Below are 72,089 nucleotides of genomic sequence, written 5' to 3' on the forward strand. Positions count from 1 at the left end.
TAGTAAATCCAGAGAAACTGATAATTTTTCAGTGGTCTCTGAATTTTTTCCAGAGCTCTATATAACATAAGGGCAGCAGAATGTCGGAATCTTGACACAGCGTCCTAACAAACACAACGCTTTTGACTAGACATGCTGAAAACTAGTGAGATGCTCCAAAAGCATTCGTCAGACACAGGAGTACATAGAACAACATGTTAACTCCTTCTGCAGGAGCTGAATTACAGTATGTAGGAAACACAGCAACCTCACTATAACTGTACTTGAAATACACTTACAAAATGGATAGTCCTGTACACATTCTTAACTTTTGATTTGATCTGTCAAGGGTACTTAAAACTGTGAAAGACTTGCCTCTATGCAAGTGTATAGTGGCCCTTTATGGACATATTTTGAAAATTGAAATTTATTTGAAAATTATTTTGAAAGCTCTAGTCTAAGCCTTTCCCACTGGTGCCATTGGGCTTTCACGTTCTTGTTTTTGGTGGTTGAGTTCTTAAGATGAGGAATTAAAATTTACTCTCAGTTTCAAGAATTTGACATGGATTTTACTTAAAAGTTTCATCATTATATTAACAAAAGAAAAAAAAAAGATATTAGGTTTCATAGCATTATTAGGAGACCTGCAGTAGATTAGGTTAACATAAATTGCAGAGCATTTGTTAACACTGATAACATGATCTTGGAGGCACTGATATTTGATGACTGCTGAGTTTCTATTGAATTACCAAGGCGAGACCACATTTACTTTGTTCCTGGTTTAGTGCTGTCAGTGGGCATGAAAAAAGTTTTTTCTGTCCTGATTTGTTGTCATTTATCCATAATGACATAGAAAGTGAGAGATTCAAGCTCCTTTTATACTGATAATTTCAAGATAAGTACAGACCTCTCTCTTTATAACAAATCACTAGCTATAAGTAAGCTCTGTAAAACCGACTTCTGTTTTAGTGTTTTTCATACAGTATAATTTTCTATTTAACTTCAATAGTCATTCCATTAATTACTGTAATACATTTTGTTCTACAGGACCATGCTGAATAGATGAAAAGGAACTAAATGTATGAACTATTTTGGGAAGAGAATGGAACATACATGCGATTTGTAGGTGACCACGGCTGACATTAATGTCAGACCTGACATTAAATATTATTATAACAATTTAATCATGATGACAAACATACAAAAGAATATAATTAATTTTTTTTTAACTTCACATTTTTACATTGTAGTGGCAATTGATAAAGTGCTATGCCTGAATTACTATATAAGAGAACTATACAAAAATTGGCTAAATTACAGTATTTTTATTGTGTCAAGAATGTATCGTAGTTACAGTATGTTCTTGTTTGGTTGATTAATGAAACCTATAAAAGTAATTTTAATGCATTTTTTTTTTTCTTAATAATCTAATGCTGTGGAAAATAAACCCTGGGTTTATGTTGATGACAATTTCAGATGTTATGCTGAAAATGTTCACAATTTATTGTGATAAGCCTATATTGATTTAGATTTTACATTACATTTAAAATGTGATAAATAGTGCCTTATATTTTGAGAGAGAAGTTGAAGTAACAGTGTCAGGTATAGAAAATAATATTAAAAACAGATATCTTTTTATTTAAATATCAATGTGATTTATTTTAAATACTGCACTGCAAAATATACAATGTACAGTTTAATGGTTTTAATTCATCTATTTTATTGTAGAAAATAGTTTTTCCCCCCTCTATTTGATTTCTCCTTTCAAAGCTGAGCAATAGCTGGACAACAAACAAAGCTGATATTTAAGTTACTCTTGATTTCAAATGTGTGTTTTCATGTTGATTTGAATTTACACACATTTCTCATGTGCTTCTTATTGAATGCGTACTGTTTAATGTGGTCATAAAAGCCCAACACTTGTACATTTTGATAAGTTTGGTTTTCTGTGTTGCTGTTGATTTTTAAGATATTTGGTGACCTATGAAAAATCACCAAACTTTTTTGAGATTAGTTGAGATAGTTGAAAGTTGAGATTGGTAAGATTTTTTTCAGCCAAATCCTTAAGGTTGCTGATCGGTGCATGTATTATAGTTTACCCCGGAAGAGTGCTAGCGATTTTCCGGTTGATCGACTATAATACCAACTCACAGTGAACTAGAAAGATAATCAACAACAACAACAAAAAACAGTGTTTTCCAAAAACAGCAGTTTTCATACCATTATTGTGTTAGATAGCTTGTCACAGGCTGTCCTCACTATGGTAAGGCACAGCTTGCATCGAATGCTAACACTGAAATGTTTCTTTTCATTTTATAAAAACATTTCTAAGATTTGAGTTGACTTCTTGTATATATTATATATTTTAAATAGTAAAGTTTGTGTTTCTAATAAGAAAGCAACTAAATAATATTTCTCATTAAATAAGGGTACAACTCGTTGCAAATTTGGTCAAGAAGTACACCTTAGGGAGAAATACACCCCCCTGATTAAAGAGGTTGTAGTTGATGAATCGTCATCTGTTGGTCAAGCCCAGGTATATTACTATTATATAGATACTTGTATTTATAATTGGGCTATCTATAGTGCAATCTCTACAAATGGCTAATAAATGGCTCATGTCTTTCAGATGTCGGTTTGCTGTAAGGAAAACCCTGAATGTCAAGACGGAATGGTGGTATTTGATATGGAGACATTTCCCATCATCAACTTCCTCTGTCTTTCCAGTGTAGAAGACCTTGCTAAAGAATAACAGAATAATAGTAATGACAGAATAAAAAGCAGTAGATCCATGTTGACAAAAAAAATCTGGATATATCAGGGAAATTTGTCTTATCAATGACTGCAAATTAATATGCATTTAAGCCTCACAAGATATTTTTTCTTTGATATTAATGCTAATCTGGTCATGAAAATGTTAGAGATGTGAAATTATTAAACGTAAAAGTGAAAAAAGAATGTATGAAACAAAAGTTTTGTGTTTTAGTCCATGTTCTTAGGCAATATCTGTTTTTCCTGTGAGGCCATTTTCATCCCCATAATATACTGTAGGTCAAGCCACACATGCGCGCACGTGCGTTTCCGCCTTATTTAGCAGCAAAATCTCTCAAATTGTTTTATATTATAATTTTTTTTTGTGGAGGCTTCACGCTATTCTCAGCAGCATCCAAGCACAACTCACCACGTGCCCCACCAAGAGCGAGAACCATATATTATAGTGACCACAAGGAGGTTACCCCATGTGACTCTACCCTCCCTAGCAACTGGGTCAATTTGGTTGCTTAGGAGACCTGGGTGGAGTCACTCAGCACGCCCTGGATTCGAACTTGCGAATCCAGGGGTAGTAGTCTGCATCTTTACTATTTTATAAATGTTTGTATAGGGATCAGTGGAAAGGAGGAGGCGAGAACCGGCTTGTCAATATAAATAATAGTTTAATATAAAACTTAACAGAAGACACAAACACACACGACGGACATGTCCGTAAACGATCTCTCTCCCGCACGATCCCCTGCAGTCAACCTTTATCCCTCATGGAGGCTTAATTAGCCTAATACGGGACCGGGTGTGTAGGATCACGACCCGGCCCCGCCCTCCGCCCTGCCAAATTCCTCCCTCGTTCTCTCAGGCTGGGGAGCCCCCGGCCTGACTTACACCCCCCTTTCCCTGGGGGAGGGCATGCTTTAAGCCTAGTCTGCCAGCAGGTCATCCCCATCTACCTGGACAAGGGAGGGGACAAGGGGAGGGAAACAGAAATAATTAAAATGGGGGGTACTTCCTGTAACAGTGTAGTACCCCCCCCAAAAAACACTGTAAAAAAAGAGAGGGAAAAGGCCAACGCAGAGCGACAGTGAGAGAGATGAAGAAAAAAAAACTCTTACTCACCAGTTCTCTGATACGCCGCAGCTTGTTCAAAGCATTTCAGTGGAAAGGAGGAGGCGAGAACCGGCTTGACGATATAAATAATAGTTTTAATGATAAACTTAAAAAGACACAAACATACACATAATGGACATGTCAGTAAACGATCTCTCTCTCCCACACAATCCTCCGCAGTCGGCCTTTATCCCTCTCCGAGGCTTGATTAGGGACCGGGTGTGTGGAATCACGACTCGGCCCTGCCCTCCGCATACGTATGGGATTAACCCATACGTATTCACTGAGCCTAAAACCTTTCCTGGAGTTACTACAGTTCTGTAAAAAACTGTTAACATTGGACCTGTGAACTCAAATATTTGTGTCAGAGTGTGGCCTGTCAGAGTGTGACCCCAGCGAATGAATAGAGCATGTGTACAACCGTGGCCAAAAGGATTGGCAGTGAAATAAATTTTGTGTTTTGCAAAGTTTTCTGCTTCAGTTGTTGTGGTGTTGATTCACTTTGTTTCTAGATTATTGTGCTTTATCACAAAAACCCAAATTTCACTGTTTTTTGGCCCTGGCACAAAATGACCAGCTAACATAATTTCACTAATTATATCAGCAGCACCTGGGAAAGTGTGAACTAGTACTATTCAGGTAAAATTAACTCTATCATTCTGATTGGATTATAAGAGTAGACTGATTGCTATAAAAGGAGGGAAGAAGTGCTTCCAATCATTGTGTTCTTGTTCGCTATGGTTACCTCTAAAGAAAGACGTGCAGCCATCATCGCTTTGCATCAAAATGGCCTCACATGCAAAGAAATTGCTGCAAAGAATATTGCACCTGAAAGAACCATGTACCAGATCATCAGGAACTTCAAGGAGAAATATTCAACTGCAGTGAAGAAGTCTTCAAGATGTCCCAGAGTGTCCAGCAAGTGCCAGGACCGTCTCCTACTGAGGAGTCAGCTACGCAATCGTGTCACCACCAGTGCAGAGCTTGCTCAATATTGGCAGCAGGTTGGTGTGAGTGCATCTGCACACACAGTGAGGCGAAGACTTTTGGACAATGGGCTGGTGTCAAGAAGGGCAGCAAAGAAGCAACTTCTCTCCAAGAAAAACTTCAAGGACAGACTGAAATTCTGCAGGAAGTACAAGAATTGGACAGCAGAAGACTGGTGCAAAGTCATTTTCTCTGATGAAGCCTTCCGACTGTTTGGGACATCTGGAAATTCGATAGTCTGGAGAAGAAAAGGTGAGCGCTACCATGAGTCCTGTGTCATGCCAACAGTGAAGCATCCTGAGACCATCCATGTGTGGGGTTGCATTTCATCCAAGGAGTGGGCCCTCTCACAATTCTGCCCCAAAACACTGCCATGAATAAAGAAGAATTGCCATGAAGATGAAGAGCAAATTCTCCCAACGATCCAGAAGCAATTTGGTGATTATCCGTGCATTTTCCAACATGATGGAGCACCATGTCACAAGGCAAGAGTGAAAATGAAGTGGCTCAGATATCATTACATTTAAATTTTGGATCTGTGGCTAGGCAACTCCACGGATCTTAGTCCCATAGAGAACCTGTGGTCAATCCTCAAAAGGCGACAAGCAGAAGCCCACAAATTGTGATCAACTCCGAGCACTAATAAGGCATGAATGGATCATAATCAGTCAGGATTTTGCCCAGAAGCTGATATCCAGCATGCCAGAGTGAATTGCAGTGGTTATGAAGAACAAGGGTCAACACTGTAAATATTGACTCTTTGCATATATTGAATGTTTTTGCCAATAAAATCCTTTAAAATTCATGAAATGCTTATCACTGTTTTGTATAGAAACATGTTAAAACATAATCTACAAATACTGAAGTAGCAAACTTTGCAAAACACAAAATTTATGCCACTGCCAATATTTGCCAAGACTGTAGTTTAAAGTGTTATAATTTGAGTTAGAGGCCTATTTATTTCTCCCCTTTTCTCCAAAATGTGTCATAACCAATTTGACCAATTATATTGTTAAAAGAAAATGGTACGTGTACGCTTACCTTAAAACATTATTAGTTATAACATTATTGAAACTATTATTATTTTACTGTTTTCATCACAAACTAGGGAATACATACTCGATAGGATTATGTTTGTTGCTTCTACCCTAAAATTATGTGTCTATCATTTTAAATAATTTGAATAGAATAGTGATTTGAACAGTGTGTGCTAAAATCTAATTTTCTGTGTTTATTGTAATTTTAAAGACTTTAAAGAGTGAAATTAAGAAATAGTTGTAATTATTTGAGATATTTCATTGTATTGTTGAATGACTATCCTCCTGGTATAGTACCTTTGTCATTCTAATGAAACTGTACATGTATAACAATTATAAATTCAAGTCTATGTAATGTTTGCAACTGTAGGGGAAAATTAGAAAGACCAAAAAGGACAAAGACCAAAAAGATGAAAAATGTCAATACATATTTCATTACCCTGTTAGAAGAAGACAATGTTTATACATCAGTTGATCTTTTCTACAAGGCTAAAATATGTATTTTCTCCAGTATAAGCTTCATGTTTTACTGTGTGCTGTCCAGAAAGAGTCAATGGTGTTAAACATATTGATAATTGTCAGCCTTATCTTTAAGTTTAATGACCAGAAGGTTCTGTTGAGGTTATGTGTGAGTGTGTGTGTATGTGTGCAGGAGGAGTTTAATGAGAGACATATAAACTTTAAAGGATTCAGAATAAAAGAATAACTGTGAAATATTTATAATTATAAATCATTAATAATAATGAGTTGAATTTTTTTTAGGGCCCTTAAAGGGATAGTTCACCCAAAATGAAAATTCTTCCATCATTTACTCCCAGATGTGTATGATGACTTTCTTTCCTCTGCAGAACACAAACAAGTGCTGCGTCCCAAACCGCATACTCTCAAAGTATGTACTGTATATGATGAAGGACACACTTATCTACAGCCAAAACAGTACATTCTTTTAGGTATGCATGAAAGTACTATGAATTGTTTTCGGACATACTTCATCCAGAGATGAGGGCATTGTTCCAGTGACCCGCATATATAACGTAAGAACAACAAATGTGAAAATCATCTGCTCTGGTATATGTAGCACTTACTGTTGAAAAGAGCCACTTGACTTGCCTTTCACCACTGTTCTTTTAAATGCAACATTTTGAACGTGACGTTGCCTCAGCTCCCGAAGGATTATGGGATTGTTAAGTGTCCAGCCGATCCGCACTATTCATTAAACAGTGTGCCTTTATATGTACTACCTGCTGATACTGACAGGGTCAAAAACTCTGCAATATACACAGATACACTCATTTACATAAGACATTCTCCCACAGTGCTATAAGAAAATGAGCCTGTAGAGTTTTTAAAGAGTTTCTTTTAAAAAGTTTTACTTATTCAAAAACAACCAAATTACAATGAAAATTTGTTAAAGACATGTTATCCTTCAGTACCTAAATATCCTTCAGCTGTGGTAAAGCACCCTTTTTATATTTAAATATAATAAGGTGATGCAAGGATTTTAATACTCATTTAGAGTAAAACCAAAAAGCCATTTAGAGCTATATATTCACATTCTTTAACATTAAGGATTTTAGACCTTCTTCACAGTAGTGCCATGTTTGATTATTGATGTGAATGAAAACAATGCTGTGAGGGATAGACTTACTTTACAGTCTTTTCAGTGGGACTCACTGTGTAAAGCTTTTTTTTATGTATCTGCAAGATGTTTTTCAATGTTTCATCAGCAGAACTATCCAAAACACTTTAAACAACAGTACAACCCATTAAAGAGACTGAAATATATACCTCACAGGCTTGTTGTCATGGGCATCACTTAGTTGTAAAAGTGGTGGGGATAGTTGGTGTTGTGACATCACAAATGGATAAATACTGGTTTTTAATTATCAATTCACATATATTAATTGGATAACTTGATCTGCACATCTAACACCATCAGTACTGGGATTTTGTTAGTCAGTGGATATATGATCACGTTTGTTTGTATTTTGCTTTTCGATTTAACTGGAAAGAATGCCACTGATATCAGCCGTAACAAGCATTCATTATAAAGTAATGAAAACCTCCAGTGCTGGAATGCCACTTATTATAACACACACAAATGAAATGGAAACTCCTGCTCAAGAACTGGAGATGTTTCCTCTATTAGACACATACTTATGTAAAGCTATTTTAAAAAGTGGTAGGGACAAATTTTTCTAGGCAAAAAGTGTTAGGGACATGTTCCACCCGTCAATGACACCTGTGCTTGTTGTCATTTCTGTCAAAAATGAAAGAGTGAGCTAATGAGAATCAGGCCCATTCCAGAACTGCCTGCACCTCAGTTCAGTTTATTATCTTTTGGATCACATCTATGGAGGCTTTAATGAAGATAGCATTGTCTCTGATATAGTTCCTTTTTTTCATCTCCTCATGGGAGATGAACTTCGGGTAGCCAAACCCCAACATGCTCTCATCTAGACAACCCCCACGAACACTTCCCAGAGCTCCAGGCCGCGGCCTCTGGAAATTTTTCCAGGTGGGATCTGGGCTGAAGCTCTCTGTGACATGCAGTGGTTTGGTGAGTGCTGGGTCACTCTGATCCAGTAGCGAGAAGGTAACACGGTAAGGGAAAGGCCACTCCAGCAGCCCATCATACTCTCCTGGTAGAATACGAATATAGACTGAAAGATGTAAGCCCTCGCCACTGCCGTTTCCATTGGGGAAGGCGGACACTTGCAGACGGTAACCATAGTTATGGGAATAGAACGTGGGACTAAACAGTTCCAAACTTCCATCGGTTCTGCTCTTGGCCTCCAGCAGTCGTTGGCTGTAGTCGGTTAGCTTCCACAGCAGCGTGCCATCTCGGCTTCCAGACAGTTCTTCAACCCCACGCCAGAGTTCCCTGAGCTCCAGTCTCTGGCGGTTCACCAGACCACACAGCAGAGAGAGGTGGGAGTGGGCGGCCTCCTCAAGGTGCCGTGCCACTGCAGTCTTAGGGCACTATGAGTGGGGCAGAGGACAAGAGAAAGATCGTCATGACACATAATTATGGTCATCAGGCTATGCTGGGTATTTTGATATTCTGTCCTTAGAAAAATTATCAAATGTGACCGATATTTCTCAAAGATCAACATGATTTCTTTGATATTTTTATGTAAAATGTGGTTCTAGGACACATATATTTTACTTCGCTATTATAGACATTAAATATATTATTTGAACATATTCCTAGAATCTTTTTATCTATGAAAAACTAGTTTTGAATCCTATGAATCCAAATTCATAGGTTGACTTTATTGTAATTTATAATAAATAAGTATAGATCCATCAATGACATTATAAAATTTTCACTATGTTTTTCTGAAGACTGTTTGGAACCAAAACACAAATCAAATTCAAGAAAGTATGTCATCTAGAATGTATCCAAATGTAACTGTAATCTGATTACACACAGTATAAAATGTAGTGCAATCCAATGACAAATATAATTTTTTTTTGTCATTTTATACGTGATTCAGATTGCATGTAATCCGCACCTACCCAGCACTGACCACGGAGATATTATGTGTGCATAACTCAAGATCTTACCCTATGTTTGCAGCCCGCCTCCTTGAATGGGCAAAGCACCATTGCAGTGCTGCACCCTTCCTTTATATGTGCCATTAAATTATCTCGGGTGATTCGAGGTGTGCCGCACCTGTTAGGACACTGCACAGGAAAGCGTGGACACTGTTGCTGATGATGCTATAAATAACAGAATCAAAATTAAGCCATCAAGTGAAACGTCCATGAATATACTTCCTTACTGAAAAAAAAAAAAAAAAAAAGAAATCTGTTGAGTAGCTTTTCAAAAGTAATTTATTTTTAATGTGTGGTAGCACACTGTGAACTGACCTGAATAGTGTCATAGAGGAACTCTTTCCTGCAGTATCTGCAGGGCAGTTTTCGCTTAGTGCATTCAGATACAGAATGCTGGGTCAACAGTCTACGCACCATACGAGCACCGCATTTATTCTCACAGTACACACTTTCCTCTGGACAAACACCCTGGTGACTCTGTGTGAGGACAGAGAGGGACTCATTATCCTAATCAATTGATTGATACCGTTTGACAAATATAATGATTATGAATGTGACACAATAATATAGGAGGGGACAACATTTGTTAAAACGCTTAAAGAACTTGACCTTTGAAGTAAATACATCACAGCTAATGCAACTGCAAAGGTCCTGAGTCCTTTTTACTACATTATTTGTTTGCAATCCTTAAAGAGGAAGAAAACGAGGGGCAAAAGCAAATTTTATTTTGTCCCCTCTGAATTTTTTTCCCATTCACACTCGAGGTACCCTGGCAACATATGAAACAACATAGTGTCAACCTCAGCCACTGTGGTGGGAGCGCACTGATTGAATTGTTTACTAAGCAGCCTCAAGGGCAATGAGAAATGAGAAATATGCCGAAAGATAGTTTGCTGACAGTAAACATGAAATACTAGGTGGCAGAAAGTTCTGCTTTATTTTGTATCTATTTACTTTAATAATCTAATGCAATTACAATTAAATTATTCCAAACAACACAATCACCTTAAGACATTTCAAATTACATATAAAAAACATTACAGAATCTTGTTATAAATTCCTCAATTAAATTTACAACAGTGAAACAATGGTTTTCACAGGTAAAGTAGCTGAATATTTGAATGTGTTGCCTGCATACTTTTTATTACTGTATTATTCAATGCAATAACAGGGTGTGTTCCATTCTGAAGGGCTCATCCCTATGCCCTAATCCCTTCAAGGGTTTACCCTCCAGAATGAGAGCTTCGGAGGGTTGAAGGGTATAAGCCTAAAAAATATCAGTAATTCAGAAAGCACTTCAAAATCATCTACTCAAGACAGAGTCAAGGCAGAAATAATTACACATGATTTCACCTCATTACCTACATTCAGAATGTAAACGAAAAGAAATGATTTCTAATCATCAGTTTCTGATTTATTACACACAAAATATTACGTTTCTTGTTTAAAAAGTTGTTTTATTTTATTTTAATAAAAGAACATTTAACCAAAAAACAAATGTTCAGTGCATTATTTAAAGAAATAAAATGCCACTGTGTATAATTATTTTATTTAAACTCCTTTAGAATAACAGATCCAGTGAATTTACAGTAAAATAACATAAGTTATTTACAATAATTAAAAGATTTTATAGACTATGTATCTGAAGTGATAACACATGTTTTGGTTTAGAACCAGATTTGCATTTGCAGCTGGTATAATTTACACTTACACAAAATTACACTTGGCAAACCTCCAGATTTGTGATGTATGCTCCGGTTTCGGTTGGTTTGGCAGCGAAGTGTCCATCAGTTGAACCCTATGGAAACGCTCATTTTGAAGGGCCAAAGCAGCTTATGAGCCCTTCAGTTTGGAAGAACTTTCAACATGGTGGCCGCGATCATTTGCCCTTTGAAATGCCCATTCAACTTCAGAATTTAGTTATTGATTTAGTTTTTAGTAATTATTTAGAAATAAAATCATTATTAATAATAGGTACGGCATATTGGTTATCAGACACTTAAAGGAAAAGGAAAAAATTAAATAAAAGTGCAGCGCTCTGTGGATGTGTCAAGCACAAGGAAGTGCAATCGAACTTCTTTCATGAATTCACAAAGGAGACTGCTGATTTCAAGATTATTTGTGAATCAGGATTTAGATTTTGGTGCGTTTCCCACACAAAACCGACCGTATCACTTCAGCAGACATGGACTGAACTACTAGAGTCTTATCTTTATGTTGCCTTCATGTCCTTTTTGGAGCTTGACCGTTTTGGACCCCCATGTCTTGCATTGTACAGATATACAGTAAACACATCATACATCTATGAAAATATCTTAATTTGTGTTTTGCTGAAGACAGAAAGTCTGAGACGGCATATGGGTGAGTAAATAATGAGACAATTATAATTTTTGGTTGAACAATTGCTTTAAAACTAGGCATCTGTCTTAAAAAATACAGTATAATAATACTCTATCAAGATCACTACAAAATCAAGTAGTCAAAAATACAATGAAGAAATACATGTTTATATGTTTATTTAAAAAAAAAAACATGGATCTTGCTTACCTCATATGCCTCGCCAGTGAATTTTTCACCACAGTGTTCACAGTGGAGCTTCCTCTTAACACAATCATGCTGAAGGTGCTCAGGCAGTTCTCGGCGAAACAACTTCTCAGAGCAGCGGTTTGGACACGACACCACATTAAACTCACACACTGACAAATGGGCCTGGTGAAGAGGCAACAAACATACTGTGAGTTTGAATTGAATCAGAAATTGGATCACATATATTTAGGTGACTTTTTATGTTCTATTGTGCCTGTGTGGCCACTACACTCCCTTGTAAGAATGTCATATAAATACACATATTTGTGAATGTGCCCTTTCTTCACCTGGAGCAGCTTGTTCTGTGCAGTCCATCGGCAGCCCTCTTCACTGTGGATGCAGCGGATGGGCATAGCAAGAATCAGCTGTTCCAGCTCCACATCTGGAAAAATCTGCAAAATTCCACATTTTTGTTTATTAGCATTTGAAAAGCATTCAAATGCAGTCTACTACAGATATACAGTTGAAGTCAGAAGTTTACATACACTTAGGTTGAAGCTGTTAAAATATTTTTTTAACCACTCCACAGATTTCATATTAGCAAACTATAGTTTTGACAAGTCGTTTACGACATCAACTTTGTGCATGACACAATTAATTTTTCCAACAATTGTTTATAGGCAGATTGTTTCACTTTTAATTGACTACATCACAATTCCAGTGGGTCAGAAGTTTACATACACTAAGATAACTGTGCCTTTAAGCAGCTTGGAAAATTCCAGAAAATGAAGTCAAGCCTTTAGGCAATTATCCAATTAGATTCTGATAGGCTACTTGGCAAATTTGAGTCAATTGGAGGTGTACCTGTGGATGTATTTTAAGGCTTACCTTCAAACTCAGTGCCGCTTTGCTTGACATCATGGGAAAATCAAAAAAAATCAGCCAAGACCTCAGAAAAAATTTGTGGACCTCCACAAGTCTGGTTCATCTTTGGGAGCAATTTCCAAATGCCGGAAGGTACCACTGTTCATCTGTACAAACAATATTATGCAAGTAAAAACACCATGGGACCATGCAGCATCATACCGCTCAGGATCGAGGTGCACTCTGTCTCCCAGGGATTAACGTAATGTGGTGCGAAAAGTGAAAATCATCCCAGTACAACAGCGATGGACCTTGTGAAGATGCAAGAGGAAACAGGTAGACAAGTATCTATATCCACAGTAAAACGAGTCCTATATCGACATAACCTGAAAGGGAGTCGATATAGGACAAGGAAGAAGCCACTGCTCCAAAACTTCCATAAATAAGCCAGATTACAGTTTGCAAGTGCACATTGGGACAAAGATCTTATATTTTGGAGAAAAGCCCTCTGGTCTGATGTAACAAAAATTAAACTTTTTGGCCATAATGACCATCGTTCTGTTTGGAGGAAAAGGGTGAGGCTTGCAAGCCGAAGAACACCATCCCAACCGTGAAGCATGGGGGTGGTAGCATCATGTTGTGTGGGTGCATTGCTGCAGGACGGACTGGTGCACTTCACAAAATAGATGGCATCATGAGGAAGGAGAATTATATGGAAGCAACATCTCTAGAGATCAGCCAGAAAGTTAAAGCCCGGTCGCAAATGCATCTGCCAAATGGACAATGACCCCAAGCATACCTCCAAAGTTGTGGCAAAATGGCTTAAAGACAACACAGTCAAGGTATTGGAGTGGCCATCATAAAGCCCTGACCTCAATCCGATTGAAAATTTGTGTGCAGAACTGAAAAAATGTGTGCAAGCAAGGAGGCCTACAAACATGACTCACAACAGTTCTGTCTGGAGGAATGGGCCAAAATTCCAGCAACTTATTGTGAGAAACTTTTGGAAGGATACCCAAAATGTTTGAACCAAGTTAAACAATTTTAAGGCAATGCTACCAAATACTAACAAAGTGTGTATAAACTTCTGACCCACTGGGAATATGATGAAAGAAATTAAAGCTGAAATAAATAATTCTCTCTTCTATTATTCTGACATTTCACATTCTTAAAATAAAGTAGTGATCCTAACTGACCTTAGACAGGGAATGTTTTCTACGATAAACAAACGTAATTGTGAAAAACTGAGTTTAAATGTATTTGGTGTATGCAAACTTCTGACTTCAACTGTAGCCTGACCTGTGTAAGGATAAATAATGAGTAAAGTATAAATTCTTTCAGCTGTTAAGCAATCATAACAGAGGTTATGAACATATAGAGGTCTTAAAGGTACAGTGACAAAAACAGAATGTTTAATTCTTAGACTAGGAGAGTGGAAAATAATAATGAAAATCGAAGTTTTGATGAATTGTGCACAATAAATAAAAAACATTAGAAAGTAAAAATAGTAAATATTGAGATAATTTTTCATTTTATTTAATTTTAAAGGGATAGTTTACCCCAAAATGTAAATTCTCTCATTATTTACTCACCATCATGATATCCCAGATGTGTATGACTTTCGTTTATCAACAGAACACATTTGAAGAAAATTTTAAAAGTATCTCAGCTCTGTAGTTCTTTAAATTAAAGTGGAGGGTGATCAGATATTTGGAGCTCCTAAAATCAAAGATAGTCTGCATAATCGTCATCCATGTGACTCCAGTGGTTACATTTATGTATTATAAAGCAAAACAATCACTTTTGGTGCGCAAAAGATCAATATTTATACTATAATACATAACGTTTGTTAAGCTTCATGAGAGGGTGGATTTCACATGGTCTCTCGTGTGACGTATTCACGTAGGCAAGTTATGGACGAATTCTTACGGTAAGTTCTTCTCTCGGTTGAGACATCCAGGATAAGCAAACAAACGCACCACTTTGAGAAAAGAAACAGATAAGTACAGATCTAAAACAAAGCCAACCAAGCTTCTGTACGTGCGTCAGTTCTCATGTTTCAAATGCCAACATGATTACTTCACACCCACATACTGCTGCTGCCCAGAAGCAATGATTTATAGTTAAAAATACTTAAATATTAATATTTTTTTGCACCAAAAACGATCGTATTGCTTTAGAAGACATTCATTTTACCACTTGAGTCACATGGAATGTGTTTATGCTAACTGTCGGGCCCTCTTTTTGGAGCTTTAAATGTCAGATCACCATCCACTTGCATTTTAAGGACCTACTGAGCTAAGATATTATTCTATTTTTCTTCAAATGTCTTCTGCTGGTGAGTAAATAATTAAATAATTAACATTTTTGGGTGAACTAACATAACTAGCTATATGTATGACGTTACTGCACTATAGTGAAACTGTATTGAAACTGATAGTCATGTTGTTTTGTTGCAAATAGTTTTGTGTGATGTCACCTTTATGGTGATCATGCTGGATCTGTGTCCACTTTGGTGAAGTTGGACCCTATATTAACTCTGTTTCAGTTCACCTTGTGCATGTGCAACTGAAGTACAGATCTAATGTATTTGAGCTGTGTTATTTGTGTCAATTCAACTAAAACTATTAAGTATAAACAACAATATTTAAATAGCAAATCTGAGTAAAGTCTACTTGCATCTAAATAGTTAAGTTTAGATGCACACAAGAGCATCTAAACTTGAACACACAAGTTTTGGAGACCCCCGCTTTTCTGTGTAGGTGCTAATGTACTCTAAAGCTAGTCCTTTAATAGTTATGATGGTGCACTTACTTTGGCATAATCTAGTGGCAGCTGGTCCTCTGGGCACTTGAACACTCCTTCACTATTGAGATTTAGCAGAGGGTAAAATCAGTTTAATCAATGTAAGAAATAAATTTCAGCAGAATTTGGGGTGTTTGATGAAGAACCAGGGAGTTCATACTACACTTGCTAAATGTTTAGGTTGAGTTATTTTCTAGGCAGTTAAAGGGATGATTTAAAAAAGCTGGCCCTCTGACACACACACACACACACACACACACACACACACACACATACACTTTCACAACAAATATTCTGCATTTTTAAATTTTCAATAAAACATTGTTTAGTATGTTTTTTTAATTGATTTAAATTATGGGAACACAAGAAATTACCTCATAAACTACATTTATAGCATAATACCCTTGTAATTACCAGTTTGTAACCTAAAACAAGTCTTCGTAAACCACCCAAACCTGCCAACACACACACACACACACACACACACACACACACACACACACACACACACACACACATTTGCACATGCACAAAACAGAAAGCTAATCATTTGTTATTCTTTTTATGTTAAAACATAATTTCACATATGACTAGTTGCTACACAGTATGCTAGGCTATTTGCCTTGTTCATGTGCAGAGCAAACTTATAATAATTTATGCATAAATTATATCTACCCAACAGAAAGGTGCCTTTGCACATGTATGTGTTGGAATTTTATTTGCATTTAATTAATGCCTCTATATTATGAAAAGCAGTTCAGAACAGCCACTGACAGCTTGAGTGAATCACATCTGAACTGTCTTTACACGAATGTAAGGGAGACATTTTCAGAATCACCTCCCACACACTATCAGAGGGCCTTCAGGAAAATGTGACTGGATCATCCATCTGGGATGCTGACGTCCCTAAGCACACGTAATGTGAGGATGCAGTGCAACCAACACAACAGCAGAATATTAACAGAGCAGTGATCTTTCTGTTACGTGTGACACACATTATCATTTTAGAATTCTATGAGGAATTTTCCAAAAGTCTCAGGGAGAACACAATCCTTAAAGAGGCTGATGTGGACATGCTATATGCTATAGGTTCCTAAGCGTGTAGGAACTAGTTTGCCTGACAGTTGAGATATTGAATAAACTAAATATAAATAATGAAATGGATTTATTTCACATTTTTAAATATAACATTTTGGTTTCATAAAATGGCTTCAAATAGAGCACACAGTAATCCAGTCCACAGAACAGTATTTAAATTAGTAAATGATTCAGATTTATAACTGAAAATCACTAGACTGACAGAATGTGAGAGGACGAGGCTGTCAATCACTATAATGATAACATCTACAGGACTACACAGGAAAATGACTGTCATTGTTTGAACCTTCTAAAGCATCATTACACCTGTGAACTACACAACATTGTGTTTTGACTACAGGATTGAGAAGGCAAGGAATGTAGATGACTGGAATTTTTTTTTTTTTTTAATGCCACAAAATATACAAAAGGAGTACATAGCAGGGGATACATTAAAAAACACATAGGTACTTACATAGACTGGAATGCAAAGAATGGGTCATAAAACCAAACTGGGCTCACTTACAGATGAGTAAGGTAACCAAAGATACTCACTGCATAACTTACAATTGATTCCAAATCCTTTCAACTATATTCAAATGGTGATTTCATTTAACATTACATAGTTCATTCATGTTAAATATTTTGATGGTTCATTTTACTGTAAACTCAACTTTATTCTCACTAATGTACAAATATTCACAGTTAACAGTATTGATGGTTAACCTGACCTAGTGTAGGAAATAAAAAAATGTTGAATGATTGAATTAATGGTTAAAAGACAATCAGGAGCATAAACATCTTAACAGGCAAGAAATATTTAGAAGCATATCCTCTGTCAGTTCGGAATACACATTTTTAGTCATCCACCAAAATACAGCAGTATTTCTTAATGTAGTCACATTTATTAATGCATCAAATATATAGGAAATATTCTTTAGCATTTTGATTGTGCGACAATATATTTTTAAATGTTAAAATGTAAAACAAGCAAAGCTTATACTGTATCATGGAATCATTACTATGTAAAACCTTCACATGGACAGAAAACCAAGTACTAAGACTATGTAGCCCGAGGGATATTGTGTCACTCAAATCTTTGACATCCTGCTTGGCCTGTTTGGCTCTTCTTTATTACTGCTCTCTCAAAGGGCCAATTATTTGTAAGTGATACTTATATTTTTCACAAAGGCAATGGAAAATAAAATTAAAACAATCAAAACATTGTCCTTTTCATTTTCAATTGCTAACATCTAAATTCTTTTACTTCTTTTAATCTTCAAAAAAAAAAAAAATTAGTTTTAAGTTTACAGAGATGAAATCACACTCAAATGAATGTGTGGTCACACTTTACATTACACTGTGCATTTTGATAAGCAGCTCCTCAAAATAATAACACTTTAAGTACATGTAATTAATTCATAATTACTTAGTATGTTTGTAAATACACACTAACAAGAACACTACAATGAAAAGTTTCACCACTTAGGATTTTCTTTGAGAAACTGCAACAAAAACAAAGGCTACGTGCAGTATTAACAATACAGCCTAACGGCAGCCACTTGCTTTCACGTCACTCGTCATAGTGTTCATATAGATTGTATTACCTGAGATATTCCTGCAGACAGGTGTCACAGAATCTATGACCGCAGGTGGACACCTGCACCGGTTCCCTCATCGGCTTGCTACACAGAAGGCAAAGAAACCTCCTCCTCGGTCGCTCCAGAAACTTATAATCTAAACCTGGCATACTAATGCCTCAACTTCCTCAGAGTGGAATACAAACGTAAACAATTATCCTTAAAGTCTTGCTGCAAAGATGAAAAACTGAGTCGATTAATCGTTAATAGTATTTAACAATCTCGCGCTTGGAATTTAATCAATCTGTCATGCCATTTCCGTCTCCAGTCAGGTAAAACAAGCACAGCGAAACGTCTCCAATTCTGCCCGCCCATCTGACTAAGGAGGAGCTATATGTGCCCCTTCAACCCTTATAAACAAACAGACTTCATTCAGTGTTTGACGGGTATGAAAACGAGGCTGTGAGGGGCTGTTGTAGGCAACTGTTGTTCAGTGATGTAGAAAATGCAAGTTATGAAAATTAAATGTGATCTGAGTTTACACAGAGCAGGTTAATTAATTGAAGAGACTCTAGTCCCTCACAACCTCGTTTTCTTTCCCGTCAAAAATCAAACATGGTGTTACTCTGAATAAGATGTATAAGGGTTTAATATTTAAAGGAATAGTTCACCCAAAAATGAAAGTTATCTCATCATTTATACACCCAGATAGCACATGTACATCTCTGAGATGTCTGTTTTAGATAGTTTCATCTGGAAAGTTCACATCTAATAAACATCTGCTAAACATCTTTAAAAGATCAGATTTACAGTCTTAATCATAAATGTCTCAAAAGACATCTGCTGAATGTCTTATTGACGTCCAGGAGTAAACGTATTATAGATGTATTGCAGTAGAGCAAACAACTTAAAAAATAAGTCTTGTAAACACACATATCAAATAGATGTCTGGGTGATGTACGTGGGCTATCAGATGTGTCGGAATGTCTGTCTTCAGCTAAACACAAATGAAGATATTTAGATGAATATTTCAGCTTTGTAGGTCCATACAATGCAAGTGAATGGTGGCCAGAACTTTAAAGCTCCAAATGGACATAAAGGCAGCATAAAAGTAACCCAAACAAATCCAGTGGTTAAATTCATATCTTCAAAAGCAATATGATAGGTGTGGGTGAGAAACAGATTAATATTTGTCCTTTTTTTACTATAAATCTCCACTTTCAAATAGCCATCATAAGTGCGTATCTCCTAAGCGTCCTACTTCTTTTGTTTTTGGTGATTCGCATTCTTTATGCATATTGCCACCTACTGAGCAAGAGGAGAATTTACAGTAAAAATTACTTAAATACTTAATTATATACTTTTATGCTGCGTTTCTGTGAATTTTGAGCTTCAAAGTTTTGGACCCTGTTGACTTGCATTGTAAATACCTACAGTGCTGAAATAATCTTCTTAAAATCTTTGTTCGTGTTGTGCTGACAAACACATCTAGACTAGGATGGTGAGTAAATGAGTGAGTTAATTTCCATTTTTGGGTCAACCATTCCTTTAATGTCTCTTTGAGAAACTGAACCTAATTTGCAGTTTGCAAACTTGATGAGACACCAAATATATAAGTGTCTGGGAAATGGTGAATAAAAGATATTTGATTGATATTTTACTTTTTCACCCTTGGCCCATTTACAGTGTTCACAGGTAGCAGTGTCTGTGTTATTGGTGATATTTGATACCCTACAGTAGCACCTCCCTAAGGGGCTCTCAGAATTCAAACGGTATAAAAAAAAAAAAAACATGTTACAAGAGTTAGAAGTCTTCATACATCACTTAACAAGCTCAGTTGATTTACTAAACACCCTTGGAGTAGATGTGTTTACATTGAATCATGATTATGGATTGTTGTCTTGCAAGAGTGCATTATTGTAGCAGCTTTTAAAAAGTTTCATCGAAACGACTTTCATGCCACAGAACCAGTTTTACTTCCTCATTCCACAAAGGAATATTCAGGTTGACCTTAGCCTCCATGTGTATACCATTTCAAGTAAATCCAGGCAGTGAACAGTGTTGAGAATGCACAACATGGCTATAGATAGTTCACAAAAAATATAAAGATTCTGACATAATTTATTCATCCACATGTGAATTATTTGAATGTTAGGCCCAGCAACCATTCACTTTCATTACAAAAATGAAATAGTGACTGAGTATGTCCTGTTCTTTACATTCTAGTTCCACCTAACATCTGCTTTCGTGCTTTATACAAGGAAGAATGGCATATGAATTAAATTCAGAATTTTCATTTTTGAGTGAACTATCCCTAATTCTAAGGACTGGCCAATTGTTCTTGTTCACCACTTATTGCAATCCATGTCGTGTGATGAGTTACTGAAAAAGGCTTGCACATTATAAAGTTAATTGTAATAGTTTAAGATTGCAAAAAGATTAATTTTAATAAATGTGTCAGTGTGTCAAGGAAAATCACAAATTACTTTTTATTGGTGATTATGATGTCAAGCTTGAATGAGTACACATGATTTAATGGGTTCTTTTGTGTACTGTATTTGTGTAGGAGGGAACAAAGACGAAGATAAAGAAAAGAAAACAATATCATGACAAACGTGCCTCTGCTAACTACAGTAAGAGAGATGTCAGTGCTACACAATTAAATCAGAAAACCCAAATATGGCTGTGTAAAAACATGTTTATTGTACTATTAAAAATTATTTCTGTTTGTCATAAATTTCTCTTATACTTTGACTTTATTATTAGACACAAATGTTAGGTCTAAAGGAGCCTTCAGGTCCTCAATGCATACAAATTTCCAATATGACAGTGACAATATATGATTGTCAGCATATACTGTATTATTAGAGTGAACATGGTCCCTTATATTGTAGGAATAAGAAGCTATCCAAACCAAACATATTACATATTACATACATTACACTGGCGGCCAAAAGTTTTGAGTAATGTGCAGATTTTGCTGTTTCGGAATGAAATTGCTATTTTAATTCACCAATGTGGCATTCAACTGATCACAAAGTAATGTCAGGACATTACTGATGTAAAAAAACACCACCAACACTATTTGAAAAAGTAATTTTTTATAAAACCTAGACAGGACCCATTTCCAGCAGCCATCATTCCAACACCTTATCTTTGAGTAATCATAATAAATTGCTAATGTGGTACTAGAAAATCACTTGCCATTATAATCAAACACAGTTGAAATCTATTTGGTTTGTTAAATGAAGCTTAACATCGTCTTTGTGTTTATTTTTGAGTTGCCACAGTATGCAATAGACTGGCATGTCTCAATGTCTGGCAAGGTCAATATTAGGTAAAAAAAAAGGCAAAAAAAGAAACAGCTTTCTCTCATTGACTCATCAGTCAATCATTGTTTTGAGGAATTAAGGCTTTACAATGCTTGAAATGGCCAAAAAACTGAAGATTTCATACTAAAGGTGTACACTACAGTCTTCAAAGACAAAGGACAACTGCTCGAACAAGGACAGAAAGAGATGTGGAAGGCCAGATGTACAACTAAACAAGAGGATAAGTACATCAGAGTCTCTAGTTTGAGAAATAGACACCTCACATGTCCTCAGCTGACAGCTTCATTGAATTCTACCCACTCAACACTAGTTTCATGAACAACAGTAAAGAGAAGACTCAGGGGTGCAGGTCTTATGGGAAGAATTGCAAAGAAAAAGCCACTTTAGAAACAGAAATAAAAAATAAAAGTTTAGAGTGGGCAAAGAAACAGACATTGTACAACATTTAATTGGAAAAGAGTGTTATGGATCTTAAACCCATTGAGCATTTGTGGGATCAGTACACTGTAAGGTGCGTGAGAAGTGCCCGACAAGACATCTATGCCAGATCTATGGCAAGTGCTACAGGAAGTGTGGGGTGAAATGTCACCTGAGTATCTGGACAAACTGACAGCTAGAATGCCAAGGATCTGCAAAGCTGTCATAGCTGCACGTGGAGAATTTTTGGATGAGAAGATCTGAAAGTTTTTTGAAATTGTAATTTTTCACGTTATTAATGTCATGATGATACATTGTGATCAGTTGAATGCCACTTTGGTGAATGAAAGTACCAATTTCTGTACATTATTACAAACTATTATTTTTGGCTGCCTGTGCATGTCATCTAGTTTATGTGTTTTCCAAACATTTAAGTTTAAAGACCCTTTTCTCAGTAACATTAAGGGTGTTTTTCTATTCAATATTTTAATATTTCTTAATATGACACAATTAAACAATTCTTCATAAGTAACACTGACTGGGTCCCAATAACGTCTGTGGTATAATGGATCAAACAAACTGCAAACCTGATCTCATTAGTATTTGTAGGAATTTGTGCAGAAAGTGTTCCAGGAATTTGATTTCCGACCAGTCTGCAGAGGACTCATTTGCATGATGCTACAGGCCACTTTCACTGATCACAATATGATGCAATCAATTTTCCTCTCGAACAGTACGTAACGCACAAGCTGTACATACATAAATGCGTTTTTGCTTTAGATGCTGTCAATAGGTTTATATAGTAGAGTCTATTCAAATGTCCAAAAAGGTACATTTTGGAAAATGGGCTCAAACTTGCCCATACACCGCCAACAACATGTTTTGCATTTCGGTAAGCACAGACCAATTTCAGCTACAGAAATGTAACCTGTTGTTTCTGATTTCACTGTGAGATCAGTCTAAAGATGTTAGGCAGAATGACAGCCTCAGTAACAATTTTCTTTCACAGTATGGGGAAAAAAAAGAAACAATGAAAGTGAATAGTAACTGAGACTAACATTCAGTAAATGATGACAGCATGTTAATGTTTGGGTGAACTACCCCTTGAAGGGTATATTTCAAAATATAAAAATCGTAAAAACTATTCTGTGAGGTCTTCATTTAAAAACATCTCCAAAGATGGGATCGAAATGTTTATTTTAGCTACATATAAAGAGTGTTCACTAAAATAAACACTGATTAAAGTTCTCCAGATAAAGCAAATGTCACATCAATTAGAATTAGCTTCATTGAAATGATATATTTTAGTTTCAATTACTTCTGAGAAAGGCAGCATCGTCAAAATGGTTTAAATAAATCTTGGCCAGTTTTAAGACCTATGATATTACAAGTAAGGCAAAAGAGGGAAGCAGCATTTCAGCTGGAGTCGGCCCACTATCCAATCAAGGTCTTGTGTGGCTGAGTGTCTTCAGGCTGGAGGTACACTTTCTGCATATTATTTCACATTCTTAGTCAGTATAGTATCTCTGAAAAGAAAAACAAGATGTGATCATCAGGAAAGGATAATAACATTAAAATAACATAATAAATAACATAAAGGGTGAGTAAATGATGACACAATATTTGGATGAATTATTACTTTAAGGTATGAACCATATTACTTGGAGGAATTATTGTTTATTATGATGACTATTATTAACATTTAATTATTTATTTAACATTGGTGTCTTTAATCTTATTGCTGTTAAGATTAAAACCATATATTATCTATATGGTTATCCAACAACACATATTAACCATTGTAAAATTTCTGTAATGCACAGCCTCTCTTGGTATATTGCTTTATTTGAGCTTAGAAAAAATATTATAACTATATACAGGATCAGAAATGAGTCTTATATTATATTATATTATATTAAAAAATGTACAGTATAAAGACTTAAAAATATATATTTTTTTAACAATTTGTTTATAATATTAAATAGATAGTAATTCATATTATATGTAATGCACAGCCTCTCTTGGTTTATTAAGGCATAGGAAAAAAAGTTAGAATTATGTACAGGATCAGAAACAATACAAATAGTAATATTTTATATTATATTACATGACATTATATTATATGATATATTTATTAACACTTTTAAACTTTGTATAATTTTATAAAAAAAATTTTTTATTAAAATAAAAATATAGTAAATAATATTATATGTACACAGCCTCTCTTGGTTTATTGCTTTATTTGGGCATAGGAAACAATATTATGCAATAATATCATGTTCTATTCTATATTTATAAACACTTAAACTTTTAATACTTGTATAAACACTTTTAATGTTGTTAATGTTATTAATAAAAATAAATAAATACATACATTAAATAAATACAAACACTAAAAAATGTATGTGGCAACCCAAAACCTCTCTTGGGTTATTAGGGTAAAAGTAAAAAATATTATAATTATGTACAGGATCAGAAACAATACAAAAAGTATTATATTATATTATATTATATTATATTAATAAACACTTTTATACTTTGATATATTATTTTAAAGAACTAAATAATATCCGTAAAATGTATGACTCAAGCCTCTTTAACTAAAATTAAAATCTGCACTATAATGATGTGTCTGATGGTCTATTACCTGTAAAATCACTGCAAAAAAGACTGCCAGCAGAGCCAGCAGTGCCATGCGGCTCAGACTACCAAAGTCGACCTGTTTGAGTATGAAAAAGCGCGCCCAGCCCAGCTTATCTGCTGTATGTGGTGGGTAACGCATTTTATTTACTGCCTCCATCTTCAGCTGTTTGATAAGACAGCCGCGCAGGTGGCTCAACTGATCAAAGCTGAACTTGCCATGATAGCAGCCCATCCCACTGTTACCTGCAGAGGGAGCCAAAGAGCTGAGCTACTGTCCACAAATTACCTGGGATCAGCGTTATCATTAACAAAAACTAACCCGCCTTCAATAATCGTGAAAATGTCACTAGATAGTGATAAAACTAGACAGCCTTATGCAACAGTGCTAATCATATTTAAATGCTATCAGTTTACGCATTTACTTTTCATTTTTAAATACTAAAATTAAATAAACTGAAAACTAAACAAACTAAAAACACAAAATAAAATTATAAAACTAACAGTCATAAAGTGAAAACTCCTTAAAAATAAACTAGAAATAAACTTTGCCTAGGATATTTGCATGCACATATAGTATAATATAATGTTGCAGTGTCTTACATTGATACTTCTGATTTTTCAAAATAAATGTCATATTGAAAAAACTCACCAACTCCACCAAAGGGCAAAGAGCTGACTGAGAAGTGCATCAAGCAGTCATTGGCCACCACTCCACCACTAGAGGTCTCCGCAATCATTTGCTTAATCAGCTAGAATTACAGTGTAAAACCATACATTAAATATTAAATTATAAAGTAAAATTAGGCCTCACGTTATCACAAATCATCAGGGAACAATTCCTCGCCTTGTTATCTGAAGAGAAGATGTAGAGTGCAAGGGGTTTCTCTCTTTGGTTGATGAATTTGATAGCTTCATCTGCACTGCTCACAGTCAGGATGGGCAACAAAGGCCCAAAGATCTCGTCTTGCATTACCTTTGCATCCGGCTTCACATCCCTTAAAACTGTTGGAGCTATGAGGACAAGAACGGTAATTATTGTTAAATGTACACAGAGGGGGCTTCACTGACTAGCATGCAGTAAATGTAATACTTATACAGTAGCTAAAGCAATGCAGCTCTAGTGATTATACCAATGTAGCAATCGGACATGTCATTTTCTCCCCCCACAGCAATGGTGCAGCCCTCCAGCATTGCCATCACTCTCTTGAAGTGCCGCTGGTTGATGATGCGTCCATAATCCAGGCATTTTTGGGGGTTCTCAGTATAGAAATCCTGATGATCCAAAATGTATGTATATTAGCTCATAATGTATAATTTTACATTTATATTCATATGTTATAGAACTCAAAGTGGAAGTCAAAGTGTATTATTTTTTTTTATATATATATTTTTATTTCACACATTTTTCTCCCCAATTTGGAATGCCCAATTCCCAATGTGTTCTAAGTCCTCATAGTGGCATAGTGACTCTGGGACGTGGAGGTCGAATCTCAGTTGCCTCCACGTGGAAACAGTCAATCCGCACATCTTGTCACGTGGCTTTTTGTGTGCGTTACCGCAGAGACCTAGCGCGAGTGGAGGCTTCACACTATTATCCGCATCCAAGCACAACTCTCCACGTGCCCCACCAAGAGCGAACCACATTATAGCGACTACAAGGAGGATACCCCATATGACTTTACCCTTGTAAGGCTGAAATCAAGATGTCGTAAAAGTCAAAGGATCTTACACAGATGAGAATCACCACCTGAAGGTGCGTACATACTGCCAGTGACTTTGTCGCCAGTGGCTGGCGGTGAAGTCGCTAGTGGGTGTTCCCACTACTGGTTGCCTAGTAACATTTATAAATGACATTCACGGATGTCATTCCATTGCTGTTGACAGCGAATCTCTTTTCTTGCCACTAAAAACAAAGTTTTTAAAAACACTTTGGAGGGAAAAGACTAAATATAAATGGAATCAGTACATAAAATGCTATATATCAAAGATGAATGAGAAACAAGGCGTGCTGTTTGCCAGAGTGGCTGTTTATCTGCGGCGAAATGCAAATGCCGGTCTGTCTGGGTCCATAAAATCCCCGCGATCTCAGATACACCTTTCCACGCAGTATTTTTCTTAAAAATGTCCTTGTACGTGGGAAGAGACATATCATAGAGCACTGGAAAATTTCTAACAGCAAGAATTAGCCTTTCATCCATCTTTCCGTTACTGCAGGAGCTGAGAGAGAGAGCGAGAGAAGGATCACGTGAGCTCTCCCGTCGTCTCTCCTATTGGCTGTCGCTTCCGTTAGTCGCTCTTCATTTGAATAAAGTTGAACTTGTCTCAACTTTGTCGCGTCGCTGGACACGCCCACATCTAGTCGCCAACGGTCGCGACAGCTCGTGTCGCCGGAAGTCGCTGTGCTCTCATTGAAAATGAATGGTATGGAGTCGCTGTCGTGCACGATGTCGCTGGCAGTGTGTACGCACCTTGAGTCAACGCATCCTACTGAGCAAGGACCATCAAACACAAATCTCACATCTGACCTCTATCTCACCTCAGGCTAATTTAGGCCTATTCTCCTAAAACTCACTCATCTGTTCTCCCCCCCACCCCTTGTCTCCCCCACAAAGCACACACAAAAAATGTATATGTAAAAATGTAACAAAGCAAACCATCCAAAAAAATTATGTAACTAGGCATGTATGGTATAATTTAAAATGTCTCAGTGTGACTGGTATGTTGGTCCCTTTGCCATGTTGATAAAACTAATGGCAACAAAGTTATAAGGTCTTTGCCGAATGCTGTAGAATTCTGGAGGTCTGTCCCCATCCCTACCTGTATGTTAATGAGGTATGTCCCCAGGACTTCCAAGCCTAACCACTCCTAAAATTCCCTTTGTTTATGGGTTGGGTATTTAAGGAAATGTGATACATTGTTCATGGTTCTCTGTAGTCAGAAGATCCCACACATTAATGTGTGTACTTTTAATAATAGAAATCTGTAATTTGGATCTCCCACATGGTTTACATGGTTTAAATTGTTACCTTTTTAATTCATCCTGAAGGACAGTTTTTTTTAGTAGATTTCTTATTAATTACAAATGGTCAGAGTTGGCTTAAATAAGCTACTTCAGAAGAACCCCATTAGTTAAGTAAAAGGCTAAATGGCGAACCGAGAACCTATTATAGGACTTAGCCAAGTAGAATTAAAACAGGAATTACTAAGAGTAGGACAGAGAATCTGTAAAACAAACTTAATTGACTGGGGCTAAACGATGAGTCGATAATCTATGATAGAACTTAGCCAAATAAGACTAAACGGGTAAAACCGAGACCCTATAGGGACTTAGACTAAAACTTACTAATATCTGAAACTGATAAGTTTGTAGTTAAAGGACCTGCATCAGGCACAGGACCTAAATAACATTGAAATAACAAATACAGTCTAAAAGAGAGAATTACTAAAAAATATTAAGAATAAATTAACTTGTAAATTAAAAAGCATAGATACATTAATGCGATTTTTTCATATTTGGAGAAAACAATAAAAGATAAGATTAATAAAACATGGAACTCAAATTAAATAATTAAAGTATTATTTAATGCGCACGATAAGACAGAACAAGCAATAGCCCTTCAGCCACACTATTGGATTCCATCCTTGGGCCGATAGGTGGACCCCCTTACACCCTCCCTAGCAACCGGACTGATTTTGTTGCTTAGGATACCTGGCTGGGGTCACTCAGCACACCCTGAATTCAAACTCACGACTCCAGGGGTGGTAGTCAGCATCTGTACTCGCTAACCTACCCAGGCCCTCCCCAAGTGTATTATTTTTAAAAATGTATCCTATCCCAGTTTAATGTGCAGAGACAATTATAACAAAGTCATTAGTAGATTGATTACCCAGATAATGTAAAATCCATGTGACTCTGTGGTATTATCAAAACATTGCTATCAAAACACAGCAACATTGGCTCAACCAAGTGCGTGCGTTTGAGGCGAGACAACCTGCTGTAAATAATTAATGCTGTAATACTACATAGATCAGATTAGAGGATCTGGGAGAGCATCTATGTTCTAGTGGGATAATCAGTGAACATGTGTACCTTAATATTCTTCTTGATCTCTTCAATCACTCTGTCTTGAATGCTGGGATCACAGAGGATGTAATCTGGTGCAATGCAAGTCTGACCACAGTTACTGTACTTCCCCCATGTAATTCGTCTGTAGAAACGTGAAAGAGAAAAAGGTATTTTTCTAAATACATTGAAAATCAATTCACAGCTTCAGTGTTTATACCCAGATATTCTATTTTGATTAAAGGAGTTATTTTTGAAAGCACAAATAGGTGAAATAAGTCTTGACATGACGACATTAAACTGAGACCGAATGTCACAGAAATTTTCCTTTAGAATAAATATAAAAATGGTTATTATAGCAAATCATTCCAAAATTACACACACACACACACACACACACACACACACACACACACACACACACACGTTGGGTTTACATGTTTTATGGGGACTTTCCATAGACATAATGGTTTTTATACTGTACAAACTTTATATTCAATCCCCTAAACCTAACCCTACCCCTAAACCTAACCCTCACAGAAAACATTCTGCATTTTTACATATTCAAAAAACATAATTTAGTATGATTTATAAGATTTTTTCCTCATGGGGACCAACAAAATGTCCCCACAAAGTCAAAAATTTCGGGTTTTACTAGCCTTATGGGGACATTTGTTCCCCACATGATAAACAGTGATAACTGTATAAACAGTGATAAACGCACACACACACACACACACACACACACACACACACACACACACACACACACACACACACACACACACACACACACACACACTCACACACTGGTGGCCAAACCTTTGGAATAATGTACAGATTTTGCTCTTATGGAAAGAAATTGGTTATTTTATTCACCAAAGTGCATTCAACTGAGCACAGTGTATAATCAGGACATTAATAACATGAAAAATTACTATTACAATTTTTAAAAAAAATCAGAACTTCTTAAACTACTTTAAGTGTTCTCATCAAAAAATCCTCCACGTGCAGCTTTGACAGCTTTGCAGATCCTTGGCATTCCATCTGTCAGTTTGCCCAGGTACTAAGATGACATTTCACCCCACACTTCCTGTAGCACTTGCCATATATGTGGCTGTCTTGTCGGGCACTTCTCACGCACCTTACAGTCTAGCTGATCCCACAAAAGCTCAATGGGTTTAAGATCCATAACACTCTATTCCAATTATCTGTTGTCCAATGTCTGTGTGTCTTTGCCCACTCTAACCTTTTGAAAAGTGGCTTTTCCTTTGCAATTCTTCCCATAAGGCCTGCACCCCTGTGTGTTCTCTTTACTGTTCAAGTCAAGTGGTTTTTATTGTCGTTCAACCATATAAAGTTAGTACAATATACAGCAAAATGAGACAATGTTCCTCCAGGACCATGGTGCTACATAAATCAACATAGGATAAACACAGAACCACATGAGACTACAAAGACTAAATAACATTACTACATAAAGTGCATGTGCAAACGTGTGCAAAAAGTACGGAATAGTACAATAAATTACTAAAAGGAACAGGACAATAGGCACATTAAGAGACAGTGCGCTGCCAACCAGTACACATTTGTAATCTGTGTAGTGCAAAAAGATGACACTTTCTAAAATGCTAAATGTAAACATAACATACACTGAAATAGTGTTCTATAGACATAACATTTATTGAGGTAGCAGCCAGGTATAAAGTGACAATGAATTAAAGTGCAACTCTGGACATGTGCAAATGTTGGTTGGTGTACAGGTGTGTGTGTGTGTGTGTGTGTGTGTGTGTGTGTGTGTGTGTGTGTGTGTGTGTGTGTGTGTGTGTGTGTGTGTGTGTGTCAGTCCAGTCTCTGAGTATTGAGGGGTCTGATGGCTTGGGGGAAGAAGCTGTTACACAGTCTGGCCTTGAGGGCCCGAATGCTTCGGTACCTCTTGCCAGACGGGAGGAGGGTAAAGAGTTTGTGTGAGGGGTTTGTGGGGACATCCACAACGCTGGTTGTTTTGTGGATGCAGCGTTTTGTGTAAATGTCTTTGATGGATGGAAGAGAGACCCTGATGATCTTCTCAGCTGTCCTCACTATCCTCTGCAGGGTTTTGCGTTCCGAAACGGTGCAAGTCCCAAACCAGGCAGTGATGCAGCTGCTCAGGATGCTCTCAAAGAGAGTAGAGACGCTGCTGGGCTTTCTTGGTAATAGAGCTGGTGTTGAGGGACCAGGTGAGGTTCTCCGCCAGGTGAACACCAAGGAATTTGGTGCTCTTGACGATCTCCACAGAGGAGCTGTCGATGGTCAGTGGAGAGTGGTCACTCTGTGCTCTCCTAAAGTTAACAACCATCTCTTTTGTTTCGTCCACATTCAGAGACAGGTTGTTGGCTCTACACCAGTCCGTTATCCGCTGCACCTCCTCTCTGTATGCTGACTCGTCATTCTTGCTGATGAGACCCACCACGGTCGTGTCATTGGCGAACTTGATGATGTGATTCGAGCTGTGCATTGCTGCACAGTCGTCAGTCAGCAGAGTGAACAGCAGTGGACAAAGCACACAGCCCTGGGGGGCCCCAGTGCTCAGTGTGATGGTGGTGGAGATGCTGTTCCCGATCCGGACTGACTGAGGTCTCCCAGTCAGGAAGTCCAGGATCCAGTTGCAGATGGAGGTGTCCAGGCCCAGCAGGTTCAGCTTTCCAATCAGGTGCTGAGGAATGATTGTGTTGAATGCTGAGCTGAAGTCTATGAACAGCATTTGAAAGTCTGAGTCCTTTTTATCTAGGCGGGTGAGGGCCAGATGGAGGGTGGTGGCGATGGCATGAACGGTTGGGATAATACGTGAACTGCAGTGGGTCTAGTGAGGGGTGCAGCTGGGTCTTAATGTGCCTTATGATGAGCCTCTCAAAGCATTTGATGATGATGGGTGTGAGTGCGACGGAACGGTAGTGGTTGAGGCAGGACACTGAAGACTTCTTTGGCATGGGGACGTTGGTGATGGCCTTGAAGCACGTTGGAATGACGGCACTTCTCAGAGAGATGTTGAAGATGTCGGTAAGAACATCTGCCAGCTGGTCTGCACATCCTCTGAGCACTCATTCAAATTGTACATGAAACTGGTGTTGAGTGGGTAGAATTCAATGAAGCTGTCAGCTGAAGACATGTGAGGCATCTATTTCTCAAACTAGAGACTCTGTTGTACTTATCCTCTTGTTTAGTTGTACATCAGGCCTTCAACATCTCTTTCTGTTCTTGTTAGAGCCAGTTGTCCTTTGTCTTTGAAGACTGTAGAGTACACCTTTAGTATGAACATGAGTTTCTAGAGAAAGCTGTTTCTTTTTTGCCATTTCTGACCTAATATTGACCTTAAGACATACCAGTCTATTGTATACTGTGGCAACTCAAAAATAAACACAAAGATGATGTTAAGCTTCATTTAACAAACCAAATAGATTTCAACTGTGTGATATAATGGCAAGTGACTTTCTAGTACCACATTAGCAATTTAGCATGATTACTCAAGGATATGTTGTTGGAGTAATGGCTGCTGGAAATGGGTCCAGTCTAGGTTTGATCAAAAATGACTTTTTTCAAATAGTGATGGTGCTGTTTTTTATATCAGTAATGTTCTGACTGTACTTTGTGATTAGTTGATTGCCATTTTGGTGAATTAAAATGCCAATTAACTTCTGAAACAGCTAAATCTGCACATTGTTTAACATTTTTGGCCACCAGTGTATATATATATATATGATCAGCCACAACATTAAAACTACCTGCCAAACATTGTGTAGGTTCCCCTCGTGCCACCAAAAGTTACCTTACAATTTGTCAGTTCGAACTAGTCTAGCCATTCTCTGTTGACCTCTCTCATCAGCAAGGCGTTTCAATCCACAGAACTGCTGGTCACTGGATGTTTTTGGTTTTTGGCTCCATTCTGAATAAATTCTAAAGACTGTTGTGTGTGAAAATCCATGGAGATCAGCAGTTACAGAAATACTTAAACCAGCCCGTCTGGCACCATCAACGGTAACTCAGATAACAGCTCTGTACAATTGTGATGAGAAGAATATATTCTCAGAATGTTATTCTGAAATGCGGGTTGGCACTGTTTTGGTGGCACGAGAGGGACCTACACTATATTAAGCAGGTGGTTTTAATGTTGTGGCTGATCGGTGTATATAAACAGTTTGATTTTGTATCAGTAATTTCAGCACTTTTTTCAATGAACACTCTTAACCCAAATTTATTATAAAGACAGGAGGTTCACAATTTTTAATAAACTGACCGGCAGGCAACAGCGAGGTCACAGTTCTTGTCAATGTAGCATGGGCTCTTTCCCCCCAGCTCTAGCGTAACAGGGGTTAAATATTTAGCTGCTGCCTCCATGATGATTTTAGCCACTGTGCCATTTCCAGTGTAGAAGATGTGATCAAACCGTTGCTTGAGCAGCTGTTGGGTCTCTGTCACCCCACCGGTGACGACAGGGTACATCTCCTGTGATCATCACCATCAGCATGCACAGGTGTTAATTATTGTAATTAACTGCAGGCCTATATTGTTATTAAGAATTCCATTGTATATTGTACATTATTGTGTCAGTAAAATACTCTAAATTCATCCAAATCAAACATTAAAACAAGTATACAAATATTTATTTGACTTAATATGTATGACAAAGAAATCTTACCTGATCTAAGTATAAAGGTAAGAGATCCTCCATTACTTTGGCAGTGTGAGCACTGACTTCAGATGGCTTGACCACAGCTGCATTACCTGTTAAAAAATCACAGTAGTCATTTAAATATGACAATGACTTTATGAAGCCAAGTATCTTTTTATTTTTATATAAATCTCCCTGGTTAAAATTCCTTGTAAAACATAATCACATAATAATGGTGTAATTATGAGGTCAGACATACTGTATAAAACACAAACATACACTTAACACAACACTAAATATTTGAAGCAGAATTGTGTAATTTCTGCTCCACTAGCATCACCACATTGAATTGCAACAATAATCACTGTTTTCAAACTGATTCCAGAAATCTCCTTGTCTTTCATTAGTTGTACAAACAGATAGTTCTGCCTCACAACTCAATTGGTTGAGTATATGTTGCTGTGTTCGACTGGTCAGGATGCTCAAACAAACAGAGGAATGTTTTGATAGCGCCACAGAGAAACTTTTAGGTGAAATCAACCTACAAATGGTTTCATTTTACACAGGAATACGATAAATAATTTTTGCATCTTAAAAATTGCACCCTTTAAGTAACTGTTTACCCAAAAATGTAAAATAATTTACTCACCCTCATGCCATCCCAGATGTGTATGACATTCTTTATTCTGATGAACACAAACAAAGACTTTTAGAACAATATTTCAGCTCTATCATTCCATACAATACAATTGAATAGGTACCATAATTTTGATGTTCCAAAATCACATAAAGGCAGCATTAAAGTAATCTATATGACTCTAGTGGTTAAATCCATATCTTCAGAAGTGATATGATAGGTACGGGTAAGAAACAGATTTATATTTATGTCCCTTTTTATTAAATCTCCACCTTTGACCATCCCCGACCAGTAAGTGGTGATATGCAAGAAGAAAGCAAATCGCCAAAGAATAAAAGAAAAATGTGAAAGTGTATTTATAGTAAAAAAGGACTTATATTGACCTGTATTGTCTGTTTACACCTATGTTATCGCTTTAGAAGACATGGATTTAAGCACTGGATTAATATGGATTAATTTATGCTGCATTTATGTGCTTTTTGATGCTTCAAAGTTTTGTTCACCATTAATTTGCATTGTATGGACCTACAGAGCAGAACATTTCTTCAAAAAATTAATTGTTTGTGTTCTGCAGAAGAAAGAAAGCCATGCACATCTGGGATGATATGAGGGTGAGTAAATGATGAGAGAATTAAAATTTTTGGGTGAACTATCCCTTTCAGATTTAAAATGTTTCTCTGTTGGTAATGACTCAATTTCACTTTAGTTGCAAACATGAGAGCCACACTTGTCCTTGCACTTAGTAAAGGGTGACAACATTCACAAAGACAAAGATAACAGACAGAGGGATAAAAGCTTAAACTATATGTGTGCTGACAGTGAATTCAAATGAATTACATAATTTAGTACAATCTGTTTTTCCGTTTGCAAAAAGTGATTTGATACTAACCCAGCTAAAAAACAAACTTCTGTATATGGGTAGCATCTATTCACATATTGTTTTTCAAACACACCCTGAAAAGGAAATGTACACTCAGACAACAGAGGCTTACATGCAATGTTCCATTGAAACATATTTTTTACTGCAAAAATCATCTTTAATTGACAATATGCCAAAAAGGGCATTCATTTTGGGTTCTTCCGAAGCTATCAGTAATAATGGAACTGCTATTTGGGTATCCTAACAGATAAACAGTCAGATAAGCTTTATCCTAAGTAATTTATATACTTTTCTGAACTTTAGCAGAAACCTCCAGCTTTGGCACTGTTGACAGTGACTCAAGAATTGTACTTTGGTCTGTTAGCTCAGGACAGTATAAAAAAAACAAGACAAAGTACAGAATCAAATTTAAAAAACCTGCTGTAAAATGTAAATTCCATCAATATGATATTTGTTTCTATTTGCCAATCTATACAATGATCCAATAAAATAATCAAGATAAATGACTCATTTATAAAATTTTCCTAAGCATAATTTCACCCCAAAATTACAATTATATCATAATTTACTCATACTCATTTTGTTCCAAACCCATATGACATACTGCAAATGTTGGTCTCTTCCTCACACAAAGCGATAATATCACCTCATAACACTTGGAATATAGCATCCATGTAGAAAAATTCTTCAAAATGTTTTCTACAAAAGAAAGAAAGCCATATGTATTTGTAACGACAAGGGGTGAGTGAATAATGACAGAATATACATTTTTTGTGTCAACTATTACTGGTGTAGTATTTAGAGGCACACATTGTATCAGACAGGCCACTAAATACAAGCAATTTGTGTGTATGCAGAATGCATGTCATGTTCACAAAGATGCATTTGGCAAGTTGATTTGATGTACATAACCTTTTCAAGCAAACCTCAACGCACTCCAATGACCCCACACAGATCAACCATCTTCAATAAACCCCACTTACCTGCTGCTATAGCTCCTATAAGGGGCTGGATGGTGACAGCCCAGGGGTAGTTCCAGGCCCCAATGACCAGCACTACTCCCAAAGGTTCAGGCTGGATGTAGACCTGATCTGAGATGGTCAGAAGGTTCTTGGCCACTGGCCGAGGAGCTGCCCACTCTTTCAGCTTGCTGACAGCCAGGTTAATCTCACTCTCCAGACCAATGGTCTCATACAAAGGAGTTCCAAACTCACTCTGTTACCACACATATAAAACACTGATCATTTTGAATAAGGGAAATTCAGACATGTAACACATGTCCATTCAGTTCAGCATATACTGTAGCACAACACCTAATCAAATAGGGATTAAAACAAGACATAAGTGGACGTGTCACCAACCTTACTGAGATCCTTTTTGAGACTTTCAGCGATTGCCTTCTGTCTTTCTTTGACAAAACGCAGCAGGTTCTTCAGCTGGGTAATTCTGTACTCAAGTGATTTGGTCCGACCTGTGAGGAAGGCCTTCCTGGCATGCTCTACTGCTTTTTGCTCACGAGACATACTGTGAAAGAGGAAGTCATTAAGTTCACTCGGGTTACACTTTTGTCACATTTACGTACATTTTACCCATACATTATGAATGAGAGTCAAGTAGGGAGATTTATAGTGGATTGATATCTAAGCCCTTAGAGGGTGAATATTGAAACTAAAATGAAAATTCTCTCGTCGTTTACTCACCCTCATATCATCACAGATGTTTTTACTTTTTTCTTCTGCAGAACACAAATTAAGATTTTTAAGCTCTGTTAGTCCTCACTATGCTAGTGAATGGGTGCCAGAACTTTGAAGCTCAGAAAAGCACATAAAGGCAGTATAAAATAATCCATACGACTCCAGTGGTTAAATTCATGTCTTCAGAAGCAATATGATAGGTGTGGATGAAAAACAGATCAATATTTAAGTCCTTTTTTACTATGAATGTCCACTTTCACTTTCAATTCCATATTCTTCTTCTTTTGTTTTTGATCCATTTGCATTCTTCATGCATACTGCCACCTACTGGCAGGGAGGAGAATTTATAGTAAAAAAAGGACTTAAATATTGAACTTTTTCTCACCCACACCAGTCACATCACGTCTCAAGACATGAATTCAAACACTGGAGTCATATTTATTACTTTTATGCTGCCTTTGTGTGCTTTTCTGAACTTCAAAGGTTTGGTCACCATTCACTTGCATTGAATGGACCAACAGATCCGAGATATTCATCTAAAAATCTTCATTTGTGTCATAATCTGGGATGGCATGAGGGTAAGAAAATGAGCGAATTTTCATTTTTGGGTGAACTATTCTTTTAAAGAGAATTTAAATGCAAAAAAAATATTTACTATTGAGTATTATACTGTATATAAAATTAGCATTATTTTTGTAGTGCTATAAGGGTACAAAAGTATAATAATTTGCAAGATTTCTGATTAATTTTAAATGAACCAATCTTTCCAAAACGGCTATATATATATATATATATATATATATATATATATATATATATATATATATATATATATATATATATATATATATATGTATGCTATGAAAGTTATGCATAAAATAGCGGACAATGAGACTGTCATACGTGTGCAAGAACGAATTAAATCATATAAGCATATTTATAACGCCGTCCACATGGCTTATGAGTCTTAAATATATCTACCAAATAAAATGTAATAATTGCCTTAAGCAATAGTAATTAAACGTTTATTACGTTCACAGACTGGAAGCGAAAAAATTGGGTGAAAGGGGAACAATTTCGAGTAGATTTCTGTACTGTCAGCCGCTGTCCCAGTCGTGTACTAATACTAAGGAAACGATAAATACGCAGTCGAGAATTACAACAAAAAGCCTTACAAGTCAATACGTTACCTGGGTTATTTCACACCCCGTACACTTCTGTCAATGTAAATGAATATATTCTATGATCTTCGACTGCAGCCTTGATCTCAGATAGTTTAGTCAAACTAATAGATTTGATCCAGCCATGATAAACATTAAAAACACTGTTCCGTTAACAGTAGAGCACGCAAGCGTAAGGGCGGAGTCTCGTGAATGGAGGCGTGGCCACAATACTGCATTTAGCCTGAGGCTGTGTATTCATCACAATACCATATTGTTTAATTGGAAACACTAATAAGGTTCTGTTTGTTAACAGCATTGGTTAATATGATCTAACAATTAGCAATACTTATGCAGCATTTATTAATCTTGGTTAATGTTAATTTAATACGTTTAAAAACTCAAAACTTGTATTTGTTAACATACACTGTGAACTAAAAAAGAACAACTGTATTTCAATTAACTAACTTTAAAATATATATATATATATATATATATATATATATATATATATATATATATATATATATATATATATATATATATATATATATATATAGCTAAAGGCTCCATTGATTTTATTTTCTCCCAAAACACTAAATAGCAACAAAAACTACCACAGCACTCTCCTAAACACAAGATATCTTTGTGTGTGATGTCTAAAGGTTGATTTTGAGGCAATTTGATCTAATATTTAATATTTTCTTTTAAAGTTACAAAGTTATGTAGCTAATGAAAATCCCTGAATTGAAATGAAATTTGTTTAAGGTCATTAAACAACCATTTTACAATAACTGTCCAATAAGTGAACAGATAGTATTTGGAGTAAAAAGCCCTGTGTTGCAGGGGCTAAAGGCCCCTGCAAATTTTCTATTTGTTATGAAAATTTTTAAAAGTGGGTTCACATTTTTTAAATTAACATGAAATGGTTGACTTTTTCTGAAGTAGTTATTTTGAGTAAGCATCATCTTAATTTGTTACTCAAAAAAGCATCTTGTTGTCTCAAAATTATTTGCATTAGTTGACAAATTGTGCCCTTTAACTATTGCCCCAATTTCTACACAATATCACTTTATACCTCCTACGGGCCTTTTACCCCAAGTGAGGGCATAAAAGGCTCCCTCACCACATTTAAAAAAATAAACAAACAAACAAAAAATGTATTTTAATTGAAATAACCTTCCATTATAATTTATTTTCACACAAATGATGTTGCTCTATCAATATTCAATAATAATTATCCATATATATATATATTATTATTTTTTTTTTTTTACCTTAATACATTTTGTGACCAGAAAAAAAGCTAAGGGTGCCTTTAGTCTCGTTGTACCCTACTTGCATTAAAAAATAAGTGAATTAATAAAATATACTATGGTAGGATAGGCCTACTAAAGAGTAAAGAAAGAGAATATTACAAGAAATAGTAAGTGTGATATTATAAAGAAAACATGTTGTTTGCTAAATTAAATAATTTCTATTGTCATTACACACACACACACACACACACACAAGTATATCACACATTCACTCACTCATATTCACTCATACACAGACACCAACAAAAATAACTTTTGGTCATCATTCCTTACTGTTATTTGGCCGTATGGAATTCACTTGAAGCATAAGCTTACAGTCCATGCTTAGAATTGAATTGAACTACTGTCAACCTTTTAGTATCAACTTAAGGATGCAAAGATCACACTAGTTTTTATGATTTTATTTATAATAATATTATAAATAATTGAATCAGTTGAAGAAACTGGAGTGTTGAGTATTTGAAACACGGTTGGACACAGTGTTCCACAGTGGACTTAGTGGGGAATGGATTTTCGAGCATCAAAAATATTTTTTGAATTTACTCGATTTAATCATGTACATCAGTTTCACACGAATCTATTAATTTACATCAACACAGTTTTTTCTTGGTTAGGCTCATTAATTATTTGTCAGAAAACATCATATGACCACACAATTTCAACAATGGAATAAAATTATGTTTAAATGATCCAATGAAGTGACTTAAAAAGTGATGATTTTGTATGTGTTCCTAACATGATGTAACGTTTGGTATCACTGGATACAAGAGGAGACGCAGGAGTAGGAACTTTATATCCTTTAATCATAAAACTGAAGTGGTACAAACACTGGAGTAGAGCAAACACTGGAGTAGAGCAAACACTGGAGTAGAGCAAACACTGGAGTAGAGCAAACATAACATTCCAAAAACCACACTTCATTACAATTCAAACATCACGATTCAGACATTACAATTCAAGGACTGACCCAGACTGACAAAACTAAAGAGTATATATACACTTATGATTAAATGAGGGAATGACACACAGGTGGGGATAATGGAGTAATCAGGGCAGTGACTTATGGGAAATGTAGTGAGGGAGAGAACTTCAAAATAAGAGTCCTTGATTAAGGTGCAAACAGACTGTGACACATGATTCATTTAATCAGTTTTACATTATATTTTCAAGTCATATTACTGATTAATGTTATAATGCAAGGCTAGGTAATTAACATTTAGCTAGTTTGATCATATTTTAGCATGCAAAATTCCAATTAAGCATAGATCTTTGAGTAAAGCAACATGTACCCATCCTCAAACTAAGCAAAAGTTCTAATAGTAAACTAGCGTAACATAATCGGTTCTAAATCCCAAAATAACACATTAAACACTATTAAGTCTTTAAAAGTTTCTTATCTTGCTCAAAAATAAATGAAAAAACACTCTTCGCATCACGTCCCATGCAAATCAACCCTGGGAACTATAATACCGCTGCCTAAATCCCCTTGCGCATGTTATTGAACAAACTTGATTGGTTAACATTCGCCCTACATAATGTAGTTAAGTAGAGTGCAGATTTGAGATAATTACATCAATTAAAAGCAAATAAAACAAGTTATGAAGTGAAACACAATTTTGCTGTGTAGATCACAAATAATATGATTTAGTAAATTGGACAACCTGAGTTTTCCAGTTTTTTAGTGTAAAAGGATGATTATATGGTAAAAAGACACCTCCCGTTATTACATTCCTAGGATGGTGCAACAGTGGTCCAAGTATTACCTTGCACAGAAGTGCATAGAATGCTTCTTTAGCTGTTGAAGTTGTGTCTGTGTCAGTGCCAAACTCATTTTTTCCACTAGAGGATGCCATTGCCATCAGGAAAGAAGCTGCTGAAGAAAATGAAGTCAGAAGAACTTCAGTTCACAGTCAGATTCTGTACAAGCATTTCCTCTTTCCCATTCCTTGGCCTCTTAATATCCTTAACTTGATAGAAAGATCATGGAATAGATAAAGAATGAACATAAACGCATAATAGAATATAATTGAATAGAATGAAAAAATTTAATAACATAGAATCGACAATTCAGTTTTAAAAATAGATACATAGATATAGATGCATGAAGTTTAGCACAGGGTTCACAGTAAAGTTAAAAACAGCCATAGATAAATAGCTATTTAATATATAGTTATATAGTTAGTAAAATTGCAACCCGGTGTAAATAGCATCTGCCACACAGAGCAGCTCTTTGCACCCCATAGTCTGGTGGAAACATAGAATAGGACAAACCAAACAAAAGGTGTCATTGCAGCGGCGGGGGGTATAAAGACGTTGTGAATGTGTTCTGTTGTCGGAGCGACCACGGTTCATATCTGCGTTTTGTCCCACTCGTTTCCCCATCCAAATTCCTGATTCCACTCTTAATATTTCCTTTAATTCTACTTAAAATAATAGATAAAAATGAATAGAAATGTTGATTTCATCGCAGGGATTTGCTCACGGTGGATGTCGAGAAGCGCAGAGAAGGGATTGATCCAGAGGAGGGGTTTGTCGATTGCACTCGTTCCCGTGTGAAAGTTTAGGTAAAGTTAAGGTTAGGTTTAGGGGTAGAGGTTAATGTAGTGTGTCTGCGGCTCTCTAAATAACCACAATATATACACTGCAGTGATGCCTGTACTGTATATAAGTATTTAGTGCAAATAGTATCTGACACTATTTGCTCTAGGGCTGGGGTGCAAATAACATCTGCCAAGAAGAAAACAGCACTTGCAATAGTCTGAAACAGCAGCAGCAATAGTCATAAAACACACTGAATGTCCCATAAGACCCACAGAAAGTGCAAAAAGCACAGTCGTGCAAAAACCTCAATAGGTTCATAGGCTTCTGATCTTAAGAAAAATCAGTACTTACTGTAATACTTACAAGACTTACAAGAAAGTGCACCTCAAATGTAATTTATACAGTAATCTACTTTTAAAATGTATCTTAAACACTATATATACTTGCTAACTGAGGTACTGGTAAGCTGATATGAAGCAACATTGAGAAAAGCACTAGAAATAAAACTGAGTTGAATTTAATGTTGCACATGATTAAACATGTCTAATGAGTTTGTGAAGAAAGATCTGAAATGGCAATACATGTATACTTTATGTATGCGTATGTATGGTTTCCATTAATAAAAATGTCACATGCACAAACAGTAAATACAACATATGTATTTCAAAATATTACACAAATGGCCATGTGATAAGATGTAACATACAAAATCACACATATATCACACAAATGTTTCTAGCAATTCCTACATATGCATACAGATACATACATCAGAAGAGTAACTGATGGAAAAGCAATTTCAGTCCTGTAAAGTAGTCAATGGAAAGGAGGAGGCGAGAACCGGCTTTTCAATATAAATAATAATTTAATGATAAACTTAAAGGACAACATAAACACACACATGACGGACATGTCCGTAAACAATCTCTGTCTCCCGCACGATCCTCTGCAGTCGACCTTTATCCCTCTCAGGAGGCTTGATTAGCCTAATACGGGACCGGGTGTGTATGATCACGACCCGGCCCCGCCCTCCGCCTTGCCACAAGTCCCTTTAGCAAATGTGAGCAAATTTCCTCATTAATAGTTTGGTATGCTTATTGACATAAACGTGTTTTATAGATCACATCCTCTGATGCATCTTCAAAGTCTTTCCCGCCTTTACTTAAAAAACCTGTTATTAATTTATTGTTGGTGAAACATTAAAAGCTGCATATTTTTTTGATTTCTTGCAAGATCCTTTTATGTGAATTACACAAACAATATGATGTCTTTGAATGTACACTATGTGTAGCACAGTTGTCAAGTCCCCCCCCCAAAAAATGTATGCTTTGATGTCAAACACAAAGGATTTTATTTTTATTTTTATTACATCTCTGTTTTCTGCTTATATTTTATATTTACAGTATATTTCAGTAAGCTATCCAGCTTATGTGGTGTGGCACAACTTCACTTATCTAAAATCTGAGACAAGTAATGGTATGGCTCATCCAACCAGAGGTCTATAACTGCATAGTGCATACTATCCAAAAATCCTGCAGGAACACACAGATACATCTGTGAATTATGCTGTTTTCAAGGATAATTCTGCACCACGGGCGGGCACAGGAATAAAACCTGAAACACACACCTATCACAAATGTACTCTCCAAGACCCAGATTACATTGTTTACAGTTACACTCACACTGCGAAGTCTTGTTTGTTCCGGCTACACTACTGAGCGTTCTAGTTTACATTCCACGTTGTTTATCTGTTTACCGACCTTGCTTTCCCTATCGACTACGATTGATTGCTGCCTGCCTACCTGAACTCTCGTCTGCCTTCCCGTATTGCTGTTTGCTGCCTGCCCCGACATTCTGCCTGCCTCACCTCGCTCTCTGCCTGCCTACGATTGCCCTGTTCACCCATTGCCTGACCATTGCCCGTTATCCTCTGTGTTTTCAATAAAGACTGCTTATGGATCCCAACTTACCTTTGTTACAACAGGATTCCAGAATAAAAAATAGCATAATAGCACAGCATAATTTTAAGCATCTTATGATTGGCTAAGATGAGTCACTAACTCATCTTATCTCATAAACTACCCCATCACTTTTGTTTTTACTATTATTGTTGTGTTTATTTTGTGTTCATGTGTATTTGCTGGTTTTGTGGATCTGTGTGTGTGTGTGTGTGTGTGTGTGTGTGTGTGTGTGCGTATTTATCACTTTGTGGGTACCAAATGTCCCCATAAGGATAGTAAAACCCAAAATTTTTGACCTTGTGGGGACATTTTGTCGGTCCCCATGAGGAAAACACCTTATAAATCATACTAAATTATGTTTTTTGAAAATGTAAAAATGCAGAACGTTTTCTGTGAGTGTTAGGTTTAGGGGTAGGGTTAGGTTTAGGGGATAGAATATAAAGTTTGTACATTATAAAAAACATTATGTCTATGGAAAGTCCCCATAAAACATGGAAACACAACATGTGTGTGTGTGTGTGTGTGTGTGTGATTTCTGTGTGCAGAGGGATATCACAAAGATGGCACTGACCCTTTTTAGGGCCCTCATACAGTTAAATTGGGGAGGGTACAAATATGGAATAAAACATGTGTAGAAAATGTAGACATGCTTATTTTTCTTTCTGTTACAGTTCATGGTATAACTCTCTATAACATTCTAGTAGTATATTTAATTTTACTAATGTGTTGAGATTGTATTATTTTTTCCAAAAAGTCACTTTGACCTCATCTATTCTATCTTATTACTTTTGGTAACACAATGCTGTTTTGATAGACACGGTTTATTATACAGTGTGACCAGGTTCCCAAAGTTACCTTATAGAGTTTTAAATGATAAGGGCTTCACTAAGTGCTTACAAGTGTTATGACTATCCTGGGCAAAAAAGATTCAGTTATACAGGCTGTGACCCAACAAACATGCTGGGAATCCATCCATTCTTCACAAGTCTTACTGAGCCTTAATGCATAATTAGAAGAGAGTGGATCAAGCCAACAGTTTAAAACAGGAAAGATCATCTTTCCTTTGAGGTGCTTTCTGTGCCACTAAAAGCACCAAACAGGTTTGGTTGGTCAAGAAGGCTTGGTTTTATAGATCAGGAATTGATTGAGGTATCTCATACCACAGTGGAGCCAAACCTAAATGCAGTTTGCAATCAATTGTGGAGAGGATGAACAATATGTCCCAATTTTTGAGGCTGTGAACCAAGGCCAAGTTCACCCATGCATTTCAACATATACAGGGCCAGTCCAGTGGTAACATTTCTCTTTTAAATTTGTATTTGCTATTATTTCTGTAAACCTTTTACATTCATATTAACAGGCATTTAATTACTGAAAAAGGCTTAACTACCTACAACAGTAGCCAAAAATAATGCCTAAGTAGCTGTTTGGTTATTTGTAACATTAACTAATGTGATGTCAGCCAAAAAAGGTACATTTCTTAAGGGTCGGAACAAGTTGATACAATTTGATTAAAGATTATTACGATTTGTTTTCTTTTGAATAATTTGCAATGATGAATTGTTAACAATAAGACCAGAAATGCGTATTGAGAAAATAATAACAGGGTCAATTTTGATGTCATGTTACCTTACAGTGTTTTAATTAAATTATTAAATTAATCAAATAAATTATAGATCTTACAGACTTTACATGATCTTTTTTTAACACTGGTTGTAATTGTTATGGGAATTTATGCTAATTCCACATTTGTCTTGTAATTTTACAGTTTATTCTTTTGTGTAACTTGTTGCTTTTAATGCTGTCCTCTATTTGAACTAATGTTCTGCATGTGTGTTGAAAAAATAACAGGGCAAGGTTAACAACTTGAGACAATTAACAGCTGAATCTCAGAGATGAAAGCAGGAACAGCTGTGTGGTGGAGTTTGCGAAGGTGGGGGCTGCACTCCACAGATACTGATAAATAACCATGAAATTGGAAGGCTCGGGGGTTCACTAGCCAAGAGGAAGCTTTGGCATTCCAAATGGTGACTAAAACAATTGCAAGAAATTAAACTTACAGAAAGACAGTCCTACGCTTGAGTATTTTTTTCTGTAATGAAACTCATCAGAAACAGAACTAGATAAATAATTGTAATGTCTGATCGGGATGAGGCGTAAGTTCAGGATCTAGATGCAGCTTTAATTTAATATATGAACAGTAAACACAGAAAATATATCAAACACTACAGCTACAAAGGGCAAGAACTGACCATAAATTAAATACACAGACACTAATAAGCAAACAAGGGACACCTGACAATAATGAACATAAGAACCAATGAACAAAGACAAGGAAAATAACTACAAAACCTGTAATCAAACAAGACAAGGGAAGGACAATAACCCCCCCCCCCAGAGACCGTCATGGACCAGGAGGTCAGGGCGGTACCAGCAGAGGACCGAGAGACAGACGTTGACCAGGCGAGACAGGGCGTGGAGCATGGCCTGGCAAGACGGCTTGTAGGCCAGGGCAGCTGAGGATTTAAAGGGCTCAGAAGTCCAGGCAACAGGATAGCTGTCAGGGTGACACGGTACTCAGAGGTCATGACAATAGGGGATACAGAGGGCAAGGCACGTGGGGACTCGGAGAGCAAGACACAAGGGAGCAAGGCAGCTTGGAACACGGAGGGCTCAGAGGCCAGGGAAGCAGAGCATTCAAGGCATGGAGCCATGGGAAACTCGAGGGGCAGAGCCCTGGGACACTCGAGAGGTGGAGTCATAAGACACTCGAGGGGTGAGACCACAGGAAGCGGAGACTCATCGGTCATGGCCACAGGAGGCGGAAACTCAGGGGGCGAGAGGGCTGCAGGAGGCGGAAACTCAGGGGACTCGGAGAGCTGGTAAGACTGGCAGGGGCCTCACAGAGCTGGACAGACTGATAGCAAGTGTCTGATGGGTGCTGGTTTCCGGGCTGAGCCACAGACTGGTGGCTAGTGACTGCCAGATGCTGGCTACTGGTTCGAGCAACAGACTGGTGACTGACGGGTGCTGGTTACTGGGCGGAGCAACAGACTGGTGGCTGGTGTCTGCCAGATGCTGGCTACTGGGCTGAGCAACAGGCTGGTGTCTGACAGGTGTTTTGGGTACTGGGCTGAGTAACAGACTGATAGTTGGGGTCTGACAGATGCCGATTACTGGACTGATCGATGGCTGCTGGGGACTGGACAGGCTCATTGACAGCCTCAGGGAACTGGACAGGCAGTGACTGGGGAATGGCCTCTGTGGCTGGGAGCTCTAGCAGTGACTGGAGTGCAGGGACCCTTCTCCTCCTCCACTTCTGGATGCGGGAACAGCCTCCGTGGCTGAGGGAGCTGGCTCTTAGATGGACGAGGCTTCAGGCGCTGGCTCTGGGACAGACGAGGCTTCAGGCGCTGGCTCTGGCTCTGGGACATATGAGGCTTCAGGCATTAGCTCTGGGACGGACAACCATGGCAGGCATATGTGCTGGCAGGGGAATGGCCTCTGATGAAAGAGAGCTGGGTGCCACTGTGTGGTTGCTGCCATACCCCACAGTGTAGGAAGAGAATGTGAGCCTCAAAGCATGGTCAATGAATTTGACCAAGGAAAGTTCACATATGCCTCCTGGCAGATAGGATTTCACAGGATTGTTGAGTCCAAACCTATAAATGTCCTACAGCGCAATGTCTCCCCAATTAACACAGTTTGCCAAGGAGCAGACAATCTTTGTGTACTCTCAGTACCATGCCAGAGAGACCATCCATGTGAAATGGTCAGTTCTTCTGTAATGTCTGATAGGGATGAGGCATAAGTTCAAGATTTAAATGCAGCTTTAATTGAAAATTAGCACTACACTACATCCACAAATGACAAGAACTGACAATGAACAGAGGAAAACGTCTCGGGTTATGACTATAACCCTTGTTCCCTGAGAAGGGAACGAGACACTGCGTCGTTGAAAACGACTCTTTGGGGAACGCTCCTTAGCGTGCGCCTCTGAAGTATGAATGAAACTATTCCAATCTTGATTGGTGTTGCGTCATGACGTAACATGTGACGGCATAACCGGATGCATAAAAGTGACGCCGGCACACATACACATTAGCCTAGCGATGAAGCAAGCCGCTCTCAGGCCTTGAGGGGCGTGGCAGGACGACGCAGTGTCTCGTTCCCTTCTCAGGGAACAAGGGTTATAGTCATAACCCGAGACGTTCCCTTCCGAGGGAACTTCGCACTGCGTCGTTGAAAACGACTCTTTGGGGAACGAATGCCCACTAGGCCACGCACCGAAAAAAGGCCTGCCCTAGGGTGAAACTGAACTCAGGCACTCAGCTAGGACGAGAGCACACGTGCGCCAGGCGTACTAGGGAGGTGCAGACTGTAAAAACCTGATGAAAGTGTGCGGGGTAGCCCAACCGGCTGCCTCACAGATCTCCTGGAGGGGTACTCCCGATAAGAGAGCCCTAGAGGACGCCATGCCTCTAGTTGAATGAGCCCTCACGGCCAAAGGTGAAGGCAAATTACGCACCTTGTAGGCCGAGATAATAGCCTGAACAATACAATTACTAATGGTTTGTTTTGAGGCAGGGAGCCCCTTCTTAGGTGACCCAAAACACACTAACAGTTGGTCCGACCTCCTCCAAGAAGAGGACCTCTCGAGGTAACAGCTCAAAGCTCTGACAGGGCAGAGCAAATGGAGCCTCTCTTCTTCTGCCGACACATAAGGTGGAGGATGAAAAGCCTGCAGGACCGTGGACCGTGCCGTGTTAGACGGCACCTTAGGCACATAGCCAGGTCTCGGGTGTAAAATGGCTTTAACTCCGCCAGGGGCAAACTCCAAGCAAGCTGGCGTCACTGCCAGGGCTTGAAGATCACCCACCCTCTTTAGAGAGGTAATAGCTAAGAGAAAAGCCATCTTGAACGTCAGGTCCTTGGGCTGAAGCCGACTGAAGGGGTTCGAAGGGGGCCAGGGATAACCCTTCGAGAACCACCGCCAGGTCCCAGGCAGGAACCCTGGACCTGGTTGTCGGTCTCATCCTCCATGTACCACGGAGAAAACGAATGACCAGCTGGTGCCTCCCCAGAGGCCCATCACTCAGTGGTGCATGGAACGCCGAAATGGCAGCCACGTACACCTTGAGTGTGGAAGGGAGAGACCACGCAGAGAAGCGATCTTGAAGAAACTCCAGAACTGAAGCCACCGGGCAGTTAACTGGATCTACTTCATGTTCTCTACACCAAGTGGAGAACACATTCCACTTGAGGCCATATAATCTCCTAGTAGACGGAGCCCTAGAGCTAAGTATGGTTTCAACCACCCCCACTGATAGACCAGCATTTAGGTACTGAACCCCTCAGGGGCCAGACCCACAGTTTCCACAGCTCTGGACGAGGGTGGAAGACTGTGCCCCCGCCTGAGACAACAGATCCCTCCTCAGAGGAATCTGCCATGGCGGAGCTATCAGGAGTGAAATTATGTCTGAGAACCATACTCGGGCCGGCCACATGGGGGCAACCAGAAGTAGACTGATGCCCTCTTGGCGGACCCTTTCCAGGACTCCCGGGAGCAGAGCTGATCGGGGAAATGCGTACAGGCGAAGCCTCGGCCAAGCCTGTACCATGGCGTCCAACCCCAGTGGGGCTGGATGTGAGAGGGAGAACCAAAGTGGACAGTGGGACGTCTCTGAGACGCTGAACAGATCCACTTCTGATGGTCCAAATTTGTCCCATATCAACTTCACCACCTCTGGATGAAGTCTCCATTCCCGGGCCTCAGCCCCTGCCTCGACAGGATGTCTGCTCCCTGATTCTGAACCCCGGAATATACATTGCTCTGATAGACAGTATTTTCCCTTGGGACCAAAGAATTATCTGATGCGCCAGTCTGCACAGAGGGCTGATCTGAGTCCTCCTTGTCGGTTCAGATAAGCTACCACTGATGTATTGTCCGAGCGTACTAGGACATGGTAACCCTTGATGTCTGGAAGGAAGCTCCTCAGAGCCCTGAACACAGCCAACATCTCTAGACAGTTTATGTGCCAAGAATGATGATGGTCCTGCCACAGACCCCTGGCAAAGCGGCCGTCCATGACCGCGCCCCAGCCAGTGAGGGAGGCGTCTGTCGAAACGGTTTTCGGCGACATGACGCTCCCAACACTGGCCCTTGGGACAGGAACCAAGGTTTCTCCCATATTAGCAGAGAACGAAGGCACCTGCGGCGTTACTCTGATTATACTGAAATGGATTCCCGCTGGGGAAAACCCCTTGGCTTTCGGCCACCACTGGAGGGGCCTCATGTGTAGAAGGCCCAGCGGTACAATGTTGGATGCCGCTGCCATGAGGCCCAGCAGTCTTTGAAATTGCTTTACAGTGATGGCCTGGCCTAGCTCTAACCCGGACACCATCGCCATAAGGGACTCGATCACGCGCAGGAGACATGCGTGCCTGCATCGTAACCGAGTCCCACACAACACCCAGAAATGTTGTGCACTGGGATGGTTGTAACACACTCTTTTTGTGTTGAGTCTCAACCCCAAACTTCGAATATGGCCAAGGGCGACATCTCGATGCCGAACCGCCATTTCTCGAGACTGGGCCAGAATGAGCCAGTCATCGATATAATTCAGTATCGCGGATGCCCTGAAGTCTCAGAGGAGCAGGAGCTGCATCCATACATTTGGTGAATGTGCGGGGAGAGAGTGCTAGGCGAGCGGAAGAACCCGATATTGGTAAGCTTAGCCCCGAGCGAACCTCAGGAACCTCCTGTGACATGGAAGGATGGGTACATGAAAATAGGCGTATTTTAGATCTATCGTGACAAATCAGTCCTCGGATCTGATCTGACTCACGATGACAGGAATGGTAAGCATTTTGAACCTGAACCTCCTCAAAGGCCGGTTCAAAACTCTGAGATCTAAAATCGGCCTCAACCCCCCATCCTTTTTGGAACTATAAAGTACCGGCTGTAAAGACCGGACTCCTTGTCTGAATGAGGAACACGTTCTATGGCCTCCTTCAGCAGCAGAGATTGCACTTCTTGTTCCATCACCTGAGCCTGCTCGGAACCACTGTAGTCTGCACCACCCCAGAGAATTTGGGGGGTGGTGCCCGAACTGCAGTCTGTACCCTGATTTTATTATATGCAGGACCCATGCAGATATGTTGGGAAGATGATTCCATGCCTCAACAAAATCTACTAAGGGAACCAGCCTCTCGAGGCTGATCTCGGGTGTTTTTCGAGCACTGTTCTCGACTTCCTGAAGCGAGATACCGGCAGGGTTTAGTCGATACAGTTCTTGTGACCACAATTGATGTGTGTTTTTTATTTTTTGACCTGAACGGCACGGTGTGCGTTCGCTGGAAATTGATGTGGCCCGGCGTCAGAGACGGCGGGAACCGACACCGATTTCCTGAGGACTCCGCTCGAGAGCAACCTCGGTTGCTCTGCAGCGGGGACAGCCCTCCGAGGTTCTACCACCTCGGTAGAACCTCTTTCCGAAGCTTCTACTAAGGGAACCAGCCTCTCGAGGCTGGTCTCGGTGTTTTTCAAGCACTGTTCTCGACTTCCTGAAGCGAGATACCGGCAGGGTTTAGTCGATACAGTTCTTGTGACCACAATTGATGTGTGTTTTTTATTTTTTGACGCTGAACGGCACGGTGTGCGTTCAGCTGGAAATTGATGTGGCCCGGCGTCAGAGACGGCGGGAACCGACACCGATTTCCTGAGGACTCCGCTGCGAGAGCAACCTCGGTTGCTCTGCAGTGGGGAGCAGCCCTCCGAGGTTCTACCACCTCGGTAGGACCTCTTTCCGAAGCTTCAACTAAGGGAACCAGCCTCCCGGGTGTTTTTCAAGCACTGTTCTCGACTTCCTGAAGCGAGAGACCGGCAGGATTTAGTCGATATGGTTCTTGTGACCACAATTGATGCTTGTTGTTTTTTTTTTTATATATATTTTTTTTTTTTTTTTGACACGAACATACAGTGTGCGTTCGGTGGAAATTGATGTGGCCCGAAGCGTCAGAGACGGCGGGAAACCTACACCGCTTGTGTGCCGCCATGTAAGCCCTACTTATTAAAGCAGATGTATCTCTGCAGGGCTTACTAGGCAGCGCCGGGGTTTTAGCCCATATCCCGTGCCCCCAAAACATCGTTCTGTAATCAAACACTGGGGCTGGAGATCACGGGACGAATCGCGGTTTACCCCACGATCTCGTTCTGTGGAGATCGGGGAAAACGGCAAACCCGGCGCTGAGGTTGTGATCTGTGCCGCAGGAAGCGCGCGTCTAATTTGCTTTCAACTTGCGTTCCCTGCTCATTTTGTGGCCAGCTGATATTCAGTCTGGCCACGGCACGCGTCATAACCTCAATCAGCTCCTCATAAGCTTGGCCAAAAACCGGCGTGCTTGGCTCACGGTCAGATCGCATCGATGCTGAGCATATCCACTTCCTCGGAAGCAGTGAGCTCAAGCATCGGGACCTGATCATGGGCAGAAGAAGCCGCGACGCGGGCTTCTGCACCACACACAGTAGGCTCGGGATCCTCAAACGAAGAATGAGAAAGTGCGCAGCAGTCTCATTCTCATCTGCAAAATCCGCTGCGAACCCCGCGATCTCAATCGCCGCGCTGCCTCAACAGACGCGGGACCAAAACCGTGGGGAACGCGAGCCTGACCGTGCTCATCAAAGCACGCCAACCGGGAGCGCAGCACTCTCATGGGTAGTGCTTCACAACTTTCACAGGCAGATCCCTCGAGAGCTGCCTGTGCGTGCTGCGCTCCCAAACAGTTCACACATAAAGCGTGCGTGTCCCTACCCGTAATGAAACGAGGGCAGGGGTGCACGCACTTCTGAACTGTTCGGTGGCCATAATATTTTTAAATCAGACAAACAACACCAAATAAGACAAACAATTTCAACATAGAGCGCTTGCTGAAGAGCGAAAGCTAATGTGTATGTGTGCCGGCGTCACTTTTATGCATCCGGTTATGCCGTCACATGTTACGTCATGACGCAACACCAATCAAGATTGGAATAGTTTCATTCATACTTCAGAGGCGCACGCTAAGGAGCGTTCCCCAAAGAGTCGTTTTCAACGACGCAGTGCGAGTTCCCTCGGAAGGGAACACAGGGATTAAATAAACACCTGACACTAATGAACACAAGAACCAATGAACAAAGACAAGGAAAACTACAACACCCATAATCACATCATAAACACAAGACAAGGGATGGACAATAAACATACAATAATAGTAATTATTATTATAATTAACTTCTAATTTAGCAAGAACATAAAAATCATTAAAAATTAAAAATTTTGTTTCTTATTTTTTCTCTGACAAGTCCTTTTCTTTACACCCCAACCAATACTTAGCAATGGATCTTGGGTATGGAGGATTTACGTAGTCGATCCGTTTGGTCTGCAGGTCCACTCTATAGTATTTATCTAGAGGAGATATACCACAGATACAATGCAATGCATCTTTAACACATTGTTACAACTAGTTAAAAATGATATCATAATGTTGTATTTTAACATTAAAACAACATCTCAATAAATGTCTATAAAGCTTAAATTAGTTAGAAAGAATGACACTAGTTTGGCCTGTTGTACCTTTCTTAAAGAAGCAAACATTTTGCACAGGCATGGCCTTCTCTTGGACAACCACCACATCTGTGTAGTCCTCTGGGTCATAGCTCATGTCAAAGAAAGAAAAAGTTGGACGTCTTCCACGACCCTTTTTATGATATTTTCCATGCTTCTCTGCTCCATGATACCTACATAACCCATGAGCATATTTAGACACATCAATGTAAATGTCTACTATTTCTCTATTTATCTGCAGTATATGTTTTTAAATACGCTGTAAGCCATTTTAGCTGTTTTGCTAAATTCAGCCATTTTGCAAACTTCAACCACACGCCCTTCCAAAGACATGGCAGCTGACCCCAATGTCGGCAAAAGAGCGCAACAGTGCCCGCACACTTTCAGCCATATTAGGGCTGCGAGCATTTTCCCCATACATTTTTCAATAGGGATTTCATTAAATTTCTCCATAAATTAATTCTAATCCATGAATCAAACCAACCAACTGCGATTTGCATCAGAACATTAAAAATTTTGATTTGAAGTATTTGAAAGTCTGACAAAAAGACATAGGTACAAGACTACTTAGCGTATTTCATGAGGGAATTAATTACATTCCCATGAAGCATTGTGAATGGCAAATGAAAACGATTGATTTGAAGTTGTTGACAAAATTTAGAAGCAATATATTTGATGTTTATGGCAATATATTCAGATATATACAAATATATAATGTTAGTAGATTTAGAGTGTAGGAAGAGTGACTCGATTACATAATTTACAGTGCGTCATGGGGCTGGATGGTCGCTGTATACAACAACTTCGAAGCTCATGGTAGGTCTGTCTGTAAAGTTTGTAAAAATAATTTTCCCTATGAAAAAATATTTATGGGATTTTAAATTCCGGGACCAGACTAATTTCTAACTGGCTTGTTTTCTTATTGGCAAGAAGTGTTGGCCGCTCCCCTCCAGAGTGATTTTTCAGGACACCTTTTTCAACGATATCTTTTTGGTAGTAGTAACATTTTATGCCAGGTATTCTAAAAAATCTAAGATCTAAGAAACTATCCATTTCTATAAAAATTTGTGCCTTCAGACCTTTCCTCATAGTCCAAGCCAAAGTCTTCCCAGAACAGTGAGTGGCTAACTCTGGATCCTCTGCCCCTGTTTTTTTTTCTCTGTCTGGTTCTGCCTCTGCTTGAGCTGGTCGCTGGGGAAGGTGAGGACCCAGGGCTTACGTACAGTCTTCCCACCATTGCAGCATCCACAGGAGGTTTGATCCCAGTCCAGTCTTTGGAGATGAAGCGTGGCCCTTTGTGATGTCCTTGAACTTGAAAGTTAAACAGTTATACAATAGCAGGTTTAGAAGATTGGTATGACCGCTGCAAATTAATATTTATAGAAGTCATTGCACAGACGTACAGCCTTGAAAGAGTAAGGAGAACATGTTATCCAAGTCACAGTACAGATTTGTATAATGTGTGAAGGCAGCAGATGGTGAAGACTTGGTCATGCGGTCACATTCTTCATGAGAAGGCTGGTGTTTGAACTCATATTGGTAGTACTGGTCGGCTGAGCCACAGACTGGTGGCTGGTGACTGCCAGATGCTGACTACTGGTTCGAGCAACAGACTGGTGACTGACGGGTGCTGGTTACTGGGCGGAGCAACAGACTGGTGGCTGGTGTCTGCCAGATGCTGGCTACTGCGCTGAGCAACAGGCTGGTGTCTGACAGGTGTTTTGGGTACTGGGCTGAGTAACAGACTGATAGTTGGGGTTTGACAGATGCCGATTACTGGACTGATCGACGGCTGCTGGGGACTGGACAGGCTCATTGACAGCCTCAGGGAACTGGACAGGCAGTGACTGGGGAATGGCCTCTGTGGCTGGGAGCTATAGCAGCGACTGGAGTGCAGGGCTTGGACTATGAGGAAAGGTCTGAAGGCACAAATTTTTATAGAAATTGATAGTTTCTTAGATCTTAGATTTTTTAGAATACCTGGCATAAAATTGTCTGTGGAGACAAACAGAGTTGTTGTTGTTTTATTTTTTGCATCTAATAGAGCTGTTCAATTTGTTGTCCTAAAACCCCAAAGAGAATTAGCATGTTAACCACAGACATTATTTTATTTGCAACACAAAAACTGCTATTCTAAAAACCCATTGGAAAATCCCACAGGAAAAGTCCTTGAGTCCCGAAAAAAGCGATGTGCTGAAATGCCTGCTCTTGTTAGTCTGGGTTTCAATTCACTTGCATTTTGCACTTTTCTCAGCAAATTAAATTAAAAACTAAATAAATTATGTATTTTTCTATGTATTGTGTCTGTTATGGTGCAGAACGTCTAGGTTACGTATGTAACCTCCGTTCCCCGATGGAGGGAATGAGACGTTGTGTCAGAGAAGCGACACTAGGGGTCTCTCTTGAGCGCCGATATTCATCTCTGAACTATGAAAAAAGGCCAATGAGAGTTGGCAACCAGTATTTGCATGTCCCGCCCCCGGACATACGGGTATTTAAGTGGCGCAAATACGGGAGTTCATTCAGGATTTTTCTGAGGACCCGGAAATGGTCCGGCCACAACAGTGGCTCGGCTCAGCGACGTGGCAGGGGAGACACAACGTCTCGTTCCCTCCATCGGGGAACGGAGGTTACATACGTAACCTAGACGTTCCCCTTCTGTCGCTCTCTCCGCGTTGTGTCAGAGAAGCGACACTAGGGGTCCACTTATAAAAGTGCCATGCGCTGAGCCGTGTAAGTGAATTGCTGATACAGGAGCAAGCAGGTATTCTTACGTGCAGGATGACCAGCTGTATCAGGCTGCACGTACCCTTCCCCAATGCCCCATTTAAGCCATCAGGATTCCTTATCGTTACCCTGGAGGGGGGAACAAGGTGGCCGGGGCAACGGGCCTCTTTTCTCTCTATGTTTCTCGCATAGAGCAACTAAGGCCGGGGCCCTTACACGCATTGAGGGAAGGAGGTCTTAGCCCTTATTCAGGGCGGAGCAGACCCTGCGGAGGCCATGCCTACCCGAAAGGGGAGGCAAGTTTAAGTGGCAAAACCATCAGAGGCCTGACTTAGGGCCTATGTGGAAAAGTTGGTGCGGTGGTGGATCCAGCCTCATAGAGGGGGGAACATACAGCACAGCAACCGAGGCAGCCATGACTGCCTAAGGGAAACAAGGGAGTCCGCTCGCCAGAGGGGACAGAACCGTGGTGTTACACACAGGGGGAGTCCGAAGGAGGCCTTAACTGTGGAGCACCTATACCTGTACAGGGTAGCTTGCGGTACCCACAGTGGCTTGGGTCGGCGAGTTCCTCCGCTGAACTGCGACCCACGAGGGCTAGGGAGGAATCAACCAGTGTCCCAAACCTGGGATCTCCTGGGAATGAAGGTGCACTGTTTCCCCTGGTTAGGGGGAAAGGCGCTAGGTGCAAGCGATTCACCCGGTCAGATCGTGGGCGTGCTACCGAGTTTTACAGGCTCGGTACCTGAGAAAACATGGGACGATACTGACTCAACTCGGAGATTGTAGAATCTCGCAAAAGTGTTAGGTGTTGCCCAGCCCGCTGCTCTACAAATGTCTGCTAGGGCAGTGCCCCTAGCCAGTGCCCATGAGGACGCAACACTCCTGGTGGAGTGGGCTTGGACCTGCAAGGGGGGGGCACAGCCTGGGTGTGATAAGCCAGGGAAATGGCGTCGACAACCCAGTGGGCGAGTCTCTGCTTGGAGACAGCGTTCCCTTTCTGCTGTCCCCCAAAGCAGACGAAGAGCTGCTCAGAGTGTCTGGTGCTCTGTGTGCGGTCCAGGTAAATACGTAAAGCACGTACTGGACACAGCAGTGAAAGGGCTGGATCTGCCTCCTCCCGGGGCAGCGCTTGCAGGTTCACCACCTGATCCCTGAAGGGTGTGGTAGGAACCTTGGGCACATAGCCCAGTCGCGGTCTTAGGATCACGAAAGTGTCTGCCGGACCAAACTCCAGGCAAGTGTCGCTAACAGAGAACGCTTGCAGGTCCCCGACCCTCTTGATGGAAGCGAGCGCGATCAGCAGGGCGGTCTTGAGAGAGAGGGCCCTGAGTCCAACTGAGTCAAGCGGCTCGAAGGGGGGTCTCTGGAGTCCCGTAAGGACGACCGAGAGATCCCAGGAGGGGAACAGGTTAGGCTGGGAGGGAGTTATCCTCCGGGCACCTTTTAGGAACCTGACGATTAAGTCGTGCTTACCAAGAGATTTGCAGTCTACCGTGTCGTGGTGGGCCGCGGGAGAGAGACATGCTGTCATTGAGACTGAGTCTAACTCCAGACCGAGGAAAGAGATGCTCTGGACCGGGGAGAGCTTGCTCTTTTCCCAGTTGACCTGAAGCCCTAAACGGCTGAAGTGGCTGAGCACCTGGTCTCTGTGTGCGCATAGTAACTCTCGGGAGTGGGCCAGTATGAGCCAGTCGTCGAGGTAATTGTGTATGCGTATGCCGGCTTCTCGGAGCTGGGCAAGAGCTGCCTCTGCGACTTTCGTGAAGACGCGAGGGGACAGAGACAGGCCGAAGGGGAGGACATTGTACTGATACGCCTGGCCATCGAACGCGAACCGTAGGAAGGGTCGATGTTGAGGGCAAATTGAGACATGGAAGTACGCGTCCTTCAGGTCTACCGCTGCAAACCAATCTAGATGCCGGACGCCAGATAGAATTTGTTTCTGGGTGAGCATTTTGAACGGGAGTTTGGACGAAGACGTCAGCTCGTCATGCACTTCCGAGAAAAACGGAACCGGGGGGGGGGCGAGGCTGTGAGCGGCACCCAGACCCCAGGAACCAGTCATCCAGCCGTGATGGCTGTGGGGAGGATGGAGGGTTCCAGTCCAAGCCCACGCTGTTGGCTGCCCGGGAAAGCATGTCGGTCATCTGTGCGTCGGCCTCAGCCTGGGCGTGCAGGCCCGGAAGCGGCAGCCCAGGGGAGTCCTCAGCATCAGATAACCCGCCCTCCGATGCCGCGGCGAGCTCATCTGCTTCCATCGCATGAGGGTCGGCAGACTGGCTGTGAGGCGAGTCGCCGCCGTCTCGAGCACGGACGGGAATCAACGAGCGTGCTGGGGTGCGGGTCGTCGAGGGGCCGTACCCAAATCGTCTCCATCGCCAGCCGCATCGTCCTCAATCCCGTGGGAAGAAGGAGCAACACGGGGGGCGGCTGGAGTGGCTTGCTCACGGTTGTAAGCAAGCCACGACCGCAACGTTGTCATGGTCATGTTCTCGCAGTGAGAACATGAACCATACACAAACGCAGCCTCGGTGTGATCGCTACCCAGACACACGAGACAACGCCTGTGGCCGTCTGAAGCGGAGAGCACTCTACCGCATCCAGAAACAACACAGGGGCGGAAAGGCATCTTTATAAAGACGCGTCCTTAAAAGGACGTTCAACGCCGCTGTGTTTTGCTCTTTTAGAGGAGATTACTCTTTTAAATAAAATCACTCTTTTATGAAAAAAGGACTCGTGAGAGTTCTTTTATGATCTGCCCTGTCGAAGCGCCCAGAGGCAGGAATGCACAGCCGTGCAAACAGGAGAAAGCCGCTGTTGTGTGCCGTGGAATCCAACAGCATGCAGCAGAGGAATGACAGGAACTCGGTGTGTAACACGCAGCAATTGCAGACACGACCATCGGCTCCGAAGAAATTTTCTGAATGAACTCCCGTATTTGAGCTGCTTAAATACCCGTATGTCCGGGGGCAGGACATGCAAATACTGGTTGCCAACTCTCATTGGCCTTTTTTCATAGTTCAGAGGTGAATATCGGCGCTCAAGAGAGACCCCTAGTGTCGCTTCTCTGACACAACATGGAGAGAGCGACAGAAGGGGAACCATATTTCTGAACTTCTGAGCCTTCAATTTAATTTCACACACCTTTAAAAAATACACTTTTTCCCTCCCATGATGGCCTGGAGCAGGGATTGCAAATGCAGCATCAATATTATCAGGAATCTTCTCAAATCCCACAGAAATGTCTCTTGGGTAATCTTCATCCAAAACATCACCATCAAAACGCCAGTACTTGTTGCCCTGATATTAAGCACATAAAGAGGGAAATAAAAAGAAAAACCTTCTACTCTAAATATTTTTGCCAAGAAAAAAGGCATAATATGGCTGGGCATTATTGCCATACTGAGACAAAACACAGTGACTACTGAAAGTGAGAAAAAAAAAAGAAGTGTAGATTCAGTACTATACTATACTCCATTTTCTCTGAATCGGAGTATAGTTGTGCAGTTGAGCTAAACTCGTCAGTAAATAGAAAGATCATAATCTAAGAGGACCAATTAAAGCCCCAACTCTCTAAAAATAAAAATTTGATACAGTTTTTTTTTTGTTGCATCGCACAGCAGAGGAAAATGCTTAGAGTTGTCTGGACCCCTAGTCCTGAATGTGGTATTAATGACATGTCCAACATGATTACATGAGAAATACTGCTTCATACTGTATTTATGAAATAAATACAGTATAAATACTGCTTCATACTCCCCCCATACTGCTTCAGAATGTTCATATACCCTGAAATCAACCTCATTCGGCCAAACTACTGACAAGTGCCACCCCCCATCTCCCGATTTACTCCATTAATAAATCCCCCAACAGACATTTTCGTATTAATTACAATGTTATAATTTTTCCTTGAAAGCACTTTGAGAGAGCAATCTCACATTGAAACCTGGAAGCAAGAGCATTCACATGAGCAATGGTAAGTGGGATTTAGTGATTGCATTTTTACTCTAAAATAAATTTTTTACTCTACTGACGGTTAGATTTATGGTTGAGGCTTGGGGGAAGAGTTAATAAATTATGAATTCCTGTAGACTGTATTACATAATTTACAATTGAAAATAGAACTCACTTTTGGCACACATCTGTGGATATTTCACCTCAACAACACCTCCAACTTCAGCCACTGGGGGCCACGGTTTCAAATTTCAATATGCACAGACCAATTTCAGTAGCAGAACTGGAATACATATACCACCAAATTCACAGTGTGATCTGTCTGATTTGTCAGTCTGACTACAGTTTTACACCTAAAGTCGTGGTCACATTTACATTTGCCTGAAGAAATTCCAAGTGCAAAATACTGAGTACAAAATACAGTCATCTCAATGGGAATCTGCCCGATCGTTAATTTTGCACGATGGACTTCCGGTGGCAAAATATTTCTTGTGTTTTCTTGAGTTCAAGTTTGGTGAACTTAACAGCCAAATTAAATGCAATAACCAATAAGAAGTTGCTTGGTTTGGCAGTGAACTCTGTGTCGGCGGTGCTTTGTGCACAGCTACACTAAATATGTACAATAGACAAGGATATAATTTTAGCGGCAAGTTTCTTTTAAACTTGACTCTCCCAGAGTATAAATGGAAGCATAACAAGGGCATAAATCGGCTGCATGACAATTCGTTTTTTGCTGGTTTCACACACACTCAACATCCGCCCACATCTTCTTCGCCGGTGGAATATAGAAGTGCAAAGTTACAGTGAGAACATTTTCTTTACATTACAAAAGTTAATGGCAACTTAGTTTATTCTAATCCATGTATTAACAAACCTTGAATATATAAGTCTTTCCCTGGCAGCTGATGTGAGTGAAGGCAGCATCAATGGGACCGGAGACACGCCACACATCCTTAATGAGCTTGGGATAACTATGCATGACTGATTGGTCATCTAACTCAAAGAAATAATCCCCTGGAACACAAGTTGCAAGTGGGGGCTGTGAAGTCAGGCTGTTTGAGTGAAATTCTGGTTATAGTAACCAAGAGAAAGGCAAAATGGTTGCATTAAACATTTATACTCACCTCTGAAAGCATAGATTGAACTGTTCTTTAATTGCATGAAGGCATCAAAGGTGCGGCCGCTACAAGTTACAGCTTCTGGATCGGGAGGAAGTGTAGGTGTGGAAACTGCTGTGGTTTGGGGCAGAGCGGTGGTGGTTGCCACAATTGATTCTTCTGTCGTTGTTAAGGTCAGATCCTTCTCGGGCTATTCAAATGTGTCACCACGGGCAACTGTGGATGAATTGAAAGGAATATTCATTTAATAAAAGTTGAGCTCAGTTGACAGCATTTATGGCATAATGTTGATTACTACAAACATTTATTAAAAGTTTCCCTGTTTTTCTTAAAAAAAAAAAAAAAAAAGCCTAAAATCTGGGTTACAGTGTGGCAGTTGGAAGGGAATGGGGCCAATTCAAAATGTTAAAATTCTCACTGTTCAAAAGCATACCACAAGATGTAAACAATATGTGTGTTAACATGATTTTAGTGTGATAAAATCACTTGCTAACCTTTTTTGTGTAAAGATATAGTTAAGACAATCAAGTCAATTTTATTTGTATAGTGCCTTTCACAACACACATTGTTTCAAAGCAGCTTTACAGAAGATAAAACAGTAATGTCTATAATGTCGATGAGTCATCATTGTGTAATTAGATAAAATACGATTTTGAATTGTGTTTAAAAATAATTCATTAAATAATAATTGTATTTATATCTAATTTTACAACTTTGTTGCCATGACAACATTGTGCTGTAAACTCTTAAACAACAATAAAAACAATGATTTAACAGAAGAATTAATGCAAGTACTTTTATACAATTATAAGCTTGACATTTCTGCTTTTAGATCTTCCAAAGATGGGCCCCATTCACATCCATTGCCTCACTGTACCCTACATTTTGTTTATTTACATAAAATAGCAGGATGGTATGCTGCAAATGCTTTTGATTAAGATTAACTTGTATTGAACCCCCCAATATTCCTTTAATACATGAAAACAGTGCAGTACCATTTTCACAACATTTGGTAACCTGTGATAATAACTTTTACTTGTAAGTTATTAAAGTGATCGTATGTCTTCTTGAAATATGACACAAATCGCATGGACTACTTTCATGACACTTTTGGGTGCTTTTAAATCTTTAAAGGGAGCCACTAGTCAAATAATTATAGCATTGAACATATGCATCATTCTGTAAAATAAATCCCTTGTGTTTCACATCATTGGGGTTTAGAAATGGGACTAAAAAGGATCAAGGAGCAAAAAACAAAACTTAATTTTTGTTTTGAAAAATTTAACCGGAACAAAGAGTTTTTCATTTGTTCCAGAGTGAAAACATTATTTTTAAATGCTGGTAACCGTTTATAACCTGATAATTTTGTTTCTGACCATTTTTTTCATGAAAACAAATGCCAAAGGGTTTATCACTGTAATGTTTTGGAATGACACCACTTCATGTTGCCCGAAAAAATAAGAATAAAGCATTTATAGCTGTATTTATAAACTGCTTATTAATGTTTAATAATGCTTTATAAATGAAGAATTAACTGTTTACTAATGCTTAACTAATGATTAATAGCGTGCAGTTATTATAAAGTGTTACCCATGGGCTTTGATCCAGAAGGAAATTGCTGCATCATTTCTTTGCCTAATTGCACATTGTGGATGTCGCATTCTGTGAATGAAGACATTTTTAACAACTACAGGTGCTGGTCATATAATTAGAATATCATCAAAAAGTTGATTTATTTCAGTAATTTCATTAAAAAAGTGAAACTTGGATAATGTATACATTCATTCCACACAGACGGATATATTTCAAGTGTGCATTCCTTTTAATTGATGATTATAACTGACAACTAATGAAAAACCCCAAAATCAGTATCTCAGAAAATTAGAATACTGTGAAAAGGTTCAATATTGAAGACACCGGGTGCCACACTCTAATCAGCTAATTAACTCAAAACACCTGCAAAGGCCTTTAAATGGTCTCTCAGTCTAGTTCTGTAGGCTACACAATCATGGGGAGGACTACCATTGACACCTTGCACAAGGAGGGCAAGACACAAAAGGTCATTGCTAAAGAGGCTGGCTGTTCACAGAGCTCTGTGTCCAAGCACATTAATAGAGAGGTCGAAGGGAAGGAAAAGATGTGGTAGAAAAAAAAAAGTGTACAAGCAATAGGGATAACCGCACCCTGGAGAGGATTGTGAATGGGCAAAACCCATTCAAAAATGTGGGGGAGATTCACAAAGAGTGGACTGCAGCTGGAGTCAGTGCTTCAAGAACCACGTACAGATGTATGCAAGACATGGGTTTCAGCTGTCGCATTCCTTGTGTCAAGCCACACTTGAACAAGACACAGCGTCAGAAGCATCTCGCCTGGGCTAAAGACAAAAAGGACTGGACTTCTGCTGAGTTGTCCAAAGTTATGTTCTCTGATGAAAGTACATTTTGCATTTCCTTTGGAAATCAAGATCCCAGAGTCTGGAGGAAGAGAGGAGAGGCACAGAATCCACGTTACTTGAAGTCCAGTGTAAAGTTTCCACAGTCAGTGATGGTTTGGGGTGCCATGTCATCTGCTAGTGTTGGTCCACTGTGTTTTCTGAGGTCCAAGGTCAACGCAGCCGTCTACCAGGAAGTTTTAGAGCACTTCATGCTTCCTGCTGCTGACCAACTTTATGGAGATGCAGATTTCATTTTCCAACAGGACTTGGCACCTGCACACAGTGCCAAAGCTACCAGTACCTGGTTTAAGGACCATGGTATCCCTGTTCTTAATTGGCCAGCAAACTCGCCTGACCTTAACCCTATAGAAAATCTATGGGGTATTGTGAAGAGGAAGATGTGATACGTCAGACCCAACAATGCAGAAGAGCTGAAGGCCACTATCAGAACAACCTGGGCTCTCATAACACCCGAGCAGTGCCACAGACTGATCGACTCCATGCCACGCCACATTGCTGCAGTAATTCAGGCAAAAGGAACCCCAACTAAGTATTGAGTGCTGTACATGCTCATACTTTTCATGTTCATACTTTTCAGTTGACCAACATTTCTAAAAATCCTTTTTTTGTATTGGTCTTAAGTAATATTCTAATTTCCGGAGATACTGAATTTGGGATTTTCATTAGTTGTCAGTTTTAATCATCACAATTAAATGAAATAAACATTTGAAATATATCAGTCTGTGTGTAATGAATGAATATAATATCCAAGTTTCACTTTTTGAATGGAATTACTGAAATAAATAAACTTTTTGATGATATTCTAATTATACGACAAGCACCTGTATGTATAATAACTACATATACATGAATGGCTAATTCGGATACAAGGAAAACAACATTAAAGGTAAAAAGTGCTTTTCTCAGCTGTAAGATATGATGCTTTTTAAAGATTTGATGCTGCTGTGAAACTGACAGAGAAACAGATCTGTAAATAAAATTATACTTAACAGTTAATTAACTGTATGCTTGTTATGATTTCTATGCTGATATATCCACCACACAGGAATTTTTTTGTGCGCTTGTTTTGACTTATGTTGATGAGGCAAGTGCCGTTTTTGGGCTTGTTTTTCCAGACCAGGTCTCTCGTTTCTCTTGTGAGATCTGGCAACACTGCAACTGGTATTTCACCCATCCCTTGCACAGAGTTCTGTCATTTTAATCTGAACATTATTAACCATTATTGTATTTTGTTCTAACTGGCTACCATTTGGATAGTCGGCTGGGGAACTTCTGAACTGGAACGAAAAAAAATTGTTTTTGCTCAGAACGAACAGAGATAAAAATGTATGTGTTTTTAGTCCCTGTTTTGGAGCAAGAGAGTGAGTAAATAATGACAGAATTTTCATTTTAGGGTCAACTATCCCTTTAAGAAATATTAAATAATCAGGAGTTTATGTAAATTTTAATTGGAATATATAGGGGAGTCCAAAAGTTTGAGAACACATTGAAAATCTGGGATTCCCCTTCTGTCACTCACTCGACATTGTGTCGATTGTAGAGACAAAAGGAGTCTCTTCCGAGAGCCTTGCGTACCTCTGAACTTGAGAAAAGGCCAATGTCAAGTTGCCATTCTCACGGCACCCCCCCACCAAAGTCTTACATTCCCGCCTCCCTGGACGCAGTCATCTCGCGTCCCTACAGGACCTCATCTCGACTCCAGACCCGCGACTATCCAGCCCCGGCAAGCCAGCGCTGACGAGTTACGAAGACTTCCCTACAGGACCTCCTCCTCAGTCTCTAACCCACCCCCTGCCGGGTGCGCGGAGCAAGGTAAGTGCTTTGAGTCTTTCTCAGCACCCAAACCTCGGGACACGCTTCTGCCTCCCGATGCATTATTACCTGCCCCCCACTGCGAAGCCCCATCCGCTACGCCAAAAATGGCCGTCCCGTTAGTGCCCCTTGCATGGAGCTTGGACGTTGCTAACCAACCCGTCGCGTTGGCTGACCAGGACTATCCGACTCGGCTACGTGATTCAGTTTGCCGGGCTCCCACCTTGTCTCAGCGATATTCACTCCACTCCATGTGCGCCGGAAATGCCAATACCTTATGTACAGAGGTTATGACCCTGCTACTCAGAGACGCGTTAGAGCCTGTCCCTCCAGCCGAGATGGCCCTTACTTCATCGTACCCATGGTGGGTTGCGGCCAATCTTGGACCTGCAAGTTCTCAACCGGACTTTACACAAAAATTCCTGTTCAGAATGCTCACGGAGAAACAAATTATAACCTGCATTTGCATTAGATTGGTTCGCAGCGGTAGACCCTAAAGACGCGTACTTCACGTCTCCATTCTGCCTCGGCATCAACCCTCCCTACGGCTCGTGTCTGACGGCCAGGCGTATCAGTACAAGGTCCTCCCCGTCGGCCCGTCCCTGTCCCTTCGCGTCTTCACCAAGGTCGCAGAGGCAGCCCTTGCCCTGCTACGTGAAGTGGGCATCCGAATACTCGATTACCTCGACGACTGGCTCATCCTAGCACACTCTCAAGAGTTACTAGGTGCCCACAGGGACCAGGACAACTGGGAAAATAGTAAGCTCTCTCCGGTTCAAAGCATCTCTTTTCCCGGCTTGGAGTCTCAATATCAGCACGCCTCATGACTGAGCATGCACAGTCAGTGCTCAGGTGCCTCGCTTCAATCGAAGCACAGCGGCTCCTCTCAAACAGTTCCAGAGGCTCCTGGAGCATATGGCATCATCGGCCGCGGTCACACCACTCAGGTCGATGCATATGAGACCACTTCAGCACTGGCTTCAGACTGGAGTCCCGAGATGGGCATGGCGCTACGGCACATACCGTTTGTTAATCACCCCTTCCTGCCATCAGACTTTCAACCCATGGACAGACCTCTGTTTTCTGCGGACAGGAGTACCCCTACAGCAGGTGTCCAGACGTGTTGTGGTCACCACAGACGCCTCTCAACTGTTTTGGGGCGCCGTGTGCTATGGGCACGCAGCTGCTGGCTCCTGGACGGGGCCCCGCCTGCTTAGGCACATCAACTGCCTCGAGTTGTTGGCTGTACACCTTGCCCTGCAGGGGTCTCTCCCGCTGATTCGGGGCAAGCACGTTTTGATCTGTTCAGACAGCACCACCACGGTAGCGTACATAAATCGCCAAGGCGGCGTACGCTCCCGTCAAGTGTCACAACTCGTCCGCCATCTCCTTCGGAGTCAGCCGCCACTCAGGTCACTGCTCGCCACTCATTTCCTGGGCGACCGCAACACGAAGGCGGACTCGCTGTACACAACCCGCAGTCCTTGCTGCCCCGGTCGCCGTGTCTGTATTTCTTATTTCTTTTAGGAAACATGGAAACCATCAAAATGTTAAGATTTTGAACAACTTTAAAATAAGAAAGGTGAAAGTGAAAAAGAACAATTGTAAGATTATGTGCTATTAATAGGTCATTAATCAAATAAGCACATGACTAAATAAGGTACATACATTCTTTGTACCAAAGGTCTGTTTTTCTTGCTTCAATTACAGCGCACATTATGTTCTTTGGCGCATTCTCAAATCATGCTGGAATAACATGGATCATCAGATATTGCCATGCCAGCTCAAATGTATAATTTCTTTAAAGCAGAAGTGGGTCATAAAGGATGCTAAGACATTTTGAAATTCATCAGTTTAATTAAAATATTCACTCACATTGCTATGCTGATATTATTATATGTAATGATATTTTGTGATGAATGAAAATGAGGAATTTGTATTAGCAAAATAGAATAATTTTAACTAGAAGTCTAATGTTTGGACCCCACTATATAAGAAAATGTATGAATCAAAGTTTAATGCACATCTGAATTTACATTAACTGATATTTGTTTTTAATTTCTCAATTAAACTTATAAAGACTCGAGAGTCAACAAAAACATTGGAAAAGTTTATCTGTTCCTACTTTTCTTTCGACAAGTGGTGTCAAAATCCTCACAGCAGCTTCCATAGTACTTGCACTTGGTATCACACTGGCATTTCTTTGTAGGATCAAAGCCACTTTGACATCGTCCCAAACAAGTTTCTGTATGAAATACAACCAAAATGAGCATATAAAAACAAACAAACAAAAAAAAAAATGTAAATATATCAGCAAACTATTACCAACAAAGTGGTTCATGGTGTACTTACCCTCTGCAGCGAAAGACGTTGCTATTACAAGAAATAATAAAATCTAATTTCTCATTTTTAATGGCACAACCGTCGGCAACGAGTGCCTAAACTAAATGTCTCTCCAACAACACAGTGATGCAGTTATGGAGGACAGCTCTGGGAATCGATGGTTCCAAAAGTCACCCTTGCTTGTTTGTTTTGCTCTGAAATAATCAATGATCACCAAAAAGTTGTTCTGTTACTTGTCTCTACTGTGATAAAAGCATCCAAGTTGATTCTAATGCAAGAGGGCTTAACACAGATTTAACAAAATAGGTCTGAAGTGAATTAGATTTAATGAGGGTGATTATAGCAGTGACCTGAATAAAGTATTGAACTGGGAGCTAAAGCACATAACAGCTGGCTACCATTGACCTTATTGTCACAGTAACTCGATCCTTGCACTTAGTTTATATTCAAGTCAATAGCAATATAACACATAGCCATAAATTTGCCAAAAATCGCCATTATCCACTATAAAAATTTAAATCAGTGTGACTTTGATTACTGTTGTTCAAATGCTGTTTCTTAAATATGTAAAAAAGTATGTATGTAAAAACTTTCTCAATTATTTGTGGAAGATTATTTATGCATCCGATGAAATGGTCAGATTTTTTTTTAATATAATTTCTCACAGAATTGCAAAATTATGGTAGTATGGTACTGTTGTAACCTCCGTTCCCTGATGGAGGGAACGAGACGTTGTGTCGAGTGAAGTGACACTAGCGACACTAAGGGACTTTCTTGAAGGCCTCGGTTACCTCCTATTCTTTCAGGGGGAAAAGACCCCACGGAGATGTGAAGGGGACAGGGACATGCCGAAGGGGAGGACCTTGTACTGATACGCCTGGATTTTGAACGGGAGTTTGTGTGAGGCCCAGTTGAAAAGTCACAAGTCCATGATGGGCCATAAGCCGCCACCTTTCTTGGGTACGATGAATTAAGGGCTGTAGAAACTCTTCTTCATCTTGGCTGGAGGGACAGGCTCTATCGCATCTTTGAGTAAGAGGGTCGTGATCTCCCACGTAGGGTGTTGCGTAGGGGTCTTCGCCGTGCACCGAGTTAAAGCAGACGGCGCCCAAAGGGGGCAGGGGCCTGGTCAACTGAATCGCAGAGCCAAGTCGGATGGTCCTGGCCAGCCAGCGCAATGGGTTGGGAAGTGAGAGCCCCGCTTCCAAGCTCTGAGCGAAGGGCACTGATGGGACGATAGTTTTTGACATACCAGGCGAGTCTTCACAGCGGGGCGTAGCAGGTAGTGTGGCGTCGGTAGGCAAAAGAGCATTCCGAGGCTTTGGTGCTGAGAGAAGACTCGAAGCACTTACCTTGCTCCGCACACCCGGCAAGGGGCGGGTTAGTGACTGAGGAGGTGGTCCCATGTAGGTGTCCTCTAGTCTCGTCAGAACCGGCTGGCTGGAGGGCAGTAGTAGTGGGACTACCAGGACTTGCAAGCTCGTCCAGAGGAATTTCTGGTGGCCCAAACTGCAGGGCGATGTCCGGGCCTTCGTCGCTGCTTGTCCCACCTGTGCCCAGAAAAGGAACCCAAGACCCACCCTCAAGGCCTGCTGCACTCACTGTCCATCCCGAGACGCCCTTGGTCCCACATTTCTCTGGACTTCATCACAGGCTTACCACTATCTCAAGGTAATACGGTAATTCTGGTGGTGGTGGATAGATTCTCAAAGACTTGTCACCTCTTACCTTTTCCCAAGCTCCCCACAGCTTACCAAACAGCAGAACTGCTGTTGAGGCACGTGTTCAGGATCCACGGGTTCCCACAGGACATAGTTTCACGTCACAGTTCTGGAAGGAGTTTTGTCGTCTCATCGGGTCTTCCATCAGCCTGTCTTCCGGCTTCCACCCCCAGTCCAACGACCAGACCGAGAGAGTCAACCAGGACATTGAAAGGACTCTAAGATGCCTGGTTTCCAACAACCACTCCACTTGGAGTTCTCGTCTAATCTGGGCTGAGTTCGCTCATAACACCCTCTTCCATTCTTCCATTGGCATGTCCCCCTTTGAATGTCTGTTTGGTTTTTCCCCTCCTCTGTTTCCCAGACAGGAGCCAGAGGTTGAGGTCCCTGCTGCCACACAACTGGTCGGCCGGTGCCGACGTTCCTGGCAGAGAGCACGTGCAGCGTTTTTGAGAGCCTCCCGGCAACAACCGAGGCAGGCTAACAGACGCCGGAGGGTGGGACCCACGCTTCGCCCAGGGCAAAGAGTATGGCTATCAACCCGAGATCTTCCTCTGCGGGTGGAGTCCCGAAAGCTAGCTCCACATTACGTTGGTCCATTTAAGATCCTCAAGAAGATCAACCCAGTCTCCTATCACCTTCATCTGCCCAGGTCCATGAAGGTTCACCCCACTTTTCACGTTTCAAGGTTAAAACCTGTTGTTTGCTCCACTCTGTCTCCAATTAGGAAACCTGCCCCTGCACCTTGTATCATCGAGGGCCAACCAGCGTACATCGTCCATAGACTGCTGGATTCTCGCCAGGTCTGGGGGAAGACCCAATATCTGGTGGACTGGGAGGGTTATGGCCCAGAGGAGTGGACCTGGGTCCCCGCTCGGGATATCCTTGATCCATCTCTCATCGCGGAGTTTCACCGGTCCCGAGGGAACTGATTAAAGAACGTCAGGAGCCGTTCCTAGGGGAGGGACTCCTGTAAGGATCTGTAAGGGGGCGCTCGTCCTGGACCTCCCATGACATGTTCCTCTCCTCTCCTGCAGATGGCACTAACACCCCTAACCCTGTTTAACCATCCACGCATTAACCCTCATTCCCTTCACCTGTGCTTAGCCCTATATAAGCCTGCTTGTTTTTTACCAAGGTGTTCAGTCTTGAGCCTTTGTACCCTGTTTCTCCCGTGACCAGCCCTCAGCTAAGTCTTTCTCAAGTTGTGCTTATTGATCCACGTTTCTCTTTGTTTCTCAGTTTTGTGGAAGCTTGGCTTACCCAGTTTATTTGTATCTTTTTGACCCTCGTGTCTCTTTTGTTTATCTGTTTTGTGGAAGCTCGGCTTTCCCTTTATTGTACTTTGCTATTCTCTACAATTAAAGATAATACTTTTTGGGGAAGAAACACAAGTATCCAGACTCTTTGCTTTTCTGCTCTTGGCTTCAACTGTTGGGAAATTAGTTCAGTGGTAGAACACCACACGCTAGAGCACTACACACCTGGGTTTGATTCCCGCCTATGGCAGTCCTGTCACATTTTTGCTCTCATTTGGGACATTGTTATTTTTCAGTCACATTTACAAAAATCCTGTATTGTAATAACATTTGTCATGATTTCATAAGCACAATGATACAGTTTTTGTATTTTCTTTCTTCTTCTTTTTTTATATACAATACAGCCCCATCAATTGCTGTGCTTTTTCTGAGACAGCAGTCAGAATAAAAAACCCAAAATATATTTTTTATATCTTGTGGTGATTATTTTCAACCCACAGGCTAAACTTTCTTTCTTTCTTTTCTAAAACTGAACTATTTGAACAAAAATAATGACTAAGAGAAGCAAAAATGGCTTAGAAACTGATGTCAAGCATCACTTGACTAAAGTTGTTTTCTTATTAATAATACCAACTTTATCTTTGGGAAATGTTTGTGTAGAATTTGCATGTTCTCCCGGTGTTTGCACAGGTTTCTTACAGGTGTTCTGTTTTCCTCTACAGTCCAAAAACATTCAGGTCAAGTGAACTGGATATGCTAGGTGTGGGTAAGAGAGTAAATTTGTTTGTCTGTTAGCCCTGTGATGGACTGGCCACCTGTCCAGGATGTTTTTACTGCTTTAGCCCAAGACAGCCGGGATAGGCATCAGCAATCCTTGCGACCCTACTAAGGATAAGTGGCTATAGAAATTGATGGATGGATTGTTGAAAAGTTTAATTTATGTATGAATTTGATTTTATGGTGAAAATAAAATGTAATAAAAGTGAATGTTCCATGGAGGAAAGTCATACAGGTTTGAAACAACATGAGGGTGAGTAAATTATAACAGAATTTTAATTTTGGGGTGAACTATCCCATTAAGAGTTCGGAAACATTAGTGTGTGACCTTGGGATTATTTCCCAATCGATTGTGTTGGGACAACAGCCAAACACTGTGCAGTACATATAGTGTAAAATTAGGTTGTCTTGTGCCTGTTAGACAGCCATAAAGATTACTTATCCAATAGTCCAGTGCCGCAACAAAGGTCTAGCATCAAACCTCAGTATATTACCTAATTAACAGCATCTATAATATAATTAACAGCATCTATAATAATGCTTACAGCTCACACTGTCTATGAGTGAATAGCTCCATAAAGCTACCGCCATTATGATCCTGTAAAGTGCAATATGGATTTCTTCCCCAAGGAAAGGAAATAATTTTGCCGGCAATAGAACTTGACACAGTAACACAAATGGGAATTACATTATTCCCCCAGTCAGATTAGCACAAGATCTATGTGAAG

At 40.1% G+C, this 72,089-nt stretch overlaps 2 protein-coding genes and 1 pseudogene across 2 annotated transcripts; all 3 read right to left on the reverse strand.

The window, feature by feature from the left end:
- Positions 1-7,251: 7,251 nt before the first annotated feature.
- Positions 7,252-20,435, reverse strand: LOC127625365 (TNF receptor-associated factor 4-like). The gene is made up of 7 exons (XM_052100625.1): positions 18,320-20,435; positions 15,645-15,696; positions 12,314-12,418; positions 11,988-12,149; positions 9,756-9,917; positions 9,450-9,605; positions 7,252-8,861 (listed from the first exon to the last, which is right to left on the reverse strand). Exons 1-7 carry the CDS (start codon positions 18,460-18,462, stop codon positions 8,205-8,207), a joined length of 1,437 nt encoding a protein of 478 aa, XP_051956585.1. The 5' UTR covers positions 18,463-20,435; the 3' UTR covers positions 7,252-8,204.
- A 511-nt stretch (positions 20,436-20,946) lies between these two features.
- Positions 20,947-37,947, reverse strand: LOC127625364 (aldehyde dehydrogenase family 3 member A2-like). The gene is made up of 11 exons (XM_052100623.1): positions 37,797-37,947; positions 36,274-36,436; positions 35,896-36,127; positions 33,423-33,508; positions 33,021-33,229; positions 28,775-28,892; positions 25,815-25,956; positions 25,529-25,695; positions 25,334-25,433; positions 24,689-24,927; positions 20,947-23,567 (listed from the first exon to the last, which is right to left on the reverse strand). The coding sequence occupies exons 2-11, from the start codon at positions 36,433-36,435 to the stop codon at positions 23,550-23,552; spliced, it is 1,473 nt and encodes a 490-aa protein (XP_051956583.1). The 5' UTR covers position 36,436; positions 37,797-37,947; the 3' UTR covers positions 20,947-23,549.
- A 7,354-nt stretch (positions 37,948-45,301) lies between these two features.
- LOC127625370 (vitronectin-like) lies at positions 45,302-67,668 on the reverse strand (annotated as a pseudogene).
- Positions 67,669-72,089: the final 4,421 nt, after the last annotated feature.

The sequence above is a fragment of the Xyrauchen texanus genome, chromosome 31 (assembly GCF_025860055.1).
Source record: "Xyrauchen texanus isolate HMW12.3.18 chromosome 31, RBS_HiC_50CHRs, whole genome shotgun sequence".
Taxonomy (NCBI): Eukaryota; Metazoa; Chordata; class Actinopteri; order Cypriniformes; family Catostomidae; genus Xyrauchen; species Xyrauchen texanus.

What these genes read in the sequence shown, in the direction of transcription:
- LOC127625365 (XM_052100625.1), bottom strand. Translation starts at nt 18,462, where the DNA reads ATGCCAGGTTTAGATTATAAGTTTCTGGAGCGACCGAGGAGGAGGTTT. An exon ending in TGCCACTAGATTATGCCAAA is followed by an intron (nt 12,419 to 15,644) that starts GTAAGTGCACCA and finishes GGAATTTTGCAG; the next exon opens with ATTTTTCCAGATGTGGAGCT. An exon ending in TCCTCTATGACACTATTCAG is followed by an intron (nt 9,606 to 9,755) that starts GTCAGTTCACAG and finishes TGTTATTTATAG; the next exon opens with CATCATCAGCAACAGTGTCC.
- LOC127625364 (XM_052100623.1), bottom strand. Translation starts at nt 36,435, where the DNA reads ATGTCTCGTGAGCAAAAAGCAGTAGAGCATGCCAGGAAGGCCTTCCTC. An exon ending in AGATCAAGAAGAATATTAAG is followed by an intron (nt 25,957 to 28,774) that starts GTACACATGTTC and finishes TTGGATCATCAG; the next exon opens with GATTTCTATACTGAGAACCC. An exon ending in CATGTCCGATTGCTACATTG is followed by an intron (nt 25,696 to 25,814) that starts GTATAATCACTA and finishes TTGTCCTCATAG; the next exon opens with CTCCAACAGTTTTAAGGGAT.